Here is a 59,041-nt window from a genome sequence, read left to right on the forward strand (position 1 = left end):
AGAAGAAACAAATAGTGATAAATAGTGACAAACCATGCACAACTTTCAGCATGTAGCATATTTTGCCATTTTTGTTGTAAAACACAAATCAGGTGTTGCGTTGTTTTCATCTTTCACACAATTATTTAATTAAATGGAAATTAATCATGATTGATAGAGCTGACATAAAAGTCGCGGACAGATTTGTTCGGTCACCCACATCATGACATTACATACCAGGGAACATGTGATCCGTTGGTTGAGTCTGGATAAAAAAAGTTACAAACCATGCCCAATTTTCAACATGTAAACACAGGGTTCCTATTTGTTGATCGAATGAGACTTTTATTTCAGAGGGAAGTGTTTCACAGAAAAGAATTGTTTTAGTATGAACTTTATAATCAGTAAGATTTAAGATTTCAGACCAGATATAAACAAGTGTTGTTTTTGATCCTTGTTAAATGCGGTCAGTAGCCCTACTGAATGGTGCATGATTCAATAAAGTCAATTCTTTAGAAAAGAATAACGTGGAGATAACAGATGTGAGTTGCCAGAGGAAATTGATGTGTTATTTTAGCATCTTTTAAATTGAGCTTTCCCGTAATTAATGAAAACTTCAAAAGATCTGGCTAAAGGTTGTTGTGATTATTTTTTTTTTTATACCGCGCCCTCCTCATCCCGCTCATGCAAAACAATAAAAATGTTATTGCTTTTTAAAACCCACCATCAGACACTCGATAGTTGTGTAAAAAAAGAAATAAAAATCTCTTACAAACAGATTATTCAGATGTGTTAGGGATTATATTGTAAATGAAACAAAAAACTACCTGTATATTTGATGTAAAAAGACTCACCGGGACAATGGCATGTCACTCAACTGAAATCCGAGACTCTTCGAAGCAAGATGCGGGTTCTTCTAAAAAAAAAAAACGCCACACTGCTCTAGATCTAAAGATGATGTCCTTAAAGGAACACGTTGCCTTCGATCTGAAAAGCGGTTGAAACCGTTTGTTATGAAATGCATATGACACTGCTCTAGAATTGCAAGGGTCGTGGGTTCGAATCCCACCCGGGTAACATGCCTGTGATATTTTTTTCACAGGATTCGGGGAAGTACTGAGTATACAGTGCTAACACACATTGGTGTATGGGTAAATACCAAAATTAATATTCTTTATCCCCGATGCAAATTTAAAATCTACTAGAAATGCATATGGTTGGAAAGACGTTTAAAAGCAGAGTGTAATGATCCACACTTAATTGCCCCAAAATTGCATGGTTTTTCTTTTATGTCGGCCATTTTGTGAAGTCATATTTTGACTCAATAAAATGGCCGACCGTGTTAGTTCGCGACGTAAAAGGAAAACCGTGCATTTCGAATGATACTTGTGTGGATCATATGCATTTCACAACAAATGGTTTCAAACGCTTTTCACAGACCAACTCGTCCGATTCAAGGCAACGTGTTCCTTTAAAACAAACCAAAACTAATCTAACATAATCTTACCAGCAAGTTATACATCGTACAGAAACACAAACGATGTTGTTGTAAACCAAATTTTCATTGATATCTCACCATGCCTAATATATCACATACAAAACAACATTTTGTTTTATTCTCTGTTGTTTCAGTTTTATAACGTTTTGTTTTATCGAAGGTGCTGTCTCGATTAAAGGTGATGATGGGTGCGCTCGTTTAGCTCCCCTGGGTCGACCCCGGTGTGTGGCGGGTTTCGTTTCCAGGATGAACGTGTGCAGATAATTACCCACGTTCGTCCTGGGGAAAAGAAACCGCCACACACCGGGGTCGACCCAGGGGAGCTAAACGAACGCATCCATTATTGCATTAAAATTTGTTGATACACGTCTTGAATGTGTATATAAAGAGTCAGATTCTCCGAGTGATGTAATGCGTTTAGTGAGTACATGTTAGGTTTGAGAGCAACATGTGCAACGTTGGTTCCATGAGAGGAGTATTTTGTGTCGAAGCCCTTCAGCGTCCAGTAGCCGATTTTACGAAACGCTAGAGTAAGCCTTTCTTGATTTAGGACGAGTCAAAACTCGTCCTAAGTTATAAGATGGTTCAATGAGTCCTAACGTCTAAGGAACTCAATTCGTCCTAAGTCCAAGATTAATCCTAAGTAAGGAAGAGCTTGATGAAATCGACGACAGGCCGATGCCCCCATATTCCTACTTCAAATAACGAATTTCGTCAAAAGTCAAGGCAACAGACTGTGTAATTCTAGCCATTTTATGCCAATGTGTGCTTCCGTTTACTTTCCGTTAAGTGTGACTTAAACAATTGGATATATACTAATGCTCGCAATAGAGCAATAGTTATTCACCCCTCCCCCCCTTTTAACGCGTATTGGTGTTTCTGCTTACTTTTTGACAATATTGAAGGGTCTATGTACTTTTTAGTTGGCTAATGTTGGCTAACAGAAATTATGGTATTCACGGATTTACATTGAGCTTGCAGGGTTTGGGGATGGTGATGGTGGAGGGCTTCCCTTGGAATGTTGCTTGCTGGTGTGCTGTGGTTTTTGGGGGATGGGTGGGGCAATGTCGCAGATATATGTTCGTCTCAGTTTTGGCGTGTAGGGTCGTATTGGCCAGTTATGGAATGTTTTGGTACAATATCATGGCTGGTTGATGGGTTTTTGCATACTCAAATAATGTTCATCTCACTAAGACGAAATATGTTTTGTGACTTGTTTTGCTCATTTCTCAGGGGCTGCAGTTCATCGGTGTGTGGTATTTCGGGGGAGGCTTTCTACTGTCATTGTCTTCGGGCCCTGTAGGTTTGTTGTGAATCCGTGGACTTTTTGAACAGTACCTTGTGTTATTGCTTTTTACTTGCCATCTTTTGTTTAAACATTAACTGCAATTTAAGAATGTTTAATGTATAGTATATATTGTGTATTTTTATGAGCTAGGTCTGAGAGAGCACATCTTTTTTGATGACAGTTTTTGGAATTTTGCCCTTCCCTGGACGGCCTGTGCTTGTTTTGTTGTTTTGCTTTTTTTTGTCCGAAGAATTAAAATAAATAAATAAACGCAGCCATTGACACTCTGGGTTCAAAATTTTACCCGGGTGGCCCGGGTTCAAGGAGACCTGTAGGATCGGTTGTTTTGTGACATGACACTTTACCCAGCTACTTTGATTGACTTGCAGTTATGATAAATGTTAACCCCTTGTGAAACCGGCCCTGACCCTTTTGGGGTCAGATTGATCAGGAAACTGGTCATAAAACTTTACCAAAGTTTAACCCATTCCTTGGTCACTTTGACACAGAGTCTATGACAGAGATAATGACACAGATATGGGTCAGGGGGCCCAATGGGACCTGAGTCCGGGTCAATTCTGATCCTGGGAGAGTGTATATCACATGACCAGAAGCTATAACAATACGATACACATGAATAAAGAAACAACTTTGTTGCAAGCTTTCTTATAAAAATCAAACACGGTACTAATTGTTGAAATGAATCAATAATATTATAAGACTTCATGAAATATCACTAAAAAGACAATGAAAAGTATTTGAATCGTGAAGTCGAGATCGGTGTGGTTATAAGTCGGTCGGGCGAGATCCGCAACCCAAGATCCCAAACTGCTGCTCAGAGTTCAGCCCGGTTCATTTCATACTTCCGAAAACAGGGCTGTGACGTCAACATTAGTATCGGATTCGCATTCGAAGGAAAAATGAACCGGTGGTTTTTTTTTCGTTGCAACTGATGAACCTCTATAGGTGTGCCTTTGAATACCTCTGGGGTGGATTTCAGAAAGTTAGTCATAACTTAGGACTAGTCCTAGGCAATGCTAAGAGAAAGGACCAGTCGTAAGTTAAGATGAATCACTGGTCCTAACTTAGGACCAGTCCTATCTCTTAGCATTGCTTAGGACTAGTCCTAAGTTAGGACTACCTTTATGAAATCCACCCCTGGAGAATTCGATACGAACTTTGATGCCATAATGGCTGTTTTCGCAGAGGATGTTTCGCAGGGGTTGCCCACAGTTCATATTGACCGAAGCTTTGCATATGGATTGCGCTTTCAGCCCGTACCTCAATGACATGCATGAAGGCCTCAATATACCTGTGTATTATAGAGAAGACCATGGAGACTTTTTAGTTTAAGATGTTGAAGACCCCAAATAGGGAAAACCTACGCAATCTGGTAAGGGCTGAAAACCCATACCACGTGCAAGGCTTCGGTCCAAGAAACTCGCACCAGGGCATGGGGAGGTGAAAGGCATGGTTGGGGGGGGGGGGGGGCACTGACTCAACCTATGCAAAAATTAACAGCAAACATTCCACTCTGACAAATGAAAGTTAGCAAGACAAATACAAATTCTTGTACAAATTTACATCTTCACTTCTGTAAACGAAAGGTAAGGCTTAAGTATACAGGGAAAACATAGAAATAACACTTTTGAAAAACACCTAAATATATCACACACGAAGATTAGGAATAACAAACTTTCAAGTTTAAATCTGTATTTTTTTTTCGAAAAAGTGATTCATGGTTGAAAATGTCCACCGTTGGTCAACACATGTACTCACGTTCTTTTCGAAAAGTAGTCGCCTCTAAAACCACTTTTTAAGATTTCTGTTTTAAACAAAACAGTCGTCGAGAATGTACTTGTAATTACTTACCAACGACCGTTTTAGCTATGTTTGCGTTTAGTTAAGCAGACAATGACTCATAAAAATGACGACCATTTTGTGCTCAGTATTTATTGACGTTTACATTTTAAAATTTAGAACGTCGTTGTTTTCGAATGACTTATAAATGGCCTTCTCTCTGGGGTTGGCTTTTTTTTACGACGCATAAAGAAAACAAACTGAACATCGAAAGTCACAAAATGGCGTCAGTTGTCTGTGATTAGAGTACTATGTTAACTCCGCTAACTGGCCCTCTTTTGGGTATCGTTAATTTCTGGGGTAGGCGCAGTCAAAATTATTACCTTTGTAAGTAGCTTAATTGTCGATAATTATCAATAAATCACTAAACAAGAGTCTTCGGCAAAGTGAAACCCATTTGAGATTACGAGCAATGGCCATTTAAAAAAGTATTTTATTTGTTAGGTAGACCACAGAGATATAACCCACCGTTAGCCTTTTTCATAAAATATGCCAATTAATTCACGTATGCGTACAGAGACAACGGTTTACAAACGTCAAAGAGCTGCACCACGTGTGGGTCAGGCCTGAATCTTTTCTTATGCATCTGAAAGTACACAATTCTATTTTTTGTTTTCACCATTTTCTTCCACCTTTGATGGTCTTTTTTGTGAACAGTTTCACGGTATTGTTATTTTATACATGTTACACCAAATGAGAGTACTGGTCTTTGACAAATACCAAAAGGTAACGACTCTTTGTAAAGAAACATAGATCAATTAGATAGTAAAAACATTTGATAACTTTACATAATACAAAACCGTGTATAAAACAAAACTGAAGAATCGGGTATGTTAATTCTCAGTAGTTATTTTTCCCCAATTTTATTTTAATGTATTTTTTGTTTTGTATTTAAATAAAAGTCCTATATAATTTTTTTTTTAATTCACATTATTTGCTCATTATTGTCTATCGCACCAGTATTGTTTTGTTTAAACGTCACTAAACTATTGAAGCACGGTCAGCGTTTACTGTGAACTATCCTCTTCGGGATGTATACCCCATTTCGAACCACGTGGAGTAATTCCAGACTATCCCAATTGATAAAACTGAAGTACGAAACAAAGTTATCCCATTCGAGAATACTCGTACCCAATTGTAAACCTTCAGCTGTCAATCCTATAGTCCTACACATTTTTGTGGCGACGAATCAAACCTACCAATTGAGGATATCGACCCATTCCAAATTGATAAAATATTAAATTTATGAACCTTAAGTACAAAACAAAGTTATCCCATTCGAGAATACTTGTACCCATTTGAAAATCTGCATATGTCAATCAGGGTATAATAATAGTCTTCATTTGGAACACCTTTTGGTGTCCACGAAACGTGCTGCACTGTTAGTCCATAGTGAGGAAAAATATCCAGTATAAGGCGCAGAAGATTGAGAACACGAACGGGTAGCACCACCTAGCGTAACGATCTAACTGATTCGCCGTCAAACGCCTCCGCCGTCTAGTCGATTGAGCTCCCCGTAGGTCTAGCTCGTTCTGCTTGCTGTCCTGGGATGCACTCCCTGGTGGGGATTCAGATGATTTCATCTGACAGACAAAGCAACAAAATAAATAAATCAATATTAACTTTAAAAGTTAGTGTTAGATAAAATGGCTACTGATGTGGCTTCTTGATGTGGCTTGTTATAATTTTGTTATTGTTTTTGTTATTTTTTTTTTACACAGGACCATAATGTAGCACAGCTCGTAAGCTGATTTTTGTATCCAGGGCCCAATTTCATAGAGCTGCTTAAGCACAACATTTTGCTTAAGCAAACAAATACTTGCTTAGTAAAACCAGGTTACCAGCCAAGATTCCATTCAATTGTTATGCTAAGTGAACAATAGCTAAATACCAGTCACAAGCAATGTATATGGCATGAAATTTTTGCCAGTAACTTGTGAAAAATAAGCAAGCTATTTTCGTGCAGTTGTATGAAATTGGCCCCTGTATATGAAGAAGTTTGAACAAAAAAAATTTATGTAGCGCGCAAATCCGTCACTCAGTTCACTCTCCTTTCAGAAGAACCAGTCAGAACCTGACTGACTCTACACTGAAACCTCTGAACACCTGTAAACAGGCTCACTTTTCTCATATCTCTTCAGTCTCCTGACCATGACATAGAGCAAGGTAGTCGAAACATTGAGACCACTTAAGAAATCACTCTGCAGTAATGAAGTTAATAACGATCATGTTAAGCATAAAGTAGTAGCCAAGCCGATTTTCTACCGTCCGCCCAGTTAAAAAGCAGGACAGATCTTATCAGAACTAAGAAGTCTCCCGAAAAATCCGACAAATCTACTCCGCGGTAGTAGAATATAATATAGCAAGACAGTTCCATAAAAGGACAAAGTCTACCGGGAAAGTAGATACACAAATGGTGTTACCGCATACCAAATATATATATATTGATACCTCACCATACAATGCATCAAATCCACTATTGTTTTATTTTAGTTAGCATGAGGTAGATTCAGAAAAGAAAAATATATTTTCTGACGGATAGGAACGTATAGGCAAAATGTTAATCGTACCTCTCCGACTAGCAGGTAGTTAGCCGCCCCATACTCCAGTAGTGAGATGAACACAAACATGAGACACACCACTAGCCAGATATCAATCGCCTGTAAAATGATAAAACAATTAGAGGTTTTGGGTACTTTTTTGTACGACACAAAACAAAATGTCCACAGATTTACAATAAACTTACACGGTTTGAAGATAATGATTGTAGAAAGCTTCCCTACAAACCTTGCCTGCTGAGGTGCTGTTGTTTTATAGAAATGAACAATGTCGCGAAAATACTTATCGTCTCAGCAGACGAAAATTATTTTAGCATTTACAAAGTATTACCAAGGCTGGTATTTGTATACGCAACTCTCCTGAAATCATCACTGTGTAGTTTTCATTTTTGCTTTCAAAACCTGACGACTAAAGAAGCTGAAACGTTTACATATAAATTGTATTACCTATCTTCATTCGCAGTGAGTAGGGATTCAAGTCATGGCAATTCTTTTTTTGAATATCCACCATAAGTATTTTATTTTAACATCGGTAAAAATGTGCTTACTTGTGATTTTGTGATTTATCAGTTTACACATTTTTTGTTAACTTATTGGTGTGGCTGGCTATTCGTTAAAAAAAAACCTAATGGCGAACGTGTTCACTGTGCATTTGCATTGTAGTACTTACTTTCGCATACGTCACAACGGGAAGTGAGTTCTGTATTCCTGCCGTCATTGTGGTGACAGTCAGCACCGTGGTTACCCCTAGAGCGACGCGAGCGGGCGCTGCCTTGGCGTCAATCCAGAATGACAGCCAGGCTATGGTGACGAGAAGTACCGTTGGGATATACACCGTCAGGAAGAAGGCCTCAACTTGACGTGTGAAGTAGAAATTGCATCTCACACCACTGAAGTTTCCTTCAGACAGTTTTAGAAACAAGACAAACAAAAAAGAAACACCAAGTAAGAAATTGATTAGAAAAAGTTTGCAGCGGCACTACTGTCCCCCTCTACCAGACCCCTTGCATAAGCGAAACGCTACAGAGACGCTGAGCTCACGCGCACGCTTTTCATGCACAAGGAATAGCTATCAATTGATTCCATTGACCCAATTAGTGAGGGAGCTTTTTGACCCCAGTGAGGGTCTTTTTGAACGTGTGTCGTCACATCAGCAAGGGTCTATTAAACAATTTGAAAAAAAATGATGTTGTCACTTTTGAAGTGATACAACTAAATAAGGTCCAGTTCGTAGTTATCGTCTATGCTTTTAGTTTCGGTTCGGGTTGCATTTAGGTCCGGACCAATTATAAGTTTCAGATTACATTAAAGGAACACGTTGCCTTGGATCGGGTCGAGTTGGTCTTCAAAAAGCGTTTGTAACCGTTTGTTGTAAAATGCATATGGTTAGAAAGATGATTTAAAAGTAGAATACAATGATCCACACAAATTTGCCTCGAAATTGCATGGTTTTCCGTTTACTTTACGAACTAACACGGTCGGCCATTTATGGGGGTCAAAAATTTGACTCCCACAAATGGCCGATCGTGTTAGTCGACGAGGAAAAAGGAAAACCACGCAGTTTCGAGTGATAATTGTGTAGACCATTATATTCTACTTTTAAAACATCTTTCTAATCATATGCGTTTTATAACAAACGGTTAAAAACGCTTTTCAAAGACCAACTCGACCGATCCAAGACAACGTGTTCCTTTAAGGAACTTTACACAAACTCAAAAGTCTTTCTTTAATTTAAACATACCTATTGAGTATTTGATATCTTTATTTTCAACCATGTGTTTAGTCATTTTGAATTTGGAGATCATGATTCCTGGCTCCTTGACGATGCTGAATTCGTCTCCATAAAGAACGACCTCATCAGTATTGTAAGCGTCTAGTTTTAAATACAAAAATATGGAAACAGAGAAATAGACAAAAGGTAATGACCAAAAGTAAAGGGTTAATTACTGTCTAGGAGACAGGGTGCTCATACAAGAAAACATATGGAAACTGCAGGACATGGACAAAAGAAAAACATTAAAAAAAACAATGCTGCATGCTACACAAGGATCTATTTTGAGAATGTGTACGCTCTCAAAGCTCCGTACAAACATCTGATAAAATATGTATCTTTAAAATCGTGATTACACATCGATGCATCAAGAAAACACCCGCCACCACACCACCGGCAGGGCTGGGGCGGCCAGGGCCCAATTTCATAGAGCTGCTAAGCACAAAAATTTGCTTAGCATGGAATTTTGGCCTTCATAAAAACAGGATTTCTAACAAAATGTCCACGTAATTTCCAGGATAATCAAACAACAGCTGAATATCAGTACAGGCAATAATTGTTTACTCATCAAATGTTGGGTATCATGGTTTTCTTTTTTCAATGAAGAAATTTCATGCTAAGCAATTTATTGTGCTTAGCAGCTCAATGAAATTAGGGCCAGATTTGTTCACGTATATACGAAGTTATTGACACCTGCATGAGCACTTACCTACTTCGAATAAGCCGCGAATATTAGTGAGTAGGGTATAGGGTTAGTGTTAGGATTAGGTAAGGGTTATGTTAGGATAAGGATTTTGAATGTCTCTTTAGGGTTATAATACACTACACGAGTACATAGGCATATGGGCAATACAGCGTATACACCTTAAAGGCTACCCGCATTAGGCGTGCCTTTAGAATAATTCATTATACTGCGAATGAGCAGGTGCCAAAACGGGAAAAAATTCGCTACCGGGATAGACATGTCTCCATGCCTTGGATTATGATGTGCTCAAACCAGGCCGGTGTCAATGTAATACTGAGACAATATACACAGTTCAATGTTTAATTGATTTGAATGTCCCATACTCACAGCTGCTTATGATGATGGTGCACTTCTGTGAATCCATCGGAAACTTGTTCAGTTGCATGTTACAGGCAACAGTTATGCTAAACCTTAAGAGTCAACAGAAATAAAACGAAAAGCCGAATTTTTAAAAATCAGTATTCATTGTTTGAAAGTTGATATTAATGGCAATCCATTATTATTAAGCGTATGTATTGAATGGGACCCAAATGTCATAAAAGAACAGGAAATTGCACAAGACTGAAGAGTCATAAAATTGCATCACCAGCTCCAAAACACCATATCACTTGTGACTGGCATTCCGCTGTTTCTAGAGTTTGCAAAACAACAAATAACAAGTAGCGATATTGTTCTGCTAAAAACGTATATAATAATCAGGGCCAGTGTTATTCTGTCGACAGAAATCAGTGCGAAAGCTTCGCATTGTTTTTGTTATTATTATCGGTTTATTAAAAAATGCAAACATGGCCGCCAAAAAGCCAAATTGCGGATGCAAAATACTAAGAATAACAAATACTCAATGTCAGTCCTCTTATTGTGTCTTTCTAATAATGTCTGCACATAATCATATTAGTCATCATCATCATCCAGGAAAACATCTGATAGGAAAACATCTGCCCTGCAACATGAGAGGTCGCGAGACTGTTCCTGATTGATATATGGCGAGTCTGATCTGATTGTTTCCTCCACAAGAGTGAATTGCTTCGGAAATACGTCGGCGAATGACTGAAGGGGAACAAATCGCACTTTGTACATTTCAGACGATGCAACAATTGACCCTTGCATATATCGCACATAGTATGTGTGCTGGTTATGCAAAATATGACGAGACAACGTCGCAACCTTGTATCCAATAGTGTGTACGATCTCGCTGCGCGGTGACGAGGCTAGGACTGTGTGGTTGATACATGCCGGCCCTGGCGGCCTTTCACTTTCGTATCATACTCATAGAGCTATATACTGACTAGGGCGCTAACACCCCGTTAAAAACGCACTAAGGTTTTTAAACCGTGTGGGCGCATCCATGTTTATGTACAAACCAATACAAAAGCTTGAAATTTTGTACGGCAATTGTACGGCTAGTTGCATGATAGTGCGTCTGTTCTTTTTTATGTGCCATCGAAGCAAAAAATGCAGTAAATGTGAACGCACAATCTGCTGATCAGCGCACAAACTGCGAGCGTCATGTGCGTCATGATTAAAAGGCGCGTTTACTTTTTTTAGTACGGCGACCAAGTCCAAGTTACGGTTTTCGTAGCGCGGACGTACGCGAGTGGACAGTTGCGTACGTATACGCACACGCCTAATGTAAAATAATCGCGGCAATGTGTGTTCTCTTAAAATTCAAAATTCACGCAACACACCAAACATGTCTGCGCCCAGGGTGGCTTCAAAACGCAGAGCAATTTAGCGCTCTAGTCAATATATATAGCTCTATGATTATACTACACCAAAGAGGAAGAGTCCTACACATGGCTAGGTTGATACATGCTGGCGTAGCCTTGCTCAAGGCAGTCGCATTATTCGCTCCGAAAAGACGCAGCTGTAAACCCACCCGCCGTATACCCTGTGCATGGTGTGTGCGATCACACCGAATGACCCACCCGAATACACACTGTCACATCGCACGAAAACTGTTCACACAAGTCATCGCACTCGTACACCACTAACCGCATGCGGAGGCCGTCAGGCCGACAGCCTTGTCGGGTCTGTATCTTCCCGTTTTAATGTGTTGTATTGAAAAAATTCCAATAGTGGACGAAATTGGGGGGGGGGGCTCTAGGATATTCTAGTATGCAGCTCATGAGTATGTATATCGTTCGTCAGACCTATCAGACAACACAGGATGTGAGGCAAATGAATTATTCATTTTGACGTCCAATCACACACGCCTATCATGCTCGCTGAGCGTACGTGGTGGTGGTGTGTGATGATGTAGACATGTCTCATCTTTCGCGGGCATTATGGTAATGAGCTGACCGTGGGAACTCTTCGCTTATTATAGTAATGAGGTCAGTGGCTTCAACACAGATCCTACAAGGCTGTCGGCCTGACGGCCTCCGCATGCGGATAGTGTACGGGGGCATCGTGTTGTGCGATGTTACGCACAGTGAATACGGGTGGGTTTTACGCACAGTGAATACGGCTGGGTTTTTATACAGCGGCGGTCTTTTTTCGGAGCGAATAATTCGACTGCCTTGAGCAAGGCTAATGCTGGCGTGACGCATATGCGTTTGTGCGTCATCCCAGTGCACAATGCTATAGACCTTTTCGCAAATACTGGGGCGCGCGCGTAAAGCTTGGAATTAGGTGCATTGTGGTCTAGCTGGTATCCAAATTTTATCCATATCTATCTCACAATGCACCTCATTCAACAGTCTGCGCTTGCGTATTAGTATTTGTGATAAGGTCTATGGCGTTTCACAACCCAGTATACTTATTCAATGGGCTTGATTTGTAGTGCACACCTTGAGGTGGCCTGCAGGCCTTCTGTGATTTGCATAAAAAATTCTCTTGCGTAACCCGCAACGCTGCTGGTACACTTAGGTCACGCTCACGTTTTGACGCACACAAACAGCTATCGTCCTATCAGCTGTCTCCTTTTGCCTCAGTGAGGGCGCTGTTTTAGAATGTGATGTCATATGCAAAGGGAACAGGGCCCAGTTTCATGAAACTTTTAAAACAGTATTGTCTGCTTAACCGCTTTATAAAATTGGGCCCCCCAAGCAGTGTCTGTCTGCCTGCGTAAATGTAATAAGCACATTTCATTTGAAGGCTGACGTGACCGAGTCAAAAGGAGCGGAAATAATTTGTAGCAAGGTACCGATATAATACGCACCTTCCACTGTACGAAAGACTCCCATTCGGATAAATCCGAAGTAACTTGTTCGCCTGGGTCACCAGATGTGGGCTTGCTTGTTTTTCGTACACAAAGTAGACGTCAGGGAGCCATGCAATGTCCATGCCGTAGCCGGCAAGCACAAGACTTCGGTTACCGTTGAAGGCAAGTCGGCTGTCTTGCCATTTCATTCGCAAATACATGGTGATCGAGAAATCCTAAAATCGAAAAAAAAAAAAAATACTATCAAAAACAACATGCACAAAGATCTGAACCATGAAATTAGTCTATAAAACTAAATTGATTCAACCATAAAGCTGTCTTCTCTGATCTTTTCTGATTACGTCACCATTTCGTATAGCCAAAACCGGAGCCCGAGCCGTGTTTCGTGAAAGGCACTGGACACTATTGGTAATAAGTCACAATAATTGTCAGCATACAAACTTACTTGGTATAAACGAGCAATGGAGAGCTGTTGATAGAACATTGTGGGAAACGGCTCCCTCTGAAGTAGCGTAGTTTGTGCGAAAAGGTAATTTCTCACCCCCCCCCCCCCCCCCAAAAAAAAGAGATTCAGGCCGTACGCCTTTTGTTTTGCATCTGAAACCACACAAATGTTTAGCAAAGGCGTTTTTCTTCATTTTTCTTTGCAAATTCGATGAGCAATTGAGACAAAATTTTCACAGATCTATTTTATGATTTATGTTGGGATGGGGGAGGTTGATGGTTCTTGACAGTTACCAAAGATTTCCAGTGCATTTAAGACCCATTTGAAATAGTATACACTTTTTCACGGGAAATTAGTACAAACCCTTTCCTTCATAATAAATAAACCAGCCCTGATTGAATCTTGATTGGAAACGATATAATATATATCATTTTAATGAGATGTGACAATATTAAGCGACTATGATCTGTTGTCCAGGCAATGTCACGTATACTGCTGTGTAAACTAGAGCACAGCAACCAACACCGTGTACCAGGGCAAGTCAATGATAATATGTATTTACATCACCGTGTTCTTTCTGAAGATTATGCTCAAAACATCAGGCAGTCTGCTTTGTGCTGAGCAGGCAATAAACTCCGATGTCTTCCTTAAACCTCTGACGGAAGATCCGTGTTTATGGAGTTAAAGATGCTATGTCAGATTTTTGGCCCCAAACATTAAAAAATAGATTTTTTTGAGTGAATAGTATTTCAAAGAGTATCACCCGCTCTAACGAAAAGAAGGTTTAATTTTTACTTTTAATGGTCAGGAACCATGACAAAAATTTATAACGTTTCTTATAAAACACATAAGAATTGGTCACGTAATATAATTATTGTAGGGATCCCGACAAAAACTAATTTTGAGCACTTTATTTCACTGCTACTAATAATTGGTCGTCTTTTTCGAGAATGGCTCAAATGAAAGCTTGTAACTTTCTCGACCCCCATCAAAATTTTAAATCAAAATGTTTGGGTCAAATCGGGCAAAAATCTGACATAGCATCTTTAATGCGTTGTCGGTACTAATTAATTATTTTACAAAATTCGAGTTGAATTAAACGGATCAAATTGAAATGTAAGCACTTTTCTAGTATCGACTGCCAATAAACATTATTCACAGTACCGGACTACAGACCTTGCCCAATTTCATAGAGCACCACAAATTTGCTTAGCATGAAATTTCTTTCTTGATAAATACAGGATAACCAACCAAATTTCCACGTGATTTTCAGAGTGAGCAAACAGCAGCTGAATACTATTATTAAGCAATATGCAATAAATGGAAATTTGGTTGGTAATCCTGTTTTTATCAAGGAAGAAACTTCACGCTAAGCAAATGTTTGTACTTAGCAGCTCTATGAAATTGGGCCCTGTGTGGTGGGGCGGGAAGGGAGCGGGGGGGGGGAGCAACTTTATGAGGACTGGCATGCACCCAATTTCAGGCACTGCTTTCCACAGGCGCGCAGCGCCCTGATTCTATGGGTCGGAAGCAATCGCTCATTAGCTCCCCTTGCTTTTCATATCAACAGTTTTAATGCTAAGCAGAAGTTAGCCGCTTAGCATACTCCGGGTTTGGCGAGTTTAGCCCCCCCCCCTCGTGTTACCTACCATAGTAGTCTCCTTGATGCCGTCTATACTTTCGATGTAAATTTGGACGTAGATTCGAACCGGTGGATCTGTACGCGGGGGGGGGGGTAAATGATAACACTTGTTATAAATAACAGTAGAAACTGTCAATGAATAATGCATTGTGATTTTGAGTGCGGGACAGCAATGATGTTTTTTTTTTTTCAAGTAGGTCATGGGTGCTTGATGTTGTATGAAGGTAAAATATAATAATCAGCGAAGGAAATTGTGATATGAATATTGCATGGAAGATTTGTAAAACATATACATAATTCCTGTTTTATTGTGGACAAGACGATAATATTTATCATTGGAGTGATTTACCCAACACGACATGTGCTATATTATTAAGCTTTGTATGCTCATAGCTTTCCGAAACTGGCGGGGAAAAAAACAATTGTTTTTATTAAATCTGATGATAATCAGCAAATGAATTAAAATATGTAAATACTATACATAGAAGATTTCAAAATACAAACATCTTTTTTTACGTTTTTTTTACGAGAAAAGAAGAAAACAAGAAAACAAATCATATGATTTGTCGTTATCTTCTGGGTTTTGTCTAAGCAAATAGGCTCAGTGCTGTCCGAAACAGAAAAAAAACCATATATTTTGTTGTTATTATGATGATTATTATTGGAGAACTTTCAGAATGTAAACATTGCACAGAAGACTTATAAATTGATGTTCAGATTTTGTTGATTTTGTCTGTTGCTTTGTTGTATTTCACACCATTTTTGAGTGAAATTGATTCAATTTCAATGTGCAAATTTCAATGTGTGAATTTGGGGGAGGGGCTTAACTATTTCACTTTTTTTTTGTTTTACCAATTTGCCTTCTATTTAATTTCAAATATTAGATTTATGTAAAATTGTTTTAATTCAGCCTTTGTGCTGCGAGGACAGTGTTTTAATAAACCATTTTATCTATCTATATATCTATCTTATAAAACACAAACATAAATACCGGTAAATCAAAATGTTTTACATATGATTTCGTTACCATTTTGTGTTTTGGAACCCCAAAACCATAAGTAATGTATGCTTATAGTGCTGTCTGAAAGAAGCGGGAAACGAATACATCTTTTGTTTTAGTTTTAAATTGAATGTTTGGAAGGAGCAGCGAAGAGTGAATTGTTAATTTGAACACCTGGCAGAGTTCCGTGTGAGCCGTCGGCACAATTGTCAAGTTTCCTTGCAAGATCGTTCAGGCTAAAAGAGGCCAAACATGATCGAAGTTAAAAAAAAAAAAATATATATATATACAGTCATTCTCAAAAGGGCACCGATGGACACTTTTCGTAATTACTCAAAACATTTGTCAAAGAGTAATGGGTAACGAGTAACGGGGAGAGGTTGATAGTTAAAAACATTGTGAGAAACGGCTACTTCTGAAGTGATGTGGTTTTTGAGAAGAGGTAATTTCTCACTCAAATAACAAAATACTGTTTTTCATTAATTATTCTCTTGCAACTTCGATGACAAATTGAGCCAAACATTTTCCCGGGTTTGTTATTTTATGCTTATGAGAATACTGGTCTGTGACAATCACCAAGGTGTTCAGTGTCTTTAAAGAGCCCAAACATGATCGAAATTTCAAACCTACTGTTTGTTTCAATCCTATAGTTGTTTGTATAAAATCTAACCTGTTAAAAATTTAGTTTCAAAAGGTGGAAGGGTTTTGCGATATTGCCGACAGTTTTGAGCGGTTTGTCCCCTCAGAAGAATGATCTGCAAATGAAACGCACTTTCTGAGAAATGTTACCGTCAGTAACGCTTCTCAGATTCAAAATATCTTGTTTTTTCAGCACTTCGAAGTGAACATCTCTCCAAATGCATTGTACCATCCAAAGCTTATGTACTTCTCACCAAGTAATTCTAGATTGCACTTAATTTTCAGAGGCATTACCAAACGTATACAGTCCCTTTAAACGAAATTCTCGTTTGTTGTTTTTTATGTTCTTCTACTGTTATGTTATAAGTAACCTGCTTACCTTCATCAGAAGTCGCCATAGATGAGTTCCCATCCTCTAAATTACAAAAAAAACAAAATTTATCAATCAACATGACTCAAGTCACGACCCATAGTTTTCCCGGACAGTCGATTTATAGTCCCATCATTTGTTAGAATAATGGTCAGTCAGTCATGCTTTAATCACATTGTATTCTGCTATACTCATTACAGGTGCTTTGCGTTGGGAGTGTGTGACACTTGGTGCAATACAAAGAAAATCATAGTGTGCATTTATATTAATACATCGTCTGTCATTAATGTCACTCAAGAGTGGAATGATCCAAAAGGTTTAACCAGTTGTTGAAACTCTCGGAAAGGAGCGTGCCACTATCAGGTTTCAAATAATTGGTCCGTTGAAGTGCTCTAATCTATTTCATTCACATGCTTAAATAAGCGGTGTGATATCAAGGATCCCATAATGTTTGAATGTTCAAGCTAGTTTCACAGTCGATGGTTGACTTTTGTTTTAAAGGTATCATAGTGTTATTATCTAAACTATTTGATTGCCATAACAGCAGTACATGAACAAATACAATACACTAGCTATTTTCCGAGATGGGCGAGGGCTGCGGACAGCAAAAACAAATGATCCGTAGATCTGGTGACCTACATCGGATGTACACTAAATATGCCCTGAATAAGGGAATCAATGTGTGGTGAAGAGGTTTTCAACTAGTGGTTTAATCCCAAAGAGGCCTGGTTCTTGTTAATATTACCGAGACGAAGTCGAGGTAAATTATAAAGAACCAGGGTTCAACACACATTGATTCCCATTTATAAATACCTTTTCGGTCAAAAACATCTTTTTGGTCAAAAAGTAAAATAAATGCAAAAATTGGAATTGTTAAATGATTTCGTTCAACGCAACACCCCTCCAGCTATGAAATGGTAAAGCCCTCCGCCGCCCTCGGGTAAACAACTCCTTATAAGGGAACGCTGTGCGCGTCGCGCCAATCGCGTGATGTGGCACAATTGTTTCAGCCGTTGTTCTCGTCTCGACCAAAAGGAATGAAGAAAGTGTCTTAAAAGAACAGGTGCAAGCTCGCGTGTCACGCCCATGAATTAACGCGTTTTACCGGTCATAAACAAAGGTTTATACACACCCACGTGACGCACTCTCCACCAATAGGAATAGCGAAACTGTGTGAGGTATTTATGAATACAAATTAATAGAGCGGACAAAAAAGGTAGCAAATTAGTCGCGGTCAGTGTTCATGTTTTATGTGATCAACCATACCTTTTTGAATTCATAAAGCTGTGAAAAATTTGCCCTTATTCCGTTGTGTGAGTAAGAAGAAAATAGCGAAAAAAATATGCACAATTTTCAGCATGTATCTTATTTGTCTGAAATCGATTGTTGCAATTTCTCTTTTAAATTAACAGTTAACCAGAATGTGAATTCATTTCATGGGGAAAAATGTTCTTGTATAAAATTCTTAACCATTTATCGATATACTGTAGTGGTAGGAGCACACCTTGCTAGCTTGTGTTTGTAGAAAAAAAGAACATCTAAAGAATCCTCGATAGTCATTATTAAGCTAATGAAGCTAATGATGGTGAAATAATTTAGCTCTTACCCCAACAAGACGCTCATTAGTAAACACAAAGGAAACTGTATTTATTCATCATTCATGATAAATTGTCGAAAACTCACGCCTTCGCATTTAATCAGTATAATCATTGAGTCACATAAAAGCCTTGAAAAGCTATTGTGTCCAATTTATCCTTACAAACAAATATTCGCCATAAAAATTACCGTAGCCGTTTAACGAGAGACATGTATTGTTCTTATGCGAACTTGTACTTTTATACAAATATCAAGGTTAAAATTGTGCATAAAAATTAAGCTGTGGCTATCTTTTAAAATTTGAACTACGATTCCAGTAATTAACTGCAAGAATCTTGAAGTATCAGTTTTCAGCAAACTCGGGCGGTGCAGGGACTAGAGGGTTAACTAGTAAATTTCAGACTCAAAAACACACACTGCGGGGAAATGAACAAAAAAATAGTACACAGCGGGTCTTTGGTGAAAATGATCATAGATTGTGGTCATTGTTCAGTTGTAATCTTACAATCCGTACCATCCCATTGTAGGTTGCCATGGTTTAAAGAATTCAAGTTCTGTGGTTAGGTAATCTTAGTGTGGGTTCATCCGTCGATTTCACCAAATTCTTCCTAACTTAGGATTAATCTTGTACGACGAGTTAAAGATGCTATGTCAGATTTTTGGCTGATTTGACCCCAACATTTTGATTTAAAATTCAAGCTTTCATTTGAGCCATTGCTCGAAAAAGTCCGCCAATTATTAGTAGCAGTGACATAAAGTGCTCAAAATTAGTTTGTGTCTGGATCCCGACAATATATCACGTGACCAATTCTTATGTGTTTTATAAGAAACGTTTATAAATTTTTGTCATGGTTCCTGACCATTAAAAGTAAAAGTTAAACTTGTATTAGTTAGAGCGGGTGATACTCTTTGAAACACCATTCACTCAAAAAAATCTATTTTTTAATGTTTGTGGCCAAAAATCTGACATAGCATCTTTAAGTTCCGTATCCTTTTATTGGGCGTTAGGACGCATTGATTCCATCCAACGGTTACTCGTTCTAACTCGGGATAGGATTAATCCTAGCGTTTCGTGAAATCGGCTGCAGGTACTGGTCATGACACTTGTGTCGTTGTGTCGGATGTTCATTTGTGTCATTGAGCAAGATACTTGACTATAATTGCTTCTCTCCACCCAATGGTATAAATGCCTATACCTGTGAGGGTAGAGGTTGATATTGTGTTTGAAAAAAAAACACCTTTTTGGGCGCTACAGTTGCCCGGGGTTGTATTAGTCCACGATGAGTTGAGAAAAACTTAAAAGGAATGTATTTGGCCCCATGACCAGGGCACTAAAATGTAAAGTGCATTGATACGGTTTTTGTAAAATGCGCTATAAAGGAGTGTTTTTTTGTACTCACCTCTGCAAGAAGGCCGGATGCGCTTGTCGTACCCTGCAAACATTCCTTCAAGCACCGCAGAGGTGTTCATAGTGCTGTTCACAAATCTACGGAGGAAAATGTTCCGGCATTTTATTTAAAGGAACATTACAAAATTGGTTCTTGCTAACAAAAACAGTTGCTGGCAGTGTTAGCACTTTATGTAATCCACCATATACATAAACTTACAAACCTGTAGAAGTTTGAGATCGATCAGCCACATGGCTCACGAGAAAATAGTGAAAAACCGATTACACATTATTTTGCATGACATCAATGCAAAAACAAAATAATGAATAAAACGATCACTGAGCGATTAACTCCAAACAGGAAATAAGATTATTTATTTCTCATCAAATATGACATTTCAGACAATAATATGGGATGTTTTCTGCTATCATCATCATTAGACCGTGTAAGTTTTATGTTACTCTGTGATCTTCACGATTTTTGTTTCTTACCAATTCTGTAACGTTCCTTTAACATTTAGTCATTTAGAACACTAAAAAATTGTAATTATCGGGATCCTGACATTATCTCACGTCCGTCAGTCAAGTATGAAAATATGACACACGTATCTTGTGCACTGTCCATGGCATATGCAGAAGTTTTTTTTTTTTCGAAACAACATCATCTGTAAAAGTTCGTCCAGAGAAGAAATTTTCTGTATCTTTTTCCTAAATATTTTCCATAATCACAACGATTCTCTAAAATTCTTTATACTATTGAAAGCTGATTTATTTTTTCTGTATCTTTTTCCTAAATATTTTCCATAATCACAACGATTCTCTAAAATTATTTATACTATTGAAAGCTGATTTATTTTTAACCAAGTGCCGTTAATTTTAAGGAGTATATACCTTCCCTTTAAAGAAGAATACATTTCTGCTTCACAGCATTTGAAACATCTGTCCTTTCATGCAGACTTAATGTTCTACTCTCTAGTGTGGAGCTCGTAAAAAAAATCACCATCGATTATTTTTCATGTTCAAGTTTGTAAATGACCGCTCAAGTACGTCGATCGCACACAGCAGCGTCATCCGTTATAGACACTGGAAAGGTTTGGTATTTATTCAAAATATTTGTCAGCATAAATATTTACTTGGTAACGAGCAATGGAAAGCTGTTGATGGTATAAAACATTGTGAGAAATAGCTCCCTCTGAAAGAGCGTATGTAACCAGCTAAATTCGCACTCAAATAGAAAAGACCTAAGCTGAAGCCCTTTATTATGCATCTGAAAGCACTCTATTCAACAAGGTTGTTTTTTATTTCACTATTCTCTTGCAAATTCGATGACCAATTTTAAGCCAAAATTTTCACAGGTTTGTGAGAATAATGGTCTTAACGGTAATAAACGGCAATGTAATGTTACGCCATCGTGCATGACGTCACCACGCTTGACTGAAGTCAGCAAGGTAACATTTGCATTACTTACTGTAGCTACTAATAACCATGTTACATCAGAAACGGACCCCATACCGCTTTCCATTAATGATCTTTGCCCAGTTTGAATTCGATACACCATCATGATCATCATCATAAAATTTTGTAATTCAAGATTCCACCATGTATGTATAAACCTTGCATTACATTGCTCCCCATGCAGTCTATGATGAAAGATGCTCTTGTTTCTGGTACGGTAGACATTCTGAGATGAAGCAGTTGCCACGTGGGACACCGCATGCCCCTTTGGTTTAAGACTAGACTCGATGGAGCTTAATGGAGAAGCCGTCAAGCCATAAGAGGCTGCTTTTGAGTTCACTTGAAGCCATGTGAACCTGTTAGAACGTCCATTGACCCTGATGCATTATATAGACAAGCTCAATAGTCTACCTCTATATCGAGTGGTGTCCTCGGCCAATGGTTTCTCAAGATTTCCCAGTCCTACGTATATCATACGTGTAGATATGTCATCTGTTGTCTTGACATTCAACCTGATTCAATTTGATATTGGATATTGGTCATTCACATGTTTGTACAGCAAAGATCAACGTTGTACAGGGAATATCCAATATCCATTATCGATGACAATGTAGACATTCACCGTACAAACTTATTAGGTGATATCAAACAAAAGTCAGTGTCCGTGCGTAGATGTCCACATGTCAGGCAAGGGGGTAAGACTGAGTCCGGTTGACTTCGGCCTCTTTGGGCTAGACCTTGCTTCAGCTCCCAAAATTCAATCGTGCTATCAAAGTTCAGGGTGACGATGACACATTAGCGTCTTGCAAATTTATCTCTTTTTGCAAAGTATTAAGCCTGTACAATAAAATTGGTTATGTAGTCTTCCATCCTAAAACTAAACACCTGCATGGCTTAGTGTCCTCGTGATATCGCTAATCAGACACTCATTTTGCGATCATGTTTAAAGTTGATGGGCTGAAAAATTCAACGATACTGTACTCCAACATTATGTTCAATATTTTATTTAAAACTACTGTGTACTCAAAGGAATCCGATATTCGTATAAAGAGTTTGTGAGAAAATTTCAAGATGCAAAACAAATATTTGAATTATATCGTGTAAACAATTATTTATTATTCATTTATCAGCGTATGTATATGTATATTGATATTTGATGGTTCATTTGCCGGGTTGTTTGTTTTGGGTTATGGGTAGTATGTATGTGCCTTTTTCAGTGCTGGGTTCATGTAAAGGGTGGGTGGGTGGGAGGGGGCGGGGGTCTCTGTCTCTTTATTTGCATGAGCACACTTAGTCTTGAGTCAAAACCTCAGTCTTGGCTTGCACAGCTTTGTAGAGAACCGCAATCCCAAGCGACTGGAAGGAGAGATCACTGGGGCGAATCGAGTGGCAAAGCCACGAGGGCCTTTTATAAAGTAAAACCTAAGAAACCACACTCGAGTTGTAAAAGGCTACGGTTGTTGCTAAGGGTGTTACTATAATGACGTCCTATGCCTCATCAACGCATGATGACGCGGAAATCTAGCTGAAGCCGTAGCTGTAGCCACCAATAAGCAATTTGCGTGTTAGATTTGAATATTGTCTAATACAATGACTTGTTTGATCACGAGTTAACGCTTTAAGTTGAACTCACCAGACTATAGACAGTTGCTATGTCACATGATTCGGGGCAAGCTTTTGTATAGCAACCCCAGCTAGATGAGCAGACCCCGGTACCATTGTGTCATTTACCTTCATTTAAAACATTGTAAGGCATGTTCACCGCCTCAAACTAGGCAAACTTGCCCCGAATCATGTGAATTCAAATTTAAGTGGTAACTTGTGATCAAGCACGTCATTGTACCAGACAATATTCACATCTACCACGCAAATTGCTTATTCAGACACGGCCTGAGATTCTGATGAGAATCGTGACAAAATGAAGGACGGAGTAATCTTATTGTACTAAAAGTCTTCGTGCAGAAAAATGTCAAGGAGAAATTAAAGGAGGGAAAAGAAGAAGAAGAAAAAGAAGAAAGGAAAAAAAAAAGAGTATTCCACAGTCATGTCTTTATCAGGGCAGTTGGGAGTTAACACAAAGCATTGACATATACAACTTACAGTACTTCCTCTTTCCTGGATTACTGGGAGATTCTGTGCAGGATAATGCAGCCCGGCTCAAAACATGCGGGCAGTGCACGTGCACAATAACAAATTCTGAAGACAGTTTATGTAGGCCTACTCTGGAGACTTTGTATTATTGTATCAACTAATATTATAAACCAAAAGGGAAACTGCTGCTGAGTAAATTTTAACTGATTTGGGCTGGAACAAAGAAAAATGCACTAGAGTAGGATTTGAACCAACGACATCTAGATTAACGTGCCGGCGCTCTAACAACTGAGCTTTCTGTTCCTATGTTGGCAGTAAATTTGTCTTTGTTTACCCCAAAAGTCATTTATATTATTTTGTTTCCTTTTTCTAGGTATTAGTAAATTTGTTTAAAGGAATTCGATACTATTGGTAATTACTAAGAAATAATTGTTGCATACAAACTTACTTGGTTACAAGCATTGTAGAGCTGTTGATAGTATAAAACTTTGTGAGAAATGGCTCCCTCTGAAGTAAAACGTAGTTTTCGAGAAAGAAGTAATTTTCCACGAATTTGATTTTGAGATCTCCGAATTAGATTTTGATGTATCGAAATCAAGCATCTGAAAGCACATAACTTCGGGTGAAAAAGTTTGTTTTCTTCCATTGTTATCTCGCAACTTCGCGGGTTTGTTATTTTGTGCATATGTTGAGATGCACCGAGTGAGAAGACTGGTATTTGACAATTATTACAATCTACTTTATTAGAGTAGATTTTTGTCCAACCTCATGGCATCGAAATATAGTATGGGAGATAGGTTTGTTGGCTCCAAAATGTCTTAAAATGTTGCCTTGATGGCAATTGTATACCTTCGAAAGAAAAACCAAAATCCCTAACCAATTAAACGGAGAGACCCATACGTTAAATTACATCTAGCGTGAATGAATATACAGAAATAATTTTCGGTCCGTGTGCCCCACAATTTTTCTAAATAAATTAGAAAACAAATACATTTTAGAGGATGTAAAAGGCCCCCTACTATAGCAGACAAATTATGTGTATAGAACGATGTAGACCTGCATGACTCGGTTCGGAAAGCAAGCTGATTTGAATGTATTGACTCCCCCCCCCCCCCCCTCAAAACTAGGACACCGTCCCTCCATAGCTTCCAATTGAATTCAATTGACGTTTGTTTCCATACTTATCCATGATAACTGTATCTGTTTGTGTCAATGGATGACATTTTGAGCGTTTTCAGGGTCGTGTATATTTGCGCGGCAACGCACGCATGCTCATACCTCAATTGCATTAACCCTTTTCTGTGACATCACTCTATGTTAAAGGCACTGGACACTATTGGTAATTACGCAAAATAATTGCAGCACGGGGAACTGTCGGTATTACAAAACATTGTATAAGAAACGGCTCCCTCTGAACATGGAGGAATAACCATGCTCTGAAGTAACGTATTTTTTTTAAGAAGGAGGTATTTTATCACTAAAATAAAAGGCTTCAGCTGCCTTTTATTATGCATCTGAGAGCACACAGCAACAAGGGTGTTTTTCATGCATTGTTTTCTTGAAACTTCTATGACCAACGAGATAAAATGTTCACATGAAAACTTGTCTTTGACAATTATCGAACGTGTCCAGTTCAATTATTTAAAGTGAAGATTTTTTTTTACGAACGTGCACTCAACTGTAGATCGGTAATGAGTCTTACTTGAAATGTCAATTCTTTACAAACTACTTTATTTCCAAACTGAAAGATAACATGATGTTCAACAAAGCACAGCTAAAAAAAATCCTCCAATTAACTTTTGTCAACTCAATGTATTGTTTATTGAGCAACTAACTGTCACATAACCATTGAGGGAAATAGTTCAAGCCATAGAATAGACTCTTACACGAAAGCTTTAATTGCCTTCCCGTATTCCGTGTTTAAAGATACCTTACCTTGGAGTTTTGTGTTTGTGAGATAAATTATCTTAATTCTGACTCAGTAACATGAAGGTAACTGTTTAAGCCTCCGAACTCTAAAGTGTAGATACGTGAATGCAACTTACTCACCTTCGGCTCGTACATTAGTCACTAATCTACACTTTCTCGTCCATTCTCCTTTAACATAATCGTGATATGACTACAAATATGGCGAACAATATCACCAGACGATGATACCGTCAATGGCAGTTTGAACAATGGACAACTGCATTATTAAATTAGGTTCTTAGTTAGTTAAGCGGGTAATTAAATGTAAATACTTAATTAAAAAATGCACGTCACTCAAACAAGGCATTTAAGGTCATAATGTATTTCGACCTACATTCAACGTGAACCCAAAAGCCCCATGTACAGATGTAAAAGTTTAAATACAACCGATTCAAATCAAATCAATATTCCTGTTATCACAGTCTCCTCTCAAAAATAACACTCACTCACCGAACTAGCATCAGCGCGATGACGATGCACAGCATACGGCGAAAGGTCGCAATTTCCCCCACGAGATACATGCTGTCTTCTCGGTCGCTCTCTCACTGTTCTCGATCGGGCTGCCCTGAGTGGCTCTCTCGGCACGCGAACCCAACTGTGTGTGGTGTCACATCAGTGTGTCAACCAGTCACGACTGGAAGTTTGTGGAGATTGTGTGACATTAATATTCAGAAGATGATACAGGAGTGTCATGCTCTCTGCAGGGTGCTTCTGCTTTTAGTAGTCGATGCATGGGCCCTTTTTGCTGAGAGCCGGTATTCAGCAAATGAATGCTTATACAGTATACTTTGCATGTTCATAATAAATACTAATAAACAGCGTTTGTATGTACAGCGCATCCAAAACTGCAAACTCCCTTTTATACAAGCAGAGCATACTGTGCACAGAATGGCTTAACACATGGTTGTACTCGCAAGTTTACTATTTAATTGTCGTTCGATAGAGCTTTCCAAATTGCCATTTATAACAATATAATTCGTGAATTAGACATTATTTTGTTTAATAGATGTTTAATACTCCACAGCTGTAATGCAAATTTTATTGTGCATTTCTTGGTCACTAAAAAGAGGACACTATAGGTGAGACAAGTGACGTCATGCGGCTAATTCACGGCTAATTGTTGTTTGTTTACGCGTGTAATTGTGAGACCGTGACTTCTAATGAGGCTAAAAAGGGATGGGGAAAATGATCTCTCTCCTATAAACTAAAATAAAAATCATTAAAAAAAAATATAGTAAATTAACCACAATTGATTTACTACTTTTGAAAACAAATTGCTTTCAATTTTGATTATTTTGATGTGGAAGATGGATCACTGAAGCAAGTTGAAAAAGATATGTTTAAAATAAACACGGGATATCAAAACGGATACCAGGCGTAAATGATGCAACAAGCAAGTGCAAAAATGTCTTCGCAGTGCATTTTAGCTGAGTGTTTACTTGAGCTTGGCACGTGACGGGAGTTGACCAATGATGTTGCGAGACGACTAATACATACGTTACATGACTGCCTTACTGTTGACAGAATGATACCTTATTGCGGGCTTGCGTTTAAAGAGATGTAAACGTTTGGTTATTGTAACCATTCAAATAATATTTAAAACGAATTGTATACCTCATATTTTTTTTAGAATCCTCCAATCTGATTGGTTAAAAATGGAGTCATGGATTCGATAACCTACTTTTTCTGTCAAGATGACGTCGTAGTTTGCTATGCCCGGAGCATAGGGTGCGTTCGTTTAGCTTCCCTGGGTCGACCCCGATGTGTGGCGGGTTTTTTTCCAGGACGAACGTGGGTAATTATCTGCACACGTTCGTCCTGGGAAAAAAAACCCGCCACACACCGGGGTCGACCCGGGGGAGCTAAACGAACGCACCCATTGTCAATCGACTGTGTCCGCCCTGATAGCAACGGTCGCAAATGGGTCGTTCGTGCGTACTGAATGATGTACGTCTAGCGTTCCGTGTCATCTTCGCAGACGACCTACCGTAGTCAGGATGGTTGATTAGAAGAATCTGTATTCGGTATATAAAAGAAGTATTGACAGCTTAATAATCGGGGCACAGTTAAAATTATAGGCCCTGGCTGATGTCAAAACCATGGCTATGCCATCAGCTTTGCTTCAGCCGTAGTCATGGTTTTGACATCACTTTGTGCCTATAATTTTAACTGTACCCCTCGTAGCAGTCAGTATTTCCATACTATTCCACGCGCATTTCATTTCATTTCATTTGGTTGCCTTATGAGATATCGCCAAAAACCCGGAGCGAATACGTCCATGCAGGAATAATAACCAAAAACATTGTATACACAATCTGAAAACCTTTACCACGGTCACGCTCCTTAAAGTTGATTTTTTTTAGGGGAATAACAGTTATATCTTTTTTCCAGAACCACAGTACTTCAGGGTGAAATGTCTCTCAACATGCACTAAACTGCCCAAAGCTGATGTAGGCCCCCTAGCCTACTTCTTATCACGTACGTTCTTATTGCCATTCATTTTCTGAGAGTCATGACCAATCGTATATATACAGACCCTTTCATGATATTTTTTTTATGTTTCTGCTTTGTGTGTTATTGTTTTCAACAACTGTTTTTGGTGCGTGTGCTTTACATCACATAAACAAAACAAAATTATTGCAGATAATATTTTAGAAATGCAGTGGGAATTGTTACGAATTACCCTTTAAGCAAGATTTTCGAAGCGAGCATTAATTAACCTTTCATGATATAGAGCACATCTTCTGCCGATTAAAATTCGACATTTCTGATCACGATTTTTACCATTTATGGTGTTGCTTCTGAGCTGCTCAGTAATTGCAGACTTGAAACTTACACTCAATGTATTTTGGCAGAATGCCATTTTAAAGACCATGGACACTATTGGTAATTGTCTAAGACTAGCCTTTACAGTTGGTGTATCTCAACATATGCATAAAATAACAAACCTGTGAAAGTTTGAGCTCAATCGATCATCGAAGTTGCGAGATAACAATGAAAGCAAAAAAACACCCTTGTCAAACGAAGTTGTGTGCTTTCAGATGCTTGATTTCGAGACCTCAAATTCTAAACTTGAGGTCTCGAAATCAAATTTGTGGAAAATTATTTCTTTCTCGAAAACTACATCACTTCAGAGGGAGCCGTTTCTCACAATGTTTTCTACTGTCAGCCTCTCACCATTACTTGTTTCCAAGCAAGGTTTATGCTAAAAAATATTTTGAGTAACTACCAATAGTGTCCACTGCCTTTAAAGGCAAGTGATACATACAGGTGAAGAAGTATAATTTGTTTACCTCAACAGTTAAAAGTTTTACCTATAATAGTGTGTTCTTAAATTTGAACCATTCACATTATTGACTTGATTTGTGTAAAAATGGTAGGGGGCCCTATCGTGAAATGTAAAGTTTCAACAACAAAATCGATGAGTTTTCGAATGTCTTAATCTCTCAAATACACAACACTAAGCACCCGTCGGCTACACTGATAATTTTTGTTTAATTTATTATATTTACACATTTTGTAAGGTTTTAATATTTGAATGCAAGATAGTTAAAGGCAGTGGACACTTTTGGTAATTACTCAAAAGATATAATTACAAAACCTTTCTTGATTACGAGTAATGGGGAGAGGTTGATAGTATAAAACATTGTGAGAAACAGCTCCCTCTGAAGTGAAGTAGTTTTCGAGAAAGAAGTAATTTTCCACGTATTTGATTTCGAGACCTCAGATTTAGAATATGAGGTCTCGAAATCAAGCATCTGAAAGCACACAACTTAATATTTCGCAACTTCGACGACCGATTGAGCTCAAATTTTCACAGGTTTGTTATTTTATACATATGTTGAGATACACCAACTGTGACGACTGGTCTCTGACAATTACCAATAGTGTCCAGTGTCTTTAAATTGAGCGGTAGCTTTCACAATAACCAGTTTATACGCTATACCTGTATAAAAGCGGCAATAAAAAATGACTTGTTTGGAATGTCATGAAGAGGTGAACATTCGCGAGTCATTATCGCCCAGGAGACATTGCCAGAAGATTGTTCGAAGTTCACAGTTCTGAATCAGACAGATAGATAGACAGACAGACATCTTTAGGAGAGAGACATTGTGTGCTTTCCCAGATGCTATTTTTTTTTCTAGTATTAACTGTTTGTGTTTCAAATCTTTAGACATCACAATGATTTCAAGTTGGACAGGGGGTGTCAAGATTAAACAAAAGTGTAAAAATTGTCTTCTTGAGATGCTGTCCTATGATTCCTTTTTAAAACCTTTCCCTTACAAAACATTGTGGGCTAAGACCACAATGTAATATTTGTTATGTTTTCCAATTACCAAAACATGCCAACAGTGTTGCTCTTGTACGCCCAGCCGGAAGGACAGAAATACATACAGACAAACATCATTGTTTTGAATGCGGGTCTTTCTTCTCAAGTTGGCACTGACTGTTGTAACTGCACAAAAAGACACGCTGCCCAAAAGTGACGATTTTAACCTAGTTTTAGAGAAAGTTTTAAAAATCTTCCTCATGGTTTAAGGCACACAAACAAATTAAGAAAAAAGGCTTCCGACATTACATTTAATGCTTTCAATTGAAATTAAGTGTTTGTGTCAAATTTTATGTAATCACTTTCCAATCGTTTTTTTTTTATCAAACAAAAAAATCGTCCGGCGGTATTTTATGACGGGAAAACCTACAAAACCCCATTTAGGGCAGCTTATGCCATATAAAAAATAAAACATGTTTATCATTTTATATTTGCTTTCTGATCATTACTTTGCACCTTTAAAGATTCTCTCAACTCCAAAATGATTTGTTGAAAATACATTGAAGTATTCAAGTGTAAGTAATGAGTGTGTAACATTGTCAGCTTGATACTTAATTTATACTTCACACTCAACTTGCCTCAATAATAAGTAGCAAGTCGACCCTTAAAGGCACTGGACACGGTTTTTTATTTTTTTTATTTTGTCAAAGACCAGTTTTCTCACTTGGTGTATCCAAACATATGCATAAAATAACAAACCTGTAAAAACATGGGCTCAATATTAGCTATCGCATTGGCAAGAGCATCATGAAAGGAAGGGCACCATTGTTATGACTTTGGTTCCTTAGAAATCTTAACACTCTTCGAAGGAGCGAAACAATATTTCGAGGAAAAGAAATAATAATAGGCTTATAAATATTAATAACAAAGGCCCTTTACGAGCACTATATTAAGTTGCTTACTTCTCACAGATCACCCTGAACCTTGGTGAACATGACTCCGTAGACCTGTTTGTTCTGCTTCACTTGAGTTTACGGCAATTTGCAATAAATAAGACAGAAAATGAGCCGTGCATCCGAGCCTCTCCGGAGTCGACCGGCTCCATCACGTACACAACCACACATTTTAAGGCACTGAACACCATTGGTAATTAATCAACATAACCGTTTGCATAAAAAACTTAACTGGTAATGAGCAATGGAGAGCTAGTGACAGTGTAAAACATTGTGTGAAACGGCTACCTCTGAAGTAACGTAGTTTTCTATAAAGAGGTAATTTCTCACTAAAATATTAAAAGACTTCCAGGCCTCGAGCCTTTATAAGGCATATGAAATCACACATTTTGTGCATCAGGGGTGTTTTTACTTTCATTATTCTTTTGCAACTTCAATGACCGATTTATGTTAAGCATAAGTTGAGATACAACAAGTGAGAATACTGGTCTTTGACATGTACTAAACGTGTCCAGTTCCTTTAACTCCTCATTAAGCTCAAGGGCTTGCATGAACATGACAAACCATAGTTACTGTGACCTTAATTTTCAAAAAATGTAGTCGAAATGGCTATCAATTATTTATAAAAGTCACGCAGCAACTCTATCCTATTTCGGTTCATTCATTTATTTATTTTTGAAGGGCATATTAATTTTGTTAACACTTTAATTTGTTATTCTATTTTTTACATGTTTTTTTTTATAACGTATTATGTATTTATTAATGCCTATTTATTTATTTATTATAACTTTGGGGAGCTGCATTTAATTTTGGTTTATTCTTTACGGACATGTTAGTCTTTCCAAGCATCCACAAACGGAATTGCAGAAATTCCCGTTTATTTCTATCTCAATAACTCTTTGGCTACAACACTCACATACTTCTGCCAATCCTAAATATGATGTTTATGGTACTAATCTATGTAAACAGTTTTTATTTTTGTGATCGTATTTTAGGGTCTGTCGGTTCTGAATAGTAGGGAGGCTTGCCATCCCCGCACCACTCTCGGCTACGTATAACGTCACAGACTGCTTCCCAAATCCATGTAGTATGTTTTCGGTATGTATATGTAACAGCACTGGCGCTGTGTTACATTTTTACAATGTAAGTATTGGAAATCGGTGTTGTCACATTAGGTCACTGGACACTGTTGGTAATTGTCAAAGACCAGTCTTCTCACTTGGTTTACCTCAATATATGCATAGAATAACAAACAAATAAAAATTGGAGCTCAACAATTGATCGTCGAAGTTGCGAGATAATACTGAAAGAAACAACACCCTTGTCACACGAAGTTGTGTGCTTTCAGATGGTTGATTTCGAGACCTCAACATCTCTAATTCATATGGTCTCGAAATCAAATTCGTGAAAAATTACTTCTTTCTCGAAAACTACGTTACTTCAGAGGGAGCCGCTTATCATAACGTTTTACACTACCAACAAGTTCACATTACTCGTTACCGAGTGAGGTTTTATGATAATAATTATTTTGAGTAATTACTAGTACTAGCGAGATAATACTGAAAGAAACAACACCCTTGTCACACGAAGTTGTGTGCTTTCAGATGGTTGATTTCGAGACCTCAACATCTCTAATTCATATGGTCTCGAAATCAAATTCGTGAAAAAAAACTTATTTCTCTAAAACTACGTCACTTCAGAGGGATCCGTTTCTCACAATGTTTTATACTATCATCCTCTCCCCATTACTCGTTACCAAGTAAGGTTTTATGCTAATCATTATTTTGAATTGAAAGAGATTTTGCGAAGTGCATCTGTCATTTAGCGTGGTAGGTTGGGCACTTCCACAACCGGAGTAACGCAATCTATTTCAACTCAAATGAAACTGGAAACGTAACCCTCTGGTTGTGACAAGATTAAGTTGGACAGTTTGAATAGACCACCCGACTCATCTGTTTTAACCTTCACCTACGTTGCCTCAAAGTTCAACGGTTTCAAAAATATTATCGATGATTCTACTGCAACAAAAACCGATCTTTATTTGGCAGAATACGCTTCAGTCCCTTGCCTCCGTGCCGCGGTAAATGAATTACTCTGAAAAAAAAAAAAGACCTGACATATTATTATATGTCAACCTTTCATATTGATTCCCCTTTAATCATTGCTTTGATCTGACTACCGCGTTGGATTATTATCATTGGTACAAATCATATATTATTTAGTATACTAGTGTGTGGTCGTTAAAGATTTAGAGACACGTGTGGCAATAAAGTACGACCGAAAAAAAGCGCGTGTAGTTTGCCAAAATCCACAAAGCTGTTTTCTTCACTTATTACAGGCACTGGACACTATTGGTAATTACTCAAAATAGATGTTAGCGTAAAAACGTACTTGTAATGAGCAATGGAGAGCTGTTGGTAATTTAAAACATTGTGAGAAACGGCTCACTCCGAAGTAACTTTAAGTGATTTTTCACCCAATAATCAACTGAAGCCTTTTATTACGCATCTGATGCAACAAGGTTGTTTTTCATCCATTATTCTCTTGCAATTTCGATGACCAATTGAGCCCAAATTTTCACAGTTTTGATTTGATTTTGTGCAAAGGATACACCAGTGAGAATACTGTTCTTTGACGATTACCAACAGTGTCTAGTGCCTTTAAACGTACTTTGGAAGTTGGCAAGCGGAATTTACAGATATGGGACTTGTCGCAGACGGATCCAATATATTCTTTTGTTATTTTATTTTTTTTGTAATAATAAAAATAAGCGGAAAGAGCCTGAAGACGAATCTAAAGCAGAAGTCATGGTTTTGAAAATGTCGCGGTTTACGACGCGGCTGTCACAGTGTCATAAACTTCTTTGATATCGATAGCGCCCTCTTTTGAATCAACATCTTCTAGCCCATCATCAATATTCTCCGAGGACAGATCTCCTTATGACACCGGCCCTATAACTACCAAAGCCATCACCCTGGCCCAGTGGTTGCAGTGAAGTTCCTGCCACCAGATGACAATTTCGCGTCAACTCGTTAACTTTTCCTTTCCTGCTTCGTTTTTCATGTAATTGGTTTTAAATGCGGGGGGGGGGGGGCGGGGGAAAACAAAATGGCTGCCTGTGAAAAGTAAAAACTGTCAATGCGAATGTGTTCCGCTCAAACCCAACTCATCTCATCACGAAGACAAACTCTAGCAAGGCCAACCTTCTCATTAAGTTCATACCGACTTTTATTCTGTGATTGATGGATGATTAATATAAAATTGACAGAGTGATGAATGAACGAAACGTGTAATAGTGTTGATATTAAAAATAATGTTCATCTTGACAAAACTGGTTTGGGTTGTCTGCACACAATGATTTCTTAAGTAAATATGAAAGATAAAACCGACGCACCTGGCTGTAATTTTTGTGTGTGTTTTTAATACCTGGCGTCTACACGGGAACTAATTTGATCACATAATTCAATAAGCACAGGTTAAACGGCGGTCAAGACAGAAAAATAATTGCCGTTTTTGAGCCATACTTTTGAACATACCATACAAATTTCATGTCATCGTTTGTACGGACAAATAATTTCCAGCGCAATGCAGACAACAGCACTTAATTTTTGTAAAGGCATATTTTTAGTTGGGTTTTATCTGGTTGGGGGAAGGGAGTGCTCAAAGTATGTTTTTGCCTCGCCTGCACCCCAAAATGTTGTATGTGCTTACTGACTTTATATTAAAGATGCTATGTCAGATTTTTGGCCGATTTGACCCCCAAATTTTGATTTAAAATTCAATAGGTACTTTGATGGGGGCCGAGAAAGTTACAAGCTTTCATTCGAGCCATTGCTCGAAAAAGTCCGCCAATTATTAGTAGCAGTGAAATAAAGTGCTCAAAATTAGTTTTTGTCGGGATCCCTACAATAATTATATTACGTGACCAAGTCTGATGTGTTTTATAAGAAACGTTTTAAATTTTGGTCATGGTTCCTGACCATTAAAAGTAAAAAAAAAAAAACTTTTTTTCGTTAGAGCGGGTGATACTCTTTGAAATACCATTCATTCAAAAAAATCTATTTTTTAATGTTTGTGGCCAAAAATCTGACATAGCATCTTTAACCTGTTTTTTTTTTTTTTTTTTTTGGGGGGGGAGGTATATTTCTTGATGAGTATAAGAGAGCTATACAAATGTACTTATTGTATTGTACTGTATTGCAATCGGATATAGCCGTCGCTATACGCATAACCAAAGGCGGCGCTCTAATACACGGTGTCCGAATATTTAACACTAATGAGACAATTGTGTGCATGGTGTCTCCTTCATCAACGCGATATAAGGCCAACAACAAAAATAGCGTTGAAAGTAAAAGGGATGGAGGATTTATTTTATGTTATTGTGTTTCCCCTCAAATTGGCCTCCCGAGAAATTTTATATTTTAAAGACAACAGGGAGGGCTTTAAAAAAATTCGTACGATTTTTTTTTTCTATAAAAAAACCCCAAAACAAACAATGGGCCTACAGCCCACGTTATAAAAATGTTTGAAACAAAAATAAAAAAGGGACGCTAAGCACGTTTTTATTTCATTTGGCCTCACCGTAAATCTTGCTATGCATCGATAAGCAAGCATTACATTTTAGCAATGGGTATTGGACCACGGACACAAGGGGCTTTGCGTTAGATCTTAAATTATGCATAAGTCATAATGGTATATTCCTGGGCGGATTAGCTTCAGGGTTTAAAATACACGCAGCCAATCATCCGGTACATCACGAAGAAGATTGAGACGGGAAGTTAAAGTTATATACAGCCCAGCATATGCAATTAGTGCTGAGCAATCACTTAAAGGAATATTACAGAATCGGTTTTTGCTAGCAAAACAGTTGCTGGCAGTGTAAGCACTTTATGCAATTTACCGTTTACATAAGCTGAAAAACCTGTAGAAGTTTGAGATCGATCGGTCATCAGGGTCACGAGACAATAGTGAAACACCGATTACACATTTTTGCTTTGCATCAATACCAAAATAAAAATGAATTAAAACGTTCACTGAACGATAAACTCCAAACGCGAAGTTAGATTACTTATTTTTTATCAAATACGACATTTCAGAGAAAAATATTTCAAGGGATGTTTTCTACCATCACCATCAATAGGCCGTGTAAGTTTTATGTAAATCTGTGATCTTCACGATTTTTGTTTCCAACAATTCTGTAACATTCCTTTAAAATCTTCGAATGAGTGAACTGCACACAATGACTGTTTTGTAACATAAATACAACGCGATCAATTTTTCAAAAATAACTCAGATTTAGATTATTACACACATTAATAGACAATAAAATTAACAATAATTTTAAAACTCGTAGAGGGCGGTATTAACTAGTTAGTGGGCACAGTCCACTGATCTCTTTTATACTGGAGATCAGTGGCACAGCCGTAAAAGACAAAATTCTAGTGTGGATTTAAACAAACCGTGCTGGTTGGCATGGTTGGCTGGCTGAATGTTAATAAAACATTCAATCGTCATGAATGTGTAAAGCAAGATGAAGCGCTTTTAGTGACACACATTTCCTTTCCCAAAAATGTTCAACTAAAAACTTAGTTGTTGATGACCCGTGGAGCCTGAAAATGTTTCTAAAGTGCTTTTAATTGTTATTTTAATATATCATTGTTTTAATTGACTACCAGTATGTGTGTAGAGTGCATTGACACTATTTGTTGATGTAGCGCGATATAAGAACTAAATACAGTAATTTTATTCTTATTTTTATTAATTTCAATTTTACAGTGGCAATTTAAAGACACTTGACACAATTGGTAATTGTCAAAGACCAGTCTTTTTACTTGGTGTATCTCAACATATGCATAAAATAACAAACCTGTGAAAAATTTGAGCTCAATTGGTCGTCGGAGTTGCGAATAACTATGAAAAAACAAACACCCTTGTCACACCAAGTTGTGTGCTTTCAGATGCTTGATTTAGAGACCTCAAATTCTAAACTTGAGGTCTCGAAATCAAATTCATGGAAAATTACTTCTTTCTCGAATACTACGTCACTTCAGAGAGAGTCGTTTCTCAAAATGTTTTATACTATCAACCTCTCCCCGTTACTCATTACCAAGTAAGGTTTTATGCTAAAAAATATTTTGAGTAATTATCGATAGTGTCCACTGCCTTTAAAGATAATGTACCGATCATGTACCGAACTTTGTTCCCTCGATCATCCAATTTACAGAGCTAAAAATATACGGTCAAGTGAGAGCATTTACGCGTACATTTCATGCAACCTGTACGACACTACTTTTTTTTCAAAGCGTGGGTCGTCGTTGTTGAGAACTCAAGTTTGACAGAACACACCAGTTTTTTTTTTAAATTGATGCCAAGGTTTGGTTTTAAAGGCAGTGGACACTATTGGTAATTACTCAAAATAATTATTAGCATAAAACCTTTCTTGGCAACGAGTAATGGGGAGAGGTTGATGGTATAAAATATTGTGAGAAACGGCTCCCTCTGAAGTGCCATAGTTTTTGAGAAAGAAGTAATTTTCCATAAATTTGATTTCGAGACCCCAGATTTAGAACTTGAGGTCTCGAAATCAACCTAAAACGCACACAACTTCGTGTGACAAGGGTTTTTTCTTTCATTATTATCTCGCAAGTTCGATGACCGATTGAGCTCAATTTTTCACAGGTTTGTTATTTCATGAAAAACACCAACTGTGAAGGCTAGCCTTTGACAGTTACCAATAGTGTCCACTGCCTGTAAACGGGAAGGTGGCTTTCATCAAAAACTTGAGGATCTGTAACAGATTCCAAAAGAAACTTGAGAATATTTATATAAAAACAGGCTCCCAAAGGGTAAAGTTTCCTTCTAAGACCATGTGGCCTTTTTGTTTTTTGATAGGGGAAAATTAAAAGCATTGGCCCTCAAAATATATGACAGCTAAGCCCCAGGGGTATTTGTAAAACCGATTGTCAATTCGCTGTAGTTGGTTTAGCTTCAGGTGCGTGTGACTCTTGATAAAAACAAGAATTATATTCCATTAAATGACCTAGATGCAATTATATAACTCAAGTGTATTGTGCACTCGAGGAGACAAATCTAATAATAAAACAATGGATATATTCAACACTGCACGTTCATTTTGTTATTTTGAGCTTTATAACAATATTGCCCAACCTTGCCTGATGTTTTACAGTTTTATTTAAATACTTTCGAAAACTCGGGCTGCTTTATTTGAGCTTACGGTTGCATTACTGTTGCACTCGGTGTTCAAAGACAATGAGTTAGAGATTGTGGAACAAGTTCTTTAGAGGATTTCACATTGAAGTACTGATCTTGTTTTTTTTAAATGAAATTTGTTTGCTGAGGGATCTTCAACATTATTCAAGTCAATTTGAACCTGTCGTAAAATCCGCCACAAAAACTCATACTACAAAAACTTTGCAGTTTATTTCGCCGTATATCTTTTTTTGTCATAAGCTTTACGATGGAATCAAATAATGGCTTTGCAACTGCGTTGAACGTGACCATTGCATGCTCGGCCATTCTCGGAAACGGTTTGGTGATTTTCGTCATGACGGTCAGACGTGAACAGTTCAGCTCCTTCACTAACCGACTTATCCGTCACCAATCCATCATCGACTTCATCTCTGGTTTGGTGTTTCTCCTCATGACTGGGATCATTCAAAGTTCGCTTCTGGAGAATGTAGAGATAAATTTCTCCGGTTGGATTCTCTGCAAGTTGATTTTCTCAAACTTCTTTGTTTGGGGTTTAAGCGTAGCATCCACGTACAATCTGGTGGTGATATCGCTGGAGCGTTTTCTTGCTACGTGCTATCCGGTTAAACACCGCAACTACTGTTCACTCTTCAAGATCAAAGTTTCAATGTGTGTTGCTTGGATCATCGGTTTCATATATGCTGTCATGTATATTTTCCTATACAAAGTCAATGGGAATCGGTGCGGCTTTAATCGTTCCATTAGTCCCACTGCATTGAATATTGTGTTTTGTGTAACTGTTTTCGTCGAGTATATCGTTCCAGTGATCCTGATATCGATTTCGTACGGTAGAATACTCCTCGTTCTTCGACACAAACTTTTCAATGCTAACGCCAATCAGCAAGATGGTGTCTTCAGCAAGGCTAAGAGAAACGTCATCATGACGATGCTGATTGCTGGTTGCATGTTCTTCATTTGTTGGACCCCAACGCAGACGTTGCGATTTCTCCTAACCATTGGTGTCGTCACAAGAAGAACAAGTTCATTCACTTCAATCAGTCTGGCTTTCACGGGTTTAATCATGTGTAACATGACCGTGAATCCAGTCGTTTATTGCTTCAAGTACGAGCATTTCCGTACACAGCTTAAGCAACTTGTACGGGGCCGATTTGGTCGAAGCCGAGTGCGTCCTGGAGTGGAGTCTAAAGATGCACCCTCTTTGGTCATAGACCCGATACAGCAATCGGCAATTACACAGGCGATGTAAGAACTAAGAAATAAAGGTACGATTCACTCAAACAGGTAGATAATTCACGAGAAAACACAAACGATGGTCGATGGTTTTGCCAAAAAATAATATTCCTATATGCACAGAATTCACGTAATCCTAAGGTTTTTTTTAAATTAAGTGTCCGTGCTCGAAGCCGACTCCTTTTTTCCGGGTCTTTTCTTTTCTGAGCCGACTTGAAGATTTGGATAGCACACAAACAAATTTGAAAGTCTAAATGAAAAGTGCGTGGTTTACTGTTTTTGTTTTGTTACCTTGAGGACTATGAATAACTTGCAAGTTTCGTTACGAGAATATTATATGTTGAGAAATTCATTTTTAAGTCTTTCACTGCAGTAGACTGTTTGTGGTAAACACAATTCAGGTCGCGGTTTAAATTTGAAGGTCTTGACGACTAGTTTTATTCCGATATGCACGGTTACTGTTTTCTTGTGTTGCCTTGATCATTTATAAGAACGACCTTGACGAGTATTCCTAATCTGAAAGTTTCTTGATGAGAATTGTGTGTCAAGAAATTAAAAGCGTTGATCTTTCCATTTTTAGGGTCTTTCACTTTGATTGCCGACCCAGAAAAGACAGAACTTTTTTTTAGACCCAGAAAATATCCAAGTTATTTGTCCTCTTAGCCAACCGGGTCTCATACGTCGTCATTTCTGCTCTGAGCCGACTTTTTTTGGTCTATTAAGTTTCTGCACTCGAAGCTGACTCTGTCTTTCCAGGTCTCTTTTTAAGTTATTTCTACTCTGAGCCGACCAGAAGATTTGGATACAAGTTAATGGAGGTCTTTACGAAAAGCTTTAAACCGGTTACTATTTTTTTCTTTCTTTTTTTCTTGAGGATTTAAAAGAATGACCTAGAAGAATATTCAAACTGTAGGTTTCTTGACGAGAATGTGTGTCAATAAATTAAAAGCGTTGATTTCAGTTTTAGAGTATTTCACTGCAGCAGTAGATCGTTTGTGATCAACAAGATTCAGGTCCCGATATTTGGTTTGCTTCAAAGTCGGTGGCGTTTTAAGAAATGCTGAAAGCTGGCAAAAAGCAACACATGACTCTGAAAAGATCTTGGCTGCAAATCAACCTTCAAACTTTAATTTTTGAAGTTGATTGTTTGTGATCAACGAGAATCAGGTCCCGATTTTTTGTTTGCTTGAAAGTCGGTGGCGTTTTACATGTTAACAAGAAATGCTGAAAGCTTGCGGAAAGCATTACATGACTCTAAAAGGATATTTGGTGCAATTTAGCCGCCTAGCTTAAATTTTGAATTCAATGTTCAGTGTTGTATACGGTGTGAGATGTGGATTCCTAAAAATATAATCGTCCAAGGTTGCCCTGTACAGTTTTATTCAAATACCTTCGACTACTCCGGCAGATTCATTTTATGCTTTGGTCCCACTACTGTTCGCCTGGACAAGGATAGTTGGTGAGAGATCCGAAGTTATCAGTATAAACCACATGGGTTTCTGAATTTACAATTGATATTTTCTGCGTTCACCAAACTAAGTCGCGCCATTTTAGTTGATGATATCTTTCTCAAAACAATCAAGATCTTACCTAGTACACTCAACAAACTCAACTTATATTCTTCTGTTGTTGGAGCAGCAAACAATCTGATCAAAATACTTCAGAGTATTTTTTGATAAACTTTTTTACCGATCAGCCTACAATGGCAAGTAAAGGTTTGGCTTTTGCGTTCAACATGATCATGGCATTTTTGGCTATCCTCGGAAACGGTTTGGTGATTTTCGTCATGACGGTCAGACGCAAACAGTTCAGCTCCTTCACTAACCGACTTATCCGTCACCAATCCATCATCGACCTCATCTCTGGTTTGGTTTTCCTCGCAGTGACTGTTATCGTACAAACTTCGCTTTGGGACAACTTAGGAATTAATTTCTTCGGTTGGATTCTCTGTAAGTTGGTTGGCTCAGGTTTTTTCGTTTGGGGTGTAAGCGTAGCATCCACGTACAATCTAGTTCTGATATCGCTGGAGCGTTTTCTTGCCACGTGCTATCCAGTCAAACACCGCAACTACTGCTCACTCTTCAAGATCAAAGTTTCAATGTGTGCTGCTTGGATCATCGGTTTCACGTATGCGCTGAGGTCTACCTTTTTGTTCAAACTCACTGGTAACAAGTGCGGCTATGATTATTCCATCAGTCCCACTGCTAGGATCGTTCCGTTCATTATGAGTATGTTGGTGGAGTACATTATTCCTGTGACACTCATCTCGTTTTCATAGGTGAGAATACTCCTCGTTCTTCGACACAAACTTGAAAATGCTAACGCCAATCAGCACAATGGTATCTTGAGCAAGGCTAAGAGAAACGTCATCATGACGATGCTGATTGCTGGTTGCATGTTCTTCATTTGCTGGACTCCGATGCAGGCGTTGCGGGTGTTCATTTCCATCGGTGCATTTTCTTCAAGCTCCGGCGCATTGGTAATTCTCCTTGCTCAGGCGTTTATGAGTATGATCATGTGCAACATGTGCGTGAATCCAGTCGTTTATTGCTTCAAATACGAGCATTTTCGCGCTCAGCTGAAGCAACTCGTACAGAAGCGATTTCGCCGAAACCGGGTGCGTCCTGGAGGGTCTACTGGTGCGCCCTCTTTGGCCATAGACCCGATTCAGCAAACGGCAACAGCACAAACGCTTTAGTTCTCAGAAATAAGGTACGATTCATTCAAACACGCACAAAATTCCCGAAAAAGGGTATAAAATGTTTATGATTGTTTTAACGAAAATTGTTATTCCGATGTGCACGGGTTTGTGCGGTATACTGGGCGGTAGTTAATCTCCTGGGACAGTCACTCATGGGTTTGATCATTTGTAACATGAGCGTGAATCCAGTCGTTTATTGCTTCGAGTACGAGCATTTTAGTACACAGCTCAAGCAACTTGTACGGAGCTGATTTGGTCGAAGCCGAGTTCGTCCTGGAGTGGAGTCTAACGATGCGCCCTCTTTGGCCATAGACCCGATACAGCAATCGGCAATCACACAGGCGACGTAAGATCTAAGAAAGTAGGTACGATTCACACAAATATGCAAATAATTCACGAGAAAACACAAACGGTGTTTGATGGTTTTGCCAAAAAGGTGATATTCCGATATTCACAGAACGTACGTTGTTTTATATGACGATCGAGGAAATTTGCTAGCTCGCCGGGCAGGTGAGTCAGGAAACTAAAAGATTTAATCTTTCAATTTGAGCGGCTTTCACTGGCACAGAGAAGACGGAACTTAGACCCAGAAAATATCCATGTTCTTTTGTGCTCTGAACTGACTGGTTCTTTCCAGGTAAAAAATCATTCTGCTCTGAGCTGAATGGGTCTTTCTAGGTCTAATAAGTCTCTTTGCTCGAAGCCGACTCTGCCTTTCCGGGTCTTATTAAAGGAACATTGCAAACTTGGTTTTAGCTAACAGTTGCTGGCAGTGGTAAGCACTTTATGTAATCCACCATAATACCAAAACACTGAAAAAACCTGGAGAAGTTTGAGGTCGATCGACCACCTGGCTCACCAGAACATAGTGAAACAAAAAACCACATTACACATTTGCATGATATCGTTTGAGATAAAAATGAATAAAACGCTCACTGAGCGGTAAACTCTGACAAGTTGTATTTATTTCTCATCAAACATGACATTTCAGACCTAAATATTTCAAAATATGTTTTCTACCATCATCATCATTGGACCGTGTAAGTTATAGGCAAATTTATAGTATTCAAGATTTGTTTTCTTATAAACTCTGTTATATTCCTTAAAGTCTTTTCTTCTCTGAGCCTGAAGATGTTGATAAATACAAACGTTTTGAAGATCTTGACGAAAAGTTTTACACCGATGTGCACGGTTACCGTTTTGTATTGTTACCTTGAAGATTTACAAGAACTACCAAGAAGAATATTCTTAATCTGAAAGTATCTTGACGAGAATGTGTATCAAGAAACTAAAAGCGTTGATCTTTCAATGTTAGCATCTTCCACATTGATTGCCCATGAAGACCGAACTTTAGACCACAAAATAGCCATTGTGCTTCTAGCCAACCGGTTCTTAAAGGTAATTTCTGCTCTGATGAGCCGACTTGGTATTTTTTTGGTTTATTAAAGCCATTGGACATTTTCGGTAAACAGTATTGTCCAAGGCCCACACTTCGTGTATCACATTTTATATATAAAATAACAACCCTGTGAAAATTTGGGCTCAATTGGTCATCGGAGTCGGGATAAAATAACGGGAAACCCCACCCTTGTTTCCGCACGTTTCGCCGTGTCATCCGTAATGTCGAGAATTGATATTGTTTTAATGTTTTCTCAAAAAGTAAAGCATTCCATGGGATAATATTTCAAGAGAAGTCTTTCACCATTACCTTCTGTAAACCCTGTAAGTTATTTGTAAATCTGTGAACTTTTTTTTCTGTTCCGAAAGATTTGAATAAAACACAAATTGTTTGCAGGTTTGGACAATAAGTTAAATACCGATTTTTTTTTGTTATCTTGAGGATTCAAAAGAATGATAATAATGGAAGAATAAACACCTTTGTCTCACAAAGTTGTGTGCTGTCTACTATGCCTGATTTCGAGACCTCAAAATCTAATTCTGAGGTTTCGAAATCAAATTCAAATATTTGAGTGAAAAATTACTTCTTTCTTGAAACTACGTTACTTCAGAGGGAGCCGTTTCTAACGAATGTTTTTATATACTATCAACAGCTCTCCTTTAATCGTTAAACAAGTAAGTTTTTATGCAAACAACTATTTTGAGTTATTACCAAAAGTGTCCAGTGCCTTTAAGAACTCGAGTTTCACTACCAGTTTTATATAATTGATGTAAAGGTTTGGTTTGACGGGAAAGTGGCTTTTGACAAAAACTTTAGGAATATGTAACATATTCCCGAAGAAACTTAACGAGATGTATACATACTCCCAAAGGATTTTTGGAGCTTTCCTCTAAGAACAGGAGACATTATATTAGGGAGAGTAAAAGCATTAGCCCTCAAATTATATAAAAGATAAACCCCGTGAGTATTTGTGATGTAGCTGTTTAAACAAGAATTACATTCCTTTGTAGGACCTTGGTTCATTTATATATAACTCAAATGTATTGTTCATTGCTAAGTTCTCGAGACACATCTTTTCATAAAGCAATGACTATATTCAACACTGCACGTTCATTTTTTTTTTGAGCCTTAGACAATCTTTCAACCTTGCCTGAGGTTTTACAGTTTTATTTAAATACTTTCGAAATCTCAGGCTGGTTTATTTTAGCTTTCGGTTGCATTACATGTACAAAGCGGTGTTTTTGAGATCGAAAGTAGGTAATAACACGGGTTCTTTCGAGGTATTTACATTGAATTAAGAATATTTTACCTCAAATTTGTTACACTGAGAGTTAATTCAACATACCCCGTTCAATTTAACCTTTTTTTAATATAAAATCCGCTGCAAAAACTCATACTAAAAAACTTCACAATTTGTTTCGCTACATTTTCATTTGTAATCAACTTTACGATGGAATCAAATAACGGCTTTGCAACTGCGTTGAACGTGACTATCGGATGCTCAGCCATTCTCGGAAACGGTTTGGTGATTTTCGTCATGACGGTCAGACGCAAACAGTTCAGCTCCTTCACTAACCGACTTATCCGTCACCAATCCATCATCGACTTCATCTCTGGTTTGGTGTTCCTCGCAGTGACTGTTATCGTACAAACTTCGCTTTTGGACAATTTAGGAATTAATTTCTTCGGTTGGATTCTTTGTAAGTTGGTTGGCTCAGGTTTTGTCGTTTGGGGTGTAAGCGTAGCATCCACGTACAATCTAGTTTTGATATCGCTGGAGCGTTTTCTTGCCACGTGCTATCCGGTCAAACACCGCAACTACTGCTCACTCTTCAAGATCAAAGTTTCAATGTGTGCTGCTTGGATCATCGGTTTCACGTATGCCCTGAGGTCTACCTTTTTGTTCAAACTCACTGGTAGCAAGTGCGGCTATGATTATTCCACCAGTCCCACTGCTAGGATCGTTCCGTTCATTATGAGTATGTTGGTGGAGTACATTATTCCTGTGACACTCATCTCGTTTTCATAGGTGAGAATACTCCTCGTTCTTCGACACAAACTTGAAAATGCTAACGCCAATCAGCACAATGGTATCTTGAGCAAGGCTAAGAGAAACGTCATCATGACGATGCTGATTGCTGGTTGCATGTTCTTCATTTGCTGGACTCCGATGCAGGCGTTGCGGGTGTTCATTGCCATCGGTGCATTTTCTTCAAGCTCCGGCGCATTGGTAATTCTCCTTGCTCAGGCGTTTATGAGTATGATCATGTGCAACATGTGCGTGAATCCAGTCGTTTATTGCTTCAAATACGAGCATTTCCGCGCTCAGCTGAAGCAACTCGTACAGAAGCGATTTCGCCGAAACCGGGTGCGTCCTGGAGTGGAGTCTACTGGTGCGCCCTCTTTGGCCATAGACCCGATTCAGCAAACGGCAACAGCACAAGCGCTCTAGTTCTCAGAAATAAGGTACGATTCATTCAAACACACACACAAAATTATCGAAAAAGGGCATTAAAATGCTTTTGATTGTTTTAATTGTGTGGTACACTGGGCGTACGGGAGCTAGTGGGCATGTTTATTTTCTCTTTTAAGAAAAACATAATAAATATTACATTGTTGGGTTTAGCACCGCAATGTTTTTATCGGGCAAAAGTTTTCAAAAGGGACCGTACGACAACATGGGGGAAAGCCAAACATTATGCTCTGCTAAGCATGCCTGTTTTTACTGTGCAACAAATACTTTTTTTTACACTTTTAGTCTTGTTCGGACTTTCCAGCCATCTTTGGCATATAATCGCCTTGTGTGCATACGACCGTTCGGTTTGTGTGGGGAGTCTGAAACACGACTTCCAGAGTGTCCATAACTGTTTCTCATACACCTTCAATGGGTTTTTTGTTGTAGTGCTTTTGCAAAATAAATGGTTTAAAGGTGGACACTATTGGTATTGTCAAAGACTAGCCTTCACAGTTGGTGTATCTCAACACATGCATAAAATAACAAACCTGCGAAAATTTGAGCTCAATCGGTCATCGAACTTGCGAGATAATAATAATGAAAGGAAAAAACACCCTTGTCACACGTAGTTGTGTGCGTTTAGATGGTTGATTTCGAGACCTCAAGTTCTAAATCTGAGGTCTCGAAATCAAATTCGTGGAAAATTACTTCTTTGTCGAAAACTATGGCACTTCAGAGGGAGCCGTTTCTCACAATGTTTTATACCATCAACCTCTCCCCATTACTCGTCACCAAGAAAGGTTTTATGCTAATAATTATTTTGAGTAATTACTAATAGTGTCCACTGCCTTTAAGATTTTGCTATCAAATTCTATCTATTACTACGCCTGATATTCGGCATTCGTATCCTCGTTGTGTGTATCAGCAGCTGCTATGCGTTTAACTATGTGTTCGTTAAAGACTTACTTGAACGAAAACAGCAAGTCATGATCTTTGCTGGATTCATTTGAAATGTTTTGCAATAAGGAAATCGAGTTCACACGAGTATAAATAGATTTTAGTTGTGTAAAAATTAGCTTTTTCAACACCCTTATCCGGTGTTTTTCAGAAATATTCGCGAAAAGCTCTGTAGCCGTATTTGCAGCATGGAGGTATAACAAAGCAAACTCCCACGCATGACGTCAAAGTATTGTCATTTTGTGTATAGTTTTATATAACAAAAAAACGGTTATTTTTGTAAAAAGTTGAAAGAAAAGATTTTTTTTTTTTTTTTTTTTTAAATCTTATTGACGATGGGAATGTGCCTCGAGAAATGTCAACGGCTTTCACATCTAATGCCACCACAGAGAAGAACGGACTTAAAGGGACACGTTGCCTTGGATCGGGCGAGTTGGTTTAAGAAAACCGATTGAAAAATGTTCACTATGAAATGCATATGGTTGGAAAGCTGTTTTAAAAGTAGAACATAATGATCCACATAAAAATGGCTCAAAATTGCACGTTTTTTTTATACGTCTTCAAATATTTGACTCAACAAAATGGCCGATCGTGTCGGTTCGCATAATAAAAGGTAACCCACGCAATTTCGAGGCATATTATTTTGTGTGGATCATTTTATTCTACTTTTAAAACATCTTTCTGATCATATGCATTTCACAACAAATGGTTTCAAACACTTTTCATAGACTCGACTGATCAAAGGCAACGTGTCCCTTTAAAACCATTGGACCCTTTCGGTACAGGAAAAAAATTTTACAGGGTTTACAGAAGGTAATGGTGAAAGACTTCTCTTGAAATATTAGTCCATGAAATGCTTTACTTTTTGAGAAAACGGTAAAACAATATAAAATCTCGTTAGCGAGAATTACGGATTTATTTTAAACACACGTCATGACACGGCGAAACGCGCGGAAACAAGAGTGGGTTTTCCCGTTATTTTCTCCCGACTCCGATGACAGATTGAACCTAAATTTTCACAGGTTGTTCTTTTATATATAAGTTGTGGTACACGAAGTGTGGAACTTGGACAATACTGCTTACCGAAAGTGTATACTGGCTTTAAGCTGAGCAGAAAGGACTTCTATGTACACAACATTTGTTTTAAATAGGTTGTGTACAATTTTACAAACTTGCATTGTGCTCTACCAACCCCCTTGTTGTGTTGAAAGGTTTCAAAATTGTTTCTTTATTATTATTATTTTTTTTAATACTTATTATTACAAGCAGAGGCCGTCCAGGGAAAGACAACAGTAAACAATAAATAAATAAAACAGTTAAACCCTCCCAGACCTTGATTACTGCGCGGTATCTCAGTGCAAAGTTAAAACTGTAAAAAATACTGTAATTAGCATTCAATCCAGACACACAATGTAAGATTGAATTACATACGCGAGAACCTCGCTTATCAACAAAGGTTCACGGTACGGTCTAATTGTTTGGTCCATTATCTAAGCGATAGTAAGTGTCCATACAAGGCTGTCTCCACACATGCGACCATCACAATAGCTAGCCAATCTTTTTGTAGATTTCCTTTGATGGGATGTACGGCTTTTATAATAGTAATGTTAATCATTCCGCAATCTTATAATAAACTCCTGATAAGGTTCTCAGTGTGCTTGAACAAGGAGACACATTTTTATGGTTCGTGGAAAGTGTCGTGGCGAGTGTTTATGAGCACCGAATTCAAACTCTGGTGTTTCTGATCAGCAGAGTGTGGGTTCGAGTCCCAGTTGTGACACTTGTGTCCTTAAAGCCATTGGACCCTTTCGGTAAACAGTATCGTCCAAGGCCCACACTTCGTGTATCACAACTTCTATATAAAATAACAAACCTGTGAAAATTTAGGCTTAATCGGTCATCGGAGTCGGGAGAAAATAACGGGAAAACCCACCCTTGTATCCGCACGTTTCGCCGTGTCATGACATGTGTTTAAAATAAAAGTAAAGCATTTCATGGAATAATATATCTAGAGAAGTCTTTCACCACTATCTTCTGTAAACCTTGTGAGTTATTTGTAAATCTGTGATTTTTTGTTCTGTACCGAAAGGGTCCAATGGCTTTAAGAAAGACACTCACTTTGTAACGTTTGGGGAGGTGCTTTCAGCTGTACCAGCCAGGCTTCTAACGGAATGATACCCAAGCCTACATCCGTATGGACTGTAAAAGGGTTAACTCTGTTTCAGCTCATGAGTAAAAAATGATGACCCCACAATCTTATTCAGCGCACGTAACTCCAGACAAGGTACTCAAGGTGATTGAAAAAGGAGAAACAATTTTAAGGTTGATTTTGTTTGTTTGATAAATTGAGACTGACTTCAACACCTCTGGTTTAGTTTAGAAGGTAGTGTATGGTGCAATCAGCAGCCACTGTCAGAAACACCATGACAAACACATTAAAGGCACTGAACACCTTTGGTAAATTGTAAAAGGCCAGTCTTCTCACCTGGTGTATCCATGGAGGTAGAAATAGTTCTACCTCCATGGTATCTCAACATATGCAAGACATAACAGACCTGTGAAAGTTTGAACTCATTTTGGTCATCGAAGTTGCGAGAGGATGGAAGAAAAATAAAACTCGTTGTAAAAGTTGTGTACTTTCAGAGCTGAGGTATCGAATTCAATTCAGATATTTTAGTTAGAAATGTTTTCTTTCTCAAAAACTATGTCACTTTAGAGGGAGCCGTTTCTCACTCTGTGTTATACCATGGAGGAAGGAAGAGAAGGAGCTCGAACGAAGGGACTTCAAAAGTCGAACCCGTGGTACCGCGGTCGTTACGACACCTCGTAATCGCCCTCATACCTTATACAGACAATGGGCGACCTGGCATATATGAGTGGTTCTTCACTCAACTATGGTGTCGTATGTCGTAGGATATAATACAGAAAAACAGTTTTTGTGAGACCTGATAAAATTTGTGTACACTTGTGCCCACCAAATCGGGAAAAAAACCCACAATTGAATACCAACCACCCTCGTGTGCTAATACCCAAACTTTGAACCACCGCTAGTGACCGGAAAGTCACAAAAAATGTAAAAATATGCCATGATGTTTCCGTGAAACACCACAAACGGTAAATGAAAACGTGTATATTCACAATTCTTATCTTTTTCCACTGGTCAGACAGGGGCATTGTCAGGGTATTCTTTTGTTACTCTGCGGTTTTGCGGATCGTTCAAGCTCCTTCTCTTCCGTCCTCCATGGTTATACTAACAGCTCTCAATTGCATGTTACCAATTTTATGTTAACAACTATTTTGAGTACTTTCGTAATAGTGTCCAGTGCCTTTAAGTCTAAACTTGGTTCTTTTACATGCATTTGCACAACGCAAGAGACCTATGGTTTTTTGACAATATTACCAGTGCCTTTAAGTACATATATTACATGTTTGCGTGCGGTTCAAGCAACGAAACCGAGTGCATCCTGGAGACGAGTCTATTGAGGGGCCGACCATAAAATAGCCCCAGATCCAATGACACCGGTCAACAGCCGCACCGTGGAAATAAAAAAAAATGAATTGTTTGTTTACACCGCAGAGCGCGTGTCGTCAGTAATCACTTTATTCCACAACACGATATTGCTTTATAATCAATTGATTCTGGATTCTATTCAAAAGCAATCTTGTTCCATAAGCTTTTTGGTCATCAGGTGTCCGTCAAATTAAATCACCCTTTCACACCTGGAATAAATAAAGTGGTTAACGGTCAAATCGCAATTATATTGTCTTTCATGCTTGAGTGTGCGATTCCGTCTTCATTAAACAAACGCAATGAGAAATTCACCTTCAATTTAAAACCAATGGTTTGAATGACACCTAGTTTCCGTGCTGCACGTTTATTGGTCATCTTAAAGCCCGGTTCATACTTCCTGCGAATGCGAATGCGAAGCGAATCTTGACGTCACAGATACGCAACGAACAATTCGCAGAAGTTGCCCCTCTACTCCCTTGCGAATAATCGCTGCGAAAGGAGGGTGTGACGTCAAATTCACGTCAAATTCGCTTCGCATTCGCATTCGCAGGAAGTATGAACCGAGCTTTATGCTGAAAGCTTTTTGGTAGTGTTTGCGGGTTGCAGAGTAAACACTTTCAAAGACTCCGGCCGTTTCGGGACGGTTTAGAGATAAATGGTTTAATAATTGAAAATACAAAAGAAAATCACAATCAGAATATTCAATTGCGTCTATATACATTAAAAAAGTAAATATTCTATATAAAATTAAAATATTTAAACAATACAAAGCAGTTAAGGAAATAGACTTTAGAAAGAGACCAGGCTGAATTTACACTTTTCAAAGAAATGGACAACGAGTTTGGTCAAAGGGAAAGGAAGACACACTGGAAAGTAAAAAGACAAGACAGTACAAAAATCATTCTGGATGTGAATGTAGTTAATTAAAAATCAATCATAAACTTGGCAGATATGCTATTATCCTCTCTTTATCCAAATTGTTTTAGGGCCCTTAAAATCAATTAAGTTCACTTTAACACAACCTGGAAACTTGGTTTATTTCTGACTTTCAATGATACTAAAACGGCCTTGAATGAGACATCTTCTGTCTTGTCTGACGAAATAATTACTCCTTGAACTGTGAAGACTCATTAGTTGTTGAAATCCAATGACGCCATGTTACTACAAATTATCTAAACAAAGTCAAGAAAGGTACATAACATAACATAACATAACATAACATAACATAACATAACATAACAATTAAAACTTATAAGGTGCTAATCCATCAAGATCATAGCGCACTAGAAAGAAAAATTTACAGGGGAAAAGGTGAGCCTTTAGAGCTTTACAAAATACAGATTAGTGTACCAAATCATCCCCGTACAAAATGTACTGACTCCTTTTTTTCAGAATGATGTCATTGGATATGTTTGACGTTGACAATATGCACCGCAGGGGGATGAAAGCAAAAGGAACTCTTTACCATATTTACGTGAGGTTAGATGTCTGTAATCCATTTGTTCCCACTCGTTCATGATGAAGACTTATATTGGAAAATGATCGAGTATAATATCACAGAATTGAGTTTGACATTTCCCTTCCTCTTTTATAACAGTCACTTCTTAATAATTGCTGATTTTCCTTAACTATCCGTCTTTAATACACAAAGGCATTGAAGAGCCGCCTTCAATTCCAATCTACCTAATGTCGCTTGATAGCTTCAGTGCTGTACGTTGATTGGTCATCTTTGTGCTGGAATTATCAATACGGCTTGAAAGGGTTTTATGTGTTCTCATTCGAATGCTTACTCTGCAGTCGCTTCGTTTTTAGTGCTCACTCTCACTCTTAGTACTGTTGCGTTCTATGGGGGAAGCCAAAGACCAAGACATTGGAGGTGATCAGTGCTGGACACATATTTTTTTCCGGATTACACTACGAGGTAGGTCGTTGGTTTTGCGTTTCAATTTTAATAAAGGGATTGGATACGTCATTTGGTATACATTTAGAACCCGCTATTTTGTGTCAATCATAGTTGCAGATACCATACATACCGTAGATAGCATACTCCTTTGAAGTAGGGGTAGCGTTTTGGAGAAATTGCCAAAAATCTGGGGCAGTTTTGTCCACAAAGGATCTGCAGTTAGGAAAACACAACTTGAGATTAGATACTGACAGTAACACTTCTCAGATCCTAATTGTTGGGGTTCTAAAGTGAAATATGTTTACATCCTACCCATAGTTTTTATTTTCATTAGTTTTAAAAGTCGTTACCAAACGTATTCTTGTACAATAAAAAGGATATTGGTTAGATTTCACTGAGTAAATTAATACCAATGTTCGTGTTTAAGTATAAATATATCAGACTACGAAACCTTGAATACTTATGTACCTGTACGTTATTGTAATGTTCATTTTGCAATGGCATCAAGTGAAGGCTTGTTCACACTTGGCCACGCTTGGAAACGGTTTGGTGATTTTCGTCACGATTTTCGTCAAATTTCGCTTTTATAGATTTCCAAAGGGAATTTCCAAGGAAAGATTTTGTGTAGGCTTATTTTGGAAAATGTGGAGAGAACTTTTCTTGGTGCATGTCTTTGTAGGTTGGGGGCCGATGGGGGTGGGGGAGGGGGGGGGGGGGTGAGTGCAGTGTGGTGATTTGGTGATATCGCTGATTTTGGTGATATCGCCAATCACGGCAACTACTGCTCACTCTTCAAGATCAAAATTTCAATGTGCTGCCTGGATTTTGTTTAAAATAAAATGCTCGATATTTATTTGTATGTAACAAAATTACAGCTAAATGTGCGGGATTGATATTCCATTTGTCTAATGCGACGTTTATTATATTCATTGTCAGAGAACAAGTTCAATGATAATTCTGCTTTGTCAGGTATTCATAAGTTCATACGTATAAAAACATGAACGCAAGTCCAGTCGTTTATTGCTTCAAGTATGAGCGTTTTGGCGTATAGGTCAAGCAACTTTTCGTAAAAAAAATGTTTTTCTTAAAGGAACACGTTGTCTTGGATCGGTCGAGTTGGTCTTTGAAAAGCGTTTGTAACCGTTTTTTATAAAATGCATATGGGTAGAAAGATGTTGTAAAAGTAGAATACAATGATCCACACAAACATGCCTCGAAATTGCGTGGTTTTCCTTTTACCTTGTCGACTAACACGTCGGCCATTTATGGGGGTCAACATTTTGACTCCCATAAATGGCCGACCATGTTAGTTCGCACAGTAGAAGGAAAACCACGCAGTTTCGAGGCAAACTTGTGTGGATCATTATATTCTACTTTTAAAACATCTTTCCAACCATATGCATTTTATAAAAAACGGTTACAAACGCTTTTGTTTTGACCAACTCGTCCGATCCAAGGCAACGTGTTCCTTTAACCGAGTGCTTCCTAGAGAGGAATCTACCGATGGGTACGCGCTGCATGAGCACTGGTGAACTAAAAACTGCATTGTTTTGATGCCAATAATCTTATTATTCCACAACAGTAGAATGTTTTAAACAAATTATTCTATTCAACTGTGGTTTTCTCGAGCAGCGTGTGGGTCAGGTGTCTCTCAAATTAAATCACCTTTTCACTCCTAAAACGAATAAAGTCGTTATAGGTTAGTCGCAAGTGCTTTTCTTACTGGAGTAAGTGTTTCTGTATTCATAACAATAGTAATGACACTCTGCCTTTAGTTTAAATTTCATTTATACTGGAAAGACGCCTTTAGCTCGAGTGCTTCATGTTTAATGGCTTCTTGCTGCTGAAAGGAATTGTTCTATTTAAACACTCGTGAAAGACTCCGGTTTACTCATTTTTTGGCTGTAGGTCTCAGTGCTGTTGCGCTCGATGGGTGAACAAGACAACGACTATTATATATAGGAGGTCTTCAGTTCTGGACTGTTTGTCCGTATCTCACATCAAGGTAGGGCTTTCGTTTCACTACACACTCTAGTCTTGCTTATCCAAGGCAGTGGACACTACTTGTAATTACTCAAATTAATTATTATCATAAAACCTCACTCGGTAACGAGTAATGTGAACTTGTTGGTAGTGTAAAACATTGTGATAAACGGCTCCCTCTGAAGTAACGTAGTTTTCGAGAAAGAAGTAATTTTTCACGAATTTGATTTCGAGACCTCAGATTTAGAATTTGAAGTCTCGAAATCAAACACCTGAAAGCACACAACTTCGTGTGACAAGGGTGTTTTTTTAGCTGTTCCGACCGTCCGTCGGAACAGGTATTGTTTTCGTCGAGATTTTTAAAACGTTTTAGAAACGTTTTTTTTTCAAAACGCCTTAGGTTTAACACACGACTTTTTTGTGGCAAGATAATCTCAGAAACGGTAGAAATGACAGACTTGAGGTCTATATTAAATCGAAGCGTAGTACGTAACTTAGTTATTCTACGTATGATTTTTAATCTCTTAATCAATTAGCTGAGTTATTAAAGATATGAATATTTAATTAGGCAATCTTGTTAACAGCATATCTCTCAAAATAAACGTCCGATTTTCAAAAATTCTTCATATATTGATTCTCTGGGTATACATGTACATGGTTCTACGTTACGAAGCATAGATGGAAGATAATGATAATTGAAAGCTTGCCGTGTTGTTGAAGTTTTTGAGAAAGGAGTAAAAAATAAATGTCACGAAAACTGTTTAAGTCTCAGTTTTAGCATGGAGGTAGAAATGGCACATGGTTTTAGCAAAGCATGTAAAAACGTATTAAGCTCTGAGCGTCGCGCGTCTTTGACTGGGCTCGTTTCAGGCGACGAGCGTAGACGACGAAAATAGACCGCCCGGGATTTGGAATGTTTTACGGGTAAAGTCACCTTGTTTGCGCCGAGGACCAATTGCCTAAACTAATTCCAGTGTTTCGCGTTACTTTCGGAAATTAGACCATGATCGACAAACAAAAACTCTTTGACAGGAATACAAAAGCAGAGATTTTATTATGCTGATCGTTTCTCTGGTGGTTGAGTGGCTCAGTTTTATAGAGCTGCTTATAATAAACAGGCAAAACATTTTGCTTTACAAAATTGCAGAAATTGAGCAGAACACCTGGATTCACAACTTGAACATGAGGCATGGTTAAGCTGCTTTTTGTGTTTAAAAAGCTATTATGTAGTTTGGTCCTGGGCCAATGGCTTTTAAAGGAAAGAATCGCAGCGCTTAAATAATCAGGCGTATTTTACAGCTTAGCAGGGAATGTGTTCTTCACGTCACAATTCGCATCAAAATATTTGCTACAGTTGACTAATTGTGCTCAACTCCTGCGAAACTTTCGACTTAAAAATTTGATTTGCATTCGCAGGAAAAACCGTGCTTTACTTGAGACAAAAGTACGCAGGGGCGACTAGTGTGCTTTAGTGTTAAAGTCGTGATTACAAATTATTATTTGAGTCGCGACTACTGTTTTTCTCTACTCCGTTATAATCGTGTCCACACATCGACTACAAAATTTGTCCCGAATACCTGTTTGGTGAACCAGTTGTGTTGGTTACTACTATTCGCAACATAATTAATATTGCCCTTGCGGCATAGCGGCACAAATCTTGAGAATCCGTACTTTATCTCGACAAGTGTCATAGTTAGTTTTGAAGTGCGAGTAGTAAATTTCACTATTCACACCTATTCGCAACTTAATTAAAAATTTGTCCCGACTATATTGGTGAACCAGTTGTGTTGCTTACTACTATTCGCAACATAATTTATATTGCCCTTGCGGCATAGCGGCACAAATCTTGAGAATCCGTACTTTATCTCGACAAGTGTCGTAGTTAGGTTTGAAGTGCGAGTAGTAAATTTCACTAGTCACACCCATTCGCAACATAATTGATATTGCCTTTGCGGCACATAGCGGCACAAATCTTGAGAATCTGTATTTTATCTCGACAAGTGTCGTAGTTAGGTTTAAGGTGCGACTAGTCGAGTCGTGATGGGAACTTGCTTAATGAAAAAGATTCAGTAATCTGCTGAAGCAATGATTTCTGCGCTTACGTCAAGCGAAATAGACTGCTTATAGCAGGGATTTCTTTTGTTTGTGTGCTTCCAAGCTCGCACATTATTTTCCAAGCTTGCACATCACAGTAAGCGGAAAATGGTGATCGTAAGCGCAGACTTTGGTGGTCATAAGAACCATGTAATTTTGCCCTGTGAGTAGGTTTGGTAAGGCCTACACTTCAAACATGTAAAGTCAAAAAAGATTGTTAGTACATGAGGGGAAATCTTGTGAAACTGGTCCAATTTGACTCCGCTTCACTGCGTAAGCAAAGAATTGACACATCAGAAGCGCAGATATTATCGCTTACATAAAGCATATTTCACAGCTTAGCAGGGATATTTTTGCTTGTGCGCGGGGAAACTTATCGTATGTAATCTTTGCTTTGAACTAATTGCACAGATATTTCAGCGCCTGCAAAGTAAGCGGAGAATGGTGGTCGTATAATAAATGGGCAGAGTTTGGTTGAAGCAGACAGAGCCATAAAACTGGGCCGTGTTCTATAGGGGAAATTAAAGCTTGACATTTTGTGACAGTTTTGGTCTCTGCAACGTACACATACAAATACAGAGTCAGATACAGACATTACGGTGCAGAAATCGTGCAATTGAAATGTCTCATATAAAGAGCGCCCCCTACCGGCAGGAGTAGAAAAATAAAGGAGTATCCTACAAATTAATTATGTGTTTTTAAACACGTAAAATAATATTAGATGGAAGCTTTAGGATGTTTAGCTTAATTCCTATCATAAAACATATTAAAATTATTTATTAATTAACCACCAGTGACCCTCATTTGCATATTAATTAGGAAATCTTTGCAGCATCATATCTCAAGAACTTCACGGCCGACATTTCAACTGTTTGTTCTTAAAGACTCCTTGGGGGTTGGAGATTAATTTGAAAAAACTGTGACCTCAAGTTGACCTCTACTTCCGCGTCAACCGGAAGTGTCACCATATCTCAAGAACTTTACAGCAGATTTTCAAAATATTTTCAGTTATAAACTCCTTAGGCATAAAATATTAACTTTAAAAAACCGTGACCTCAAGTTGACCCATACTTCCTGGTCAACCAGAAGTGGGACCATATCTCAAGAACTATACAACAGATTATCAATTTTTGTTCACTTATAGACTCCTTGGGCCTTCATGATTAGTTTGAAACAACTTTGACCCCATGTTGACCTTTACTTCCGGGTCAACCGGAAGTGAGCCCATATCTAAAAAAGTACAAAGCTAATGTTCAAACTTCAGTTATAGACTCTAAGGCAATAAATATTAGCTTTGGAAAACTGTGACCCCAAGTTGACCTCTACTTCTGGGTCAACCGGAAGTGGGACTATATATCAAGATCTACACAACCGATTGTATAGACTCCTTGGCATTGCAGATTAATCTTTGGTAGCTGTGGGCCCATGTTGACATTTACTTACGGGTCAACCGGGAAGTAAGACTTTATAACAAGAGCTACACAACTTTTTTGGAACCTTTTTTCAGTTATATGTTCCTTGGGCAATGAAGCACATAATCCAAGCAAAACAACACGGAACAGCTTCGTGTTTGTTCACAAACACTTAATGTCTAGTTCTTTCATTATTATCTGCCAACTTTGACGACCAATTAAGCTAAAATTTTCACCGGTTTGGTGTTGTATGCATTTTGTCTTTAAAGCCAGTGGACACTTTCGGTAAACAGTATTGTCCAAGGCCCACACTTCGTGTGTCACAACTTATATATAAAATAACAAACCTGTGAAAATTTAGACTCAATCGGTCATCGGAGTCGGGAGAAAATAACGGGAAAACCCACCCTTGTTTCCGCACGTTTCACCGTGTCATAACATGTGTTTGTAATAAATCCTTAATTCTCGTTGTTGAGAATTGATAATTGTTTTAATGTTTTCTGAAAAAGTAAACTTGTTTTTTCCTTCTGTTCCGAAAGTGTATAATGGCTTTAAGTGTGATGTTTGGAAAGTTTAAAATCAAGTTATTTTATCAGAATTTCAATCATTGTTAGGGCCTATGTTAGTTATAAGACTTCAGACCAAGAAGCCTCGAGAGTTGATATCTCTATAGGTTTCTTCTTCTGTTCATTTTGCCTTGACGGTTTTGGCTTTTTGCGTTCAACATGTATACATTGCATGCTCGGTCATTTCCGGAAACGGTTTGGTGATTTTCGTCATGACGTTCAGACGTAAACAGTTGAGCTCCTTCACTAACCGACTTATCCGTCATCAATCCACAATCGACTTCGTCTCTGGTTTCGGTGTTTCTTATAGTGACTTTGATCAGACAAACTTTGCTTTTGGACAATCTGTTGGAGAGAAATTTCTCCGTGAGGAATATACCAATATGCACTCTTTGACCCAATAAAAAATATTTACAGCAAATTGAATGAGTGCGGTACCTTTACAAATGTTGATGCGTGTTTAACATGGTTTAACTGATTGACTGAGATATTTTACTGGGTTCGTTATCTGCATATGAGCGTGACTCCTGTCACGTTTTGCTTCAAGTCAATTCCGGGTAGGCCTACAGGTAAAGTAATTTGTGTGGAGCCGATTTAATTGAAACCGAGAAAAGTCTACGGATGGGCCGAGTGTAGCAATAGACGGCAAAGCAGACTACAACAGCTGTACGGTGAATTGAGAACCGCATTGTTTCAAATGACGAGAGTGTAATCAGTAAACTGATCGTGAGTAGGCCTACGTTTAGTTTGAATATTGTGGGTCTTCAACCGTGTGTTGTGCGAAACGTAAAATAATCCCGTTTCATTATCGCTAAGGGATTTTCGCCTCAGTGTTTCTGACAAGGGCTGCTGAATGCGCCAAAGCACATCGTAAGCCCTTATATTTGTGCTACAAGAAATTTATTGTCATACTTTCAATTTT

At 38.2% G+C, this 59,041-nt stretch overlaps 4 protein-coding genes across 6 annotated transcripts; 3 read left to right on the forward strand and 1 right to left on the reverse strand.

The window, feature by feature from the left end:
- Positions 1–4,383: 4,383 nt before the first annotated feature.
- LOC139937262 (glycine receptor subunit alpha-3-like) lies at positions 4,384–26,187 on the reverse strand. 3 transcript variants are annotated; one of them, XM_071932361.1, is made up of 10 exons: positions 25,906–26,187; positions 19,955–20,040; positions 16,968–17,003; positions 14,957–15,024; positions 12,860–13,077; positions 10,027–10,109; positions 8,925–9,056; positions 7,854–8,083; positions 7,196–7,285; positions 4,384–6,208 (listed from the first exon to the last, which is right to left on the reverse strand). In XM_071932361.1, exons 1-10 carry the CDS (start codon positions 25,974–25,976, stop codon positions 6,008–6,010), a joined length of 1,215 nt encoding a protein of 404 aa, XP_071788462.1. In that variant the 5' UTR covers positions 25,977–26,187; the 3' UTR covers positions 4,384–6,007. The 3 variants fall into 3 exon arrangements, with proteins under 3 accessions (XP_071788462.1, XP_071788463.1, XP_071788464.1); XM_071932362.1 differs by lacking the exon at positions 25,906–26,187 and adding an exon at positions 22,282–22,370; XM_071932363.1 differs by lacking the exon at positions 25,906–26,187 and adding an exon at positions 21,410–21,465.
- An 11,968-nt stretch (positions 26,188–38,155) lies between these two features.
- Positions 38,156–39,154, forward strand: LOC139937303 (galanin receptor 2b-like). Its single transcript, XM_071932406.1, has one exon. The coding sequence runs from the start codon at positions 38,156–38,158 to the stop codon at positions 39,152–39,154; it is 999 nt and encodes a 332-aa protein (XP_071788507.1).
- Positions 39,155–40,840: 1,686 nt separating this feature from the next.
- Positions 40,841–41,416, forward strand: LOC139937304 (trace amine-associated receptor 1-like). Its single transcript, XM_071932408.1, has one exon. The coding sequence runs from the start codon at positions 40,841–40,843 to the stop codon at positions 41,414–41,416; it is 576 nt and encodes a 191-aa protein (XP_071788509.1).
- A 3,272-nt stretch (positions 41,417–44,688) lies between these two features.
- On the forward strand, positions 44,689–45,267 carry LOC139937306 (trace amine-associated receptor 1-like). The gene has a single exon (XM_071932410.1). The coding sequence runs from the start codon at positions 44,689–44,691 to the stop codon at positions 45,265–45,267; it is 579 nt and encodes a 192-aa protein (XP_071788511.1).
- The last annotated feature ends 13,774 nt before the right edge of the window (positions 45,268–59,041 follow it).

The sequence above is a fragment of the Asterias amurensis genome, chromosome 5 (assembly GCF_032118995.1).
Source record: "Asterias amurensis chromosome 5, ASM3211899v1".
Taxonomy (NCBI): Eukaryota; Metazoa; Echinodermata; class Asteroidea; order Forcipulatida; family Asteriidae; genus Asterias; species Asterias amurensis.

What these genes read in the sequence shown, in the direction of transcription:
- LOC139937262 (XM_071932361.1), bottom strand. Translation starts at nt 25,976, where the DNA reads ATGTATCTCGTGGGGGAAATTGCGACCTTTCGCCGTATGCTGTGCATC. An exon ending in GCATCAAGGAGACTACTATG is followed by an intron (nt 13,078 to 14,956) that starts GTAGGTAACACG and finishes TTTCGATTTTAG; the next exon opens with GATTTCTCGATCACCATGTA. An exon ending in CACCATCATCATAAGCAGCT is followed by an intron (nt 9,057 to 10,026) that starts GTGAGTATGGGA and finishes ATTTAAAACTAG; the next exon opens with ACGCTTACAATACTGATGAG.
- LOC139937303 (XM_071932406.1), top strand. Translation starts at nt 38,156, where the DNA reads ATGGAATCAAATAATGGCTTTGCAACTGCGTTGAACGTGACCATTGCA.
- LOC139937304 (XM_071932408.1), top strand. Translation starts at nt 40,841, where the DNA reads ATGGCAAGTAAAGGTTTGGCTTTTGCGTTCAACATGATCATGGCATTT.
- LOC139937306 (XM_071932410.1), top strand. Translation starts at nt 44,689, where the DNA reads ATGGAATCAAATAACGGCTTTGCAACTGCGTTGAACGTGACTATCGGA.